This window comes from Mustela lutreola, chromosome 7 (assembly GCF_030435805.1).
Source record: "Mustela lutreola isolate mMusLut2 chromosome 7, mMusLut2.pri, whole genome shotgun sequence".
Taxonomy (NCBI): Eukaryota; Metazoa; Chordata; class Mammalia; order Carnivora; family Mustelidae; genus Mustela; species Mustela lutreola.
Window position 1 is genome coordinate 37,703,693 of NC_081296.1, and position 60,948 is coordinate 37,764,640.

Consider the following 60,948-nt stretch of genomic DNA (forward strand, 5'->3'; position numbering starts at 1 on the left):
GAAGGGACCTTAGAAATAAACCATTCACCCAACCTCCCCATTTGCAGATTGAGAAACTGAGCCTCAGAGGGAAAATGACGGACCAGGTCACCATCAGAAACCGCTCCCCCGCCCCCAACTTCTGACCAAGGAAACTTCCTGCTGCCCCCAAACACCTCAGTCCATGATTTTTGGCTTTGTTTTCATCTTGCACATTGGGGGACTCTCTACCCCACCCCTCACCGACCACCTAGCACACCCCTGGGCGGCAGTCATCCTCATAAACATCCGTTAGACTAGGGACTTCCTTAGTTCGTTCAGTAACAGACTGCTCTGACCCTGGGAAAAAGCCCCAGGGAGGTGCTTGGGACGGATCCTGGGCTCAGTGACTCACTGTGTATGTCCTGTCCTTGGGTCATTTGGGTCTCTTGGTCTCTCTACTTGGCTGTTATTGTTTGGCTGTTTTCAGTTTTGGTCGGAATCATTTCTCCTCCTCTTACACGGTCCTCTTCTGACATCTCTGATGGGGTCTCCCTTTTCCTCTCACTGTCTTCATCCCAGTTTCTGTGCTGCAGGGCCTAGGCGAGGGGACGTCCTGAGGCAGGCCACCTGGATAGAGGCAGGGTGTCCCTGCACATGGGGTGAGTTGGGTGCCCTGAGCTTGGCAGCCAAGCTGCCCCCTAAGTGCTTGTCACAAGCGGCTCTGGGCCTGAGAGGGGGGTTTCCTTACTGCTTACCAAATGATGCTTGTGTTATTCCTTCCCCAACAGCCAGGGTTGATCTCCACTCATCAGGGCACAGGGTGGGGACGGAGGGAGGAGGCTCTGGGGTTTGTGGGGGTGCAGTGGAGGAGACCCACGAGGACAGTCATTGACCAGCAGCACAAGCTGGTCCAGGAGGGTTTGGAAAACGGGGGCAGCGTCTTCCTCATGGTCACCCCATATCATTTCTTTTCCAAAGGTGTGTGGTCTGCTCATCTCTCCACTGAGTGGCCTTGCTGGAGGGTCAGCCCTGTGTAAACAGCTGCCTCTCCATCTAAGGAAAATGGAGCTCTGAGCACCAGAGCTGTGCCTAGAGCAGCAGCTGGCTTTGGGGGAGAGGGGTGTGAGGGTGCAGGGCTGGAAGGAGGGGCTGACGAGTAGGAAATGGCCCAAACCTGCTCACCCTTGTCCAACATGGGCCCTCAACAGGTGGACAAACCCGTGACCATCCTCTGGGGTCATCAGCCAGGCATCTAGCAGGGTGCGACGGGGACATGCTTGCACCCACATGATGCTAGGCCCCCTCACCCCTCTTTCCTTCCCCGGCCAGGTGGTGAGCCAGATCGATAAGCTAACCTCAGACTTCGACTTTGAACTGGAGCCAGACGACTGGACCACGGCCACTGTGAGCAGCACCTCCAGCAGCGACAAGGCGGGCGTGGGCGGCCCCTTCGATCTGGGGCACCTGGACTTCATGACGGCGGACATCCTTTCAGACAGCTGGGAGTTCTGCTCCTTCCTGGACGCATCCACGCCCTCGGACTCCGTGGACGGCCCTGAGCTGACCCGGCCCGGGGCTGGCCCTGACTACCGGCTCATGAATGGCGGCACGCCCATCCCCAATGGGCCTCGGGTGGAGACCCCGGACTCCTCCAGCGAGGAGGCCTTCGGTGCTGGTCCTGTGAAGGGCCAGCTGCCCCAGCGGACCCCGGGCACGCGCGAGAGGGTACGGTTCAGCGACAAAGTGCTCTACCACGCTCTGTGCTGTGATGACGAGGAAGAGGACGGCGAGGAGGTGGTGGCGGAGGAGGAGGTGGGCCTGTCCCCAGAGCCGCCACGTCCAGAGGCCCATGTAGGCCCCCTCAAGCCCTCCCCTGCTCCCTATAAGCCAAGGCGCTCTCCGTTGACTGGCCGCCGCCCAGGCCCCACCTTGGCCCCCGAGCAGACTCGAAGGGTCACAAGGAACAGCAGCACCCAAACGGTGTCAGACAAGAGCACTCAGACGTTACTGCCCTACACGGCTGCCAAACAGAAAGCCAAGGGGAAAAACTAGGGGCTGGGGAGGGGCCTGGGGGGCGGTGGGTACATAGAGCTATAAATATATATATATATATACATATATATATATTTAAACAAATGCAGTCATAATAAAATTTTAAAATGCTAAGTATCTAGCCCCAAAGGCCCCAGAGCTTTCTCGGAGCTCATCTTAGACACAGAGGTGCCCCCTCACCATCTAGGTCCCAGAAGGGGTGGCCAGAAGCCCCTTCCCTTCCTTCTCATCACAGGGCTCCTGGAAGGGGTGTTCAAAAGTATGTAAATTAGGTGGGATTCCTCTCTCAGGTTCCTGAGCATACTGGCTCTGGCTGCTGGCTCTGGCCCTGGAGCTGGCCCTGTCCTGGAGGGGATTTATCTGTAGGTGGCAAGCTCACAAGGAGCAGAGTCCAAGGTCAGGGTTAACTATTGGTCTGACAGGCAGGACTGAGGGCCTAGTGGGTCCCTGGGTCACCCCAGCCAGACCCAAGATCATTTACATCCACCTCCCCCCATGTTTTCTGCTCCAGGGCAGACTTTTGCCTCCCCTTTCCAAAGGCAAACTTACCTGGAGATCCATAACCCTACCCCACCCCCTTCCATCTCAGGGTTACTGAGGACACAGAGCAGGAGCATGGGCAGGCTTCCATGCTTCCCCAGACCCTGGAAGATCAGGCTAGGTTAGGCGGAGGCTTGTTTGGGGAGACTCGACCACCCCCAATCCTTCTAGCCCCCATCCTCAGCTTTGTCCTCTAGGGACAGAAGACTCAGGGCAGAGCCCCAGCCAGTGCCTAGTGTGGTCTGAGTAGGCCCAGTGTAGACCTGAGGCCCATGTGAAAAAGCAGGCAGCAGCCACGGGGCACGGGGGCGGGGGGAGCTGTGAATGAGGGCTCATGGCAGGCACCTGAACTTCTCCAAGGAGGCAGACCCGGAGAGGAATCCAAAGGCCTTACGAGGCCCCTGTTTCTTCACACAAGGACCTGAACCCACTTTAACAGGTCTCGAGGGCCACCAGCAGAGACAACATGGGAACCCACAGGTAAAAAGGCTTCATCTGGGGCGCGGCCTCCACAGGGACAGCACCTGCCTATCCTTGAGCCAATAATCACAATCCCTGCTCACCGTTTTTGGGCAGGTCTCTGCCATTGCTATACTGAGTGTGTTTTAGAACGTTATCTCATTTGATCTTCCCACAATAACCTGATAAGAGAGGAACTCTTACTGTCCCCAGTTTTCAGATGGAAAGACCAAGGTTCAGAGATGTTAAGTAACTGCCCTGAAGTCACAGAGCCTGTGCCACCCTGCCTCCCTTGAGTGTGTGGTTTCCAGGCTGACCCTGGCTTTGCTCTCTTGCAGCTTTGTGACCTTGAGCAAGTCCATTTGCCACTCTGAGCCTATCTACCTGGTCTAGAAAATGGGGCTGCTAGTCTTCACCTACCTCACTGGCTGCCGTGGGCCTTTGACAAGATAAGAAATGGGATTGGACATGCACTGTGATCAATGTGACTCCCAGCCTGGTTTCCAGTGTTTTCCAGGGAGGGGAGCATCAAGGGGTGTGGGGAAAGAAGCCATACACACCCCCAACTGGGAGCTGTCCCTGGGCCACTGCTTTGCCTTGCCCGCCCCCTCCCCCCAAGGCAGCTTGAGGCCGGGACAGCCGCAGTTCCATCCACTGACCCTCCCTCGGAGCAGGGAAGTGGTGGTCAAGGCACAGCAAGGATGTCATTCCTCGGGGGGCCTCCCTGCTGCCCATTTCAATTAAGGTAGAGTTACAGCCCACCAGGACCCATTGGGAGGGGTCTCTGCTGAGACTGCCCCTGCCTGAGCCCAGCAGAGGGGAGACAGAAAGGTGGTGCAGACCAGTCTGGAACAGAGGCCGAGGGTGCTATTGGCATGACACAGGCCGGGCCAAGGATGTGTGGACTGCAGCGTGGGGATCTCCCTTCAGGCCTGGGCTGAGGTCAGGAGTCAGAGCCCTGAAGAGCTAGCCACGGTGCAGCCTCTGGGGCAGAAATCCATGGGTGGGCTGGGGTGGGTGGTCGTGCTAATTGCCGGGGCCAGCCTGAGAGTTCAGGGTCTGAGCCCCTCTGTCAGTCCAAGGCCACTCTTGGGCGGTTCAGTGATAGGACGTGGCTCAGAGGATGGATGCTAGGGGCTCCCCTGAGGAAGGAGCCAGCTGGGGCCTGCCCTATCTGACCATGGGGATGGGGCAGTCCCTTCCCGGGTCTGGACTCACCTAGCTCTGAGGGAAGACATCCACTTCTACCTTCCAACTTGTTTTTCCTCTCTGATGGCCAGATTGTTTCTGGTCTTAACAACAGTCAGGGTAGAGAAACTACAGAATGGTCCCCATTTCACTGAGGAAGAAATGGAGGCCCAGAGCCAGAGATCTCTGAGAGAGCCCTGGACAAGGCATTGGCCTCTCCCAGTAGCCCACCCCCCACCCCACCGCTACATACACAGCCATCCACTCTAGCTCTGGGAGTCCATGTGGGCATGGCTGACATCTGTCAGCTGTTCCCTGTCCCGCCGCCTGGCTACTTGCCTCAAATGGGCCAAAAGTGCAAGGGGGCCCTGGAAGAGGAAAATGGGTAGAGGTTCTGGAAGGCCAAAGAAGTCATTGATTCCTCTTATAATTATGCTATACCCGCATGGGCTTCCCTTAGAGTGGCGTGGGCTCCTTGTGGCTTGCTTGTGACTTGAAACGCAAAATGTGGCCACCCAGGGAAAGAATTGTGGCTGTCAGAGCTGTGGAGCTGTGGAAGACATGAGCCACAAGCTCCCTGTCCTTCAGACAGAAACAGCTGTCCCCGAGATCCTCCTCCAGACCTGCCTGCTCCTCCATGGGCAAGTCCCTCTCCCTCTACGAACCTCTGGCAGTTTCTGGCTCTCCTCACCCAGTATGTCTATCAGATCTCCCTATTTCTGGGAAATCTTATTTTACCGACCACCGACTGTGTGCTCATGTTTGTGGCAGAGGGGGAGGGAGGCGAGCTTGTGAGCAGGAGGAGTCCTAACCGTCATAAATAGCTCACATTCACTGAGCATGTACTATGTGCCTGGCCAGTGTTCTAAGCATAAGCCTTATCTCATTTATTCCCCACAGCAAACATGAGATAAGCAATTTGATGCATGCCTATTTTCCAGATGAGAGCCATGAAACTCTGAGAAGTTAAATAACTTGCCTGAGGGCACAGGGTGAGTGATGGCACCAGGCTTTGACCCCAAAGTCAGTGACTTGTCATTCCAACATCTGCGGCAGCCAAAATCCATGGTCGGGGCGCTCTGGGGGTGAGGGAGGGGGCTGGAGGTCTGAGAGACAGGTGGCCTGGTGAGGACAGGGAGGTGTTGAGAGTGTGAATGACATTCAGTCTTTAGAGAGCTTGGCAATTAGTGACATCAATGCCATGGCCCTTGACACAGAGCTTGGCACCGAATGGATCATGAATGAGCCCCATTTGCAGAGGGGGCATTCATTGTGGGTTCATTCAATCCAATTTTATTGTAGATCTCATTTGTGTAGATCTTATTTGTGTCCGGTCTCACGCTGCTTATGCACACACATACACACAAGCCCCCGTGGGGATCTGGTCTGGTGTGGCTGGGGGCTGGGAAAAGGCAAAAGGGAAGGGTGTGAGGCCTCAGGATGAAGGAGTCAGGGGTGACGTTGTGTCCAGACTCTGGTCCCTGGGAGAGGAGCCAGGAGCATGAAGCTGCAGAAAAGCTAGGTGAGGAGACCACTCTGAATGAGGTGGACATGGTGGCAGTGCCCCCAGTGTCTGAGAATAAAGAGGTACCACTCTCTCCATTTTACAGGCAACGGACAGGTGATCCAGTCTCTACATGCGGTCTGATGGGACCAAGAGGCAGAAAGGACAGAAAACCATTTAGAGATCTCAGCACCATCCACCGCCCCCCGCCCCCACCACCAGAGGCAAAGTGAGGCTGTACTGACAGAAGAGGGAAAGGGTAGGAAGGAAGCTGGGAAAGTGAGGCAGGCCTAGCCTTCCGCCTTCATCTCCTGAGTCCCCTTCCTCTGCGCCAACCCCTCTATCTCCCACTGTCCAGCTGTGACTTATATAAGAAAACTGACAGTTATTGACTACCTAGGATGAACTACCAGTAAATGACAGGTTTAGTAATGCCCAGCACGTCGTAAGTTGCTCCATAATTATTTATTGAACCCTTGGATGAAATACAATCTTCACTTCATAGATGACAGTGCAAATGAAGACACCAGGAATTTGTTCAAAGTCGCACAGTCAGAAATTGAGGGGGCTGGGAACTTGACATTGCTAGTATTATTTACTCTATATGTTTATGGAGTACCTCCTCTTTGTAATTGTGTTAGACACCATGCGTCAATGATCTCACCTACTCTACAACACCCGTCCAGGTAACTGAGACCATTACCATTTTACAGATGAGAAAACTGAGACACAGACAGGTAGAGTATCCTGCCGCAAATAACCAGCTCCTAAGTACAGAAACAGGATCTGGATCGAGACTCCCACACGTTCCCCGTCCAAAGTAAGCTTTCCCTTTCTCCCGTCTCCAGCAGAGCCTGGAAGCCAAGGGCTTCAGCCATATCGATGCCCACCCTTTTCTGATCCGGGCTGAACTGGCATTTGTTAGGAGTTGCAGGGTGTGGGAAAGACTTTTGGGAGGAGGACGGACTTGGAATGGAATGCATTTGCCACGGAGTAGAATTTGGGCACCTGGAAGAGGGCGCCAAGGGTATTTGGGGCCGGCAGAGCCTTGCATAGATGGCTGGGACACGGCCGTCCGGCGGAGAGTAGAGAGACCATGCTACAGCAAAGGGTTGGCACCATTTGGGAAAGATGGGAGCACCAGCAGCAAGGGACTTAAGAGTCTCACCACCCTCCTCAGAGCTGCTGCATGCCCCTGACTGCGGGGGGAAGGAATCTAACTTTCCTGTCTAGTCCGGGACTGGGAGAATAGATTAAGAGAGCTCAGTCAAGCATTAGCCAGGAGGAGCGCTCATGACAGGGACCAACTGTAATGAATGGATAAGAATAGCACGTGATTAGCACATTGCTAAGTAAAACAGCACATTGCTAAAGCCCTCCAAAGTCATTATATCTTAACAGGTTAAGCAGTGTTCCAGCAACGCATTCTCACAGAACCTTCCTTTCCCATCAGGGTGGGGGTTGGGACGTGGGGGCCACATTGCCCCCTTCCAGGCGGATTAGCCAGAGACCCTGATGAGACCTGACTCTGCCCACGTGCCGGGCCCGAAAGCCAGCTGCGCAGAGGAGCACACCACTGTCAACACCCACCTCTCCCACTTCACCTGGCCCCAGCCGTGCCAGCCGAGGAGACCGAGGTGGGTGACCTCAGGCCAATGCTGTCCACACCCAGGCACCATGGCTGATCAGATCTGACTCCCTGCCAGGAACATTCAAGCTCACACACCTGCCTGAGGCTCTCAGTTCCCTGTGCAGGCTGCTCCCTCTCTCTCCTATCCCTGCTGGAACATGCAGAGGGCAGGAGCTTCTCGCTGCAGGCAACCACACAGGGCCCTAGACCCTGCAGGGTGTACTCCCTGCCACCTGCCACGTTACAAATCCCAGTCTCCAGGACCAACTCACCAGCCGTTTGCTCTACCCCACCCATCCTCCACCCTCAAGAAGGCAACACAGGGCGGAGGTCACTATAGGTCACAGCCTGCAGAGGAACAGTGGAAAAAGGCCGGGGAACCCTGACTTCTGTGGAGGTTCTCTAGGGTCAGTGGTAGGGCCTTCCTAGGAGACTTGTAGGGAGGCAGCCAAGCCATATACTGATTATGGGAAGGATTCCAAAGGAAGCCGGGATGCTAAGTCCGCTTTGGAGAGATGGGGAAGAGAAGTTCACTGGCAAGCCAGGAGTACAGGGGGCAGGAGAGAACACTGGCACCATCTCTCCCATTTGGCCCCACCACTGACCATTCCCTCCAGGGACAATGTTGGAAGGAGGTAAATCTCACCCAGGGTGAGAGTGGAGAGTTAAATCCATAAAACTAACAAACAAGAAAGGATGATTCCCTGGAATGACGAGCCCAGCGTTTGGCCTGTGTGGAGTGTAGCCTGTGATCCCAGAGGCATGGGGGGGGGGGGCGGGGGGGACAGGGGGTTTCTGGGAAAGGAGCCAGGAACGTGAAGCCAGAGATCAGCCTGGTGAGGAGACGGCTCTAGGACAGGGCCCAGGGGTGCTCAGCCTAACACTCCTTTCATGGGTGGCACACTGCAGTGTCCCTGGTACCTGAATGAGGGGCTGCACCTCTCAGGATTGGCTTCACCCCAGATCTTGCGTAGACAAGAGGAGGGGATCTTTCAGGGTGGTCACCAGACAGGGAATACAGTCTTGCACATTCAGTGGATGGGTTTTCCTTGGGTTCCTGCCTCCTCAAAGGAAAACCCAGTTCAGGCCCGCCCTCTGGCTTCTTCACAGGAGAAGAGTTCCTCCCGCTCTGGCTGGAGGCTGGGCGCAGGTCAGGGAAGCTGCAGGAGGACCTCCTGCCCTGAAGGGGACGCTCTAAGAACTTCTCTAGCCCAGAGGCGCCCCCCTCGAGCCCCACCCACACTACTCACTCTCCAATTCCCCTGGGTATTTCTCTGCCTCTCCTGCAGAGGTTGGAAATTGGTGGCCTGAACACTTGCTTTGCTCCCCACACAGAATTTGAAGAGGATTTTACATAAAAATACAGATTTCAGGTTTCCGGGGGAGGGAGGGGAATCCCCTCACTTTTGCTCTAAGAAAATTGTCTTAAAAAAAATATATCTGACATTACTGGGCGAGTATCACACCCTCCCCCCCAGTGGGGCGGGCACTCCCCAGTCCCCACACTCCGCCCCTCCCACGAACTCCCCTGGAGGCTCTCAGTCATCTACAGTAACTCCTTTGGGTATGCAAGTCTGATTCCTCTGTGGCTCCCCCCTGCCCTCAGCTCACCTTTTGTCAGGCCCCTTCCAGAACATACCTTAGATCCACCCTCACTACTGCACTGGCCTGTGTTTTCCGCATGCAATTGTCTGCTCCTCCGGACTGCAAGCCCCTTGAGGGCAGGAATAATTCGCCCGCTCCAGGGAGCTGGAACAGGTTCTCAGTGAATACGCACTGAATGGATAGGTCTCTCGCCCTTGCTCAGGCCCTCAATAGCCCTCCTTTGCCCACATGGTTCAAACCTCTTTCCAGATCCAGAGTGGGGGCCAAGGCACCTAAAATCTTTCCAAGAGGAGGGGGCGTCATGCCTGGCCTTGGGTGGGGGGTGGGGGACAAAGGGACAAGAAGGGCACTTTGCCCGACGTTCCTGCTCTTTGAGGTGTCCAGCCTCTGCTGGAGATGCTAAGGCACTCTCCCAGTTTTGTTTTGATTTGTTTGTTTTCTAATTCAGAGCATCATTACAGGGCTGAAGATGATTTCCTACTTCTTAATAAAGGAATCTTCAAATCAAATACGGCTTGTGTTTATTCCACCAATCCACTAGTTCTGGAAGGAGCCTCCTCCAACTTCCAGCCTCCTGCCTCCCCCAGCCACAGTGTTGCCTGTGCCCTGCCCAAGGGTACCGGTGAAACCTGGGCTGGGCTGGCCCTGCTCACCTGGTCTCCTCAGACCTCTTCTCATTAAAAGGCCTCCTTGCTGTGGCTGGGGGAGGGCGGAGGGGCTGAACCTTCTCTGAGAGGCCCCACAGAGCACAGCGAGCTCCCGGTTGTCACTCTGCTCTCCCCACCCCCCACCCCCTCTGGTTATCAGGGACCTCCCAGTTTGTAATGAGAGCTCCCTTCATTATAGAAAAAGCAGCTTAATGTTCTAGAAACTCACTCTCCTCTCTTCCCCTGCCTCTTCCTGTCCCTGTTTCTCCTCAATTCATCAGGTGCAAAGCAAGCTTTGTCTAGTCATCCTTCACCAGGAAGATGACACTTCTCTGCTTTTTAAAGATGTGAGCTCTGGGCCACGGACACAGCAGTAGGGAACGGCTGTACTGAGTGAACCGTTCTTTCATGAGAGCGCCCCAGTGATCAGGGGCATTCCTGGGATAATTGGAGGAGATAAGGACTCAGCTGCTGGACAGGCTCAGTGTACATTCAGAATTAGGGCTCAGGAAGAGGTCAAGGATAGGACTCAGTCTAGTCTAAAGGTAGGGTTCAGTGTGTGACAGGATCGGGGTTCAGTGTGTGACCAGGATCAGGGTTCAGTGTGTGACCAGGGTCAGAACTCCATGTGTGACGAGGGTTGGGCTTCCTTATGTGATTAGAATCAGGACTCTGTGTTTGACCAGGGTCGGGACTCCATGTGTGATTAGGGTTGGGGCTCTGTGTGGGACCAGGGTCGGAGCTCCATGTGTGACTAGGGTTGGAACTCTTGTAGGACCAGGATTAGGGCTCCATGTATGACCAAGATCGGGGCTCAGTGTGTGATCAGGATCGAGACTCCATGTGTGACCAGAATCGGGGCTCAGCATATTCTCTGAGTCAGCTCCCAAATCTCTAGTGTGAACCATTCTTTACATACAAAATGCGAAACAACTTATCACCTTCCTGCTTTATAAGCTCTTGAGAAAGGAAGAAGGAAGAGGAAGAGGAAACTTCAGTGGCTCCTGGTGGCCTTTAAGATTACACAGCAGGACATTGAGTCCCTCCATGGGCTGGCCCCTGCTGGCTCTCCCTGCCTCTCCCACCTACCATCCTTCATGGAGGGCAGACGAGTGGTGTGCCGTCCTTCCAGTACCCAATTCCACTGTGCCTCTGTGTTCTTTGGGGCCATTTCCCCTCGTGGACTGACCCTGCTTCTCCTCTGTCCTGTGCAGTTGCTAAAATTCGGGCTCTAAAGTAGAGCACAGCTGGGTTCAGAGCCTGCCCCTTAGCGCATGCTTGTTGTGGGGCTTTGGGCAAAGAGCTTATCTTTGTCAGATTATGGGGGACAATTCAATGACACCCATGCATGGGCCAGGGGGAGGCTTTCAGAGTGCACCCACAAACAGGTGTTGAGGAATATTACTCATTGTCATCATTCATTATTCCCCACTGGCTGGCATGTTTGCGAAACACCCGGCATCCCATTCCTACCCCCTCCTAGTGGCCTTGCTGGACGTCTGTGGCTGGAAAGCTAAAAATGACACTTTTGGGCCCCCTTGCAGCTGAGGCTCTGTGTGTGAGCTAGGTTCCAGCAATTAGAGGCACTTTGGCAAGACTCGAAAGGCAGATTAGGAGACTGTATATGGCTGCTCTGGGCTGTTTTCGGCCAGCAGCCCAGTTGTGCAAATGCAATAGCATTTGAGCATCAAGTCTTCGGACTCAGGAGTGTGGGAAGGCAGGAGCACGTTCCTTGATCCCTGGACCCGGCTACGGCAGCATTGAAACCACCAGTTCCAAGGATTCTGCCCCCACACCCCGCATTCTTCTGTTGCTATAACTGATTACCACAGTTCAGAGGCTTAACATAACAAATTTATTCTCTTACAGCTATGGAGGTCAGGATCCAAAATCAATCTCACTGGGTCAAAATCAATGTCGGGAGGCCTGCGTTCCTTCTGGAGCCATGGACAAGAACCCATTTCTAGGCTGTTTGCATTCCTTGGCCGCTGGCCCCTTCCTCCATCTTCAAGCCAGCTTCTGTTTCTGACCTCCCATTCCTCTTCTGACTTAGCTTCCTGCCTCCCTCTTATGTAAGGGCCCTTGTGATTATACTGGCCCACCTGGATAATCCAAGATATCTCTCCATCTCAAGATTCTTCACTTAATAACAACTACAATGTGTCCCTTTGCCATGCAAAATAACACTCACAGGTACCAGGAATCCGATGGGATATTTAGCCCCCCACAGTGCCTTTCCGATTGTCACCATGTGCCTGCTGGTCAGTTCTGCGGTATTCTTTTTTTTTTTTTTTTTTAAGGTTTTATTTATTTATTTAACAGAGAGAGTGAGAGAGCACAAGCAGGGGAACAGTGGGGAGAAAGAGAGGTAGAAGCAGACTCCCCGCCAAGCAGGGAGCCCGATGCGGGGCTTGATCCCAGGACCCTGGGATCATGACCTGTGCCGAAGGCAGACGGCTAACCATCTGAGCCACTCGGGCCCCCCAGCTCTGCGGTGTTCTTGCAGTCATTCCTGGAGACCCAGCCTCAAGCCTGCTCCTTCACCCCTTCCAGTGATTTTGTAAATACCTGGTACCCTGTATTCAACCTCTTTCTGCCTAAAATACAGGCACTTCTGTTTCCTGCACCCAACCATGACTCAAATACCACGTAAACTCCAAGACTCAGTTCACACGTCACCCTCTCTGGGAAGCCTTCTGTTATTCCTCTGGGGCCCACAGCTCCTCCTACTTCAAGCTTGTATAAATGTTATCTCCCCTAGTGGATCATGACCTCTCCATCCCATCCCGGGATCTAACAGAAAGGAAGGCCGTGTAAAGAAACCAACCAGAGGCCACTGGCTGAGAGCAGCTTCCTGAATGGCAGCCTTGGAGATGCAGGCAGAGGCAGGCATGACGTGGGAGCACGGGGATCAGCCAGGGTGGGGCTGGGCTTCTCCGGGGGCAGCCAGCAATTCAAGGAGAAGAGCCAGGGATGGGAACACAGTCTCGACCTCACAAGCGCCCTGGGCTCAGAGGAGCAACAGACAGTATTTTCAGCTACAGAAGCAAGTCAGCAGGTAGACACACGTGAAACAGTACATTTGTCAACTCTAGGCCTGCTGCCCGGGTTGGGACTTTGGAGCTCTGAATCCAGAAATGCCGAAACAATGATGTGTGATAGGAGTAGCAGGCCTTGAGGGCAGGGAGGTCAGATCTAGAAGATCACTCGTGAGCAGAGGCTCAGGCTTCCTTTCCTGGGGGCAGAGGAGACAACAGGCCAGATGACGTCCCAGGTCCCCCTCAGGCCCGGACTCTACCTTCCCCGGCACAGGACCAGCAGTCCAGCCCCAGATCCCAGAAGGTTATGCCCCTGCCTGGGTGTAAATGGGGCCAGCAATGGTCCTTGAAGGTGGCAGGTGCAGACAACAAATCAAAGGGAAGTCAGTGCATGGCCACAGATAAGGTAAGTAGGAAGATAAGCCACCAGAGGAAGAACAGCCTGGCAGAAGGCCACCTCCGCTGGCAGGCAAGAACTCAAGAGCTCCAGTTGGAAAAGCCAAAGTCTCTGCACTGCCTGGGGCTGCTGGGAGCTGTGACCTGGGGCAGCACCTTTCCCCCTACCCTGCCCGCCCTCCTCGGTCTCCTCCGTCTGTATAGCAGGAACTATAGCCTCCGTGTGGAAGGACTCTGTCAACGAGGAAAACCAGAAAGAGCTCCGCCAAGCAGGGGTTCAGAAAGGGCAGAGACATGGGAGATGCAGGCCCTGGGCCACAGCAGGAAAGAGGCTCCGGCCGGGCAGAAGGGCCTGGAAGGCCCGAGGTGTCCCTAATGAAGTCCCAACAGACAGAGCCAGGCATGAGTGAGCTGAAGGAACCGGGCCTCCCCCATCCCCACACTCAGCACACTTCAAATTAATAATTAAAATGCTTCCTGTCAGATTCCAGCCTGACACGTAATTAGAGCAGCTCCAGGCTTTAGGCGATGGTGATGAAAACAGTTCTTGTTAGAAAGAGACTTTTCTGGGCGTGAACAGGGTGACGATAGAACCCTTCTCTCCACATTTCTCTGCCAGGGCCTCCCCTCCATTCCAGATAGGTAAGGACAGAGGTTTTCCTTTTAGTTTGGGGAAGGGGAGGGGCATAGGGAGGGGCATCTATGTCCTATCTGTACTGGGGGAGGTTGGACAGGGTGACATCCTAGCTGACATGAGAAGGCAGCATAAGGCTTTGCTCAAGAAAGGAGGGTAGCTGGGGGCCCCTTGGAGTTTCTAAGGCCAGACAGAAATATCTGGAGGCCAGGTGCTGAATCCCATCTCAAATATGTCCAAACAAGGCGCTGATATCTTATCTCCGCCTCCCCCCAACCCCCGGGGCTGCTGGGGAGTTGTTGAGTTCAGCCACCAACTGTTTGGGACCCAAGGCACCCCTGACCCCATCCTGCCAACCCACGGCATCCACCACTTCCTTCTAGAGCACAGCCCTTCCCCATTCCTATCAACAAAGTGGGGCACAGATCCAGGAGTGCTAGCTGTCAGCTTCCGGGCTTTTCAGACACCCTAGGAGCACAGCCCAGGGGTGCTGTCCAGGTCCCAAAGAAACTGAGGTTTCAGGCTTCTCCCTTGTCAGTTCTCCCAAGAGCCTCTGCCGGTCTGCTCCTTCCCTTAACCCATTCCTCCATACTTCACATTCCGGTCCCTGAGCCCTGACAAACTGTCACAGCTCCACATCTGCCATGAGGTCAGGCCCCCCAAGAGAGGGAAGGGATCCCCACTGCTTAGCTCGTTAAAGGAGAGCCCTTTACCCTGATGGGTCTCCCCTCCAGAACTTGGGTATTGCCAAAGCTACCTATTAGAAGAAAGTCATTTTAAAACAACATTGTGTTTCTTCACTGAAGTTGCCTTCATAAATATTTTAAAGGTGTTTATTAAGAAAACTATAGGAGTGGAAGTGAGGCTGCTGAGGTTGGGAGGAGAAATGCCCTCAAAATCTCGGCTTTTGCTGCCATCACCACCAATGGAACACATTCTCCTTTGGAGGGGCGGGGTATTGGGGGCTGCAAAGAGAACTGCGTTCTGTTGGGCAGCCCTACCCCTTGTAGGAGGTGGCTGCTCAGATAACCATGTCCCTAGGCTCAGATCAAACCCCATAGGGCTATATAATCGAGTCCTGTGGACACAGCCCTGAGCTGGGGACAGGGGCCTCTTGGGTTTTCCTCTGAGATCTGCTCCCAGTTGCTGGCCAATTGCTCCCCTCCTCTGAGCTCAACAGTACAGTGGAGAAGAGGCTGAGGCTCCCGTCCTGGGCAGGCTGATGTACCCAGATTGTGGATGCTGTCCTTTGCTCTCCTACCTCATCTCTTTCTCCCTCCACCCCTCCACCCCATCCCCACCAGCAGGGGCCAAGTCAGACCAAGAGAAGCAGAGCCCGAGCAGGTGCACAGGGTCAGACTACCCCCAGGAGCGGCTTGGCTTGCCTCGCCCCGCTCCAGGCATGGGGCCTGGGGAGGGGGTAAGAATGGTATATGCCTACTGCCCCATCGTCCTGCTGGCAGTGGTGGGCAGGAATGGGGCGCCATGGCTGCCTCTGATGCAGCTCCTCTCCCTGGGAAAGAGCTTCTTTCTCTCCCCCAAGCCAACACCAACAAGCCAATTACACCCCGAGAAAGCAGGATCGATCTGCAGGCCAAGGGATTACATTGATCTACAATGCTGGTACCCAGGGGGCTGTGGCCGCTTCTCTCTTATACCTGGAGCTCCTTCAACTGCCATCTTCAGCTGAGCAGTGAGAGTCCTCCCCGATCCCATCCCCCACCCTGTCGGTCTGTCCCCTCTCCTTTGTCTGTACTGAGCCCAGCGCCCTCTGCTCAGACTTATCTTCCCACGCTGCATGAGTGCAAGTGAGGTGGCCCCATGAAGCCTCGGTCCTGTGGGTGACGTCTGCGTCTCAGCCAACCTGTGAAGGAGGGTGCTACTCTTGGCCCCATTTTACAGACACAGCCTGCGAGGACACAAACCACTTCCTCCCCAGCTCCCCAGGGGCTAGCCGGTAGTGTTTTCTTACCCCAGACCTGAGGGGTGGGCAAAGGGAGCTTAGGGAACCTTCTCTGGTAAATAACAGAGAGAGAGAGAGAGAGAGAGAGAGAGAGAGAATGACTTGCAATTACCATATCAATTGTTTCTGGGTAAATAGGTACTTCTAAGAGATTTTTAAAATAGATTATTTCTTTAAATAGGTTAAGCACCCTTTGGCAGCCTCATTTACATTACTCATTCGCTAGGAAGTTCTTTTTTCAGGGATAGTGCAGAAGCAAACTTCAGGCTCAGTCCCTGCCCTTCAGAGACAGGGTTCACGTGGTCTGGGTGCCTCCCTGCCACCCACAGGGTCTACTCTGTGCCCAGGGCTGGGCGGGCGATCCAGACCTGCGGGGCTAAGAAGGAAGTGAACTCCCAGAGAACAGTGGAGGAGCTCGTGCCTTCCCCTGGCAGTGAAGCACCAAGGAGCAGGCAGAGGTGTGGGGGGAGGCACGGCGGAAGGGACAGAGGGCAGATCCGGTGGGAGTCAGGGGGAGCTTGAGCGAAGCTTATAAATAGGACGGAATGTGGTGCGTGCAACTTCTGCCACCCTGCCAGTCATCTCTGTCCCCTTCTTCCTTGTCACGCATCCTCCAGACAGGGCAAAATGCTCTCCTCTCTCAGCACTGCAGGGCCCATCTACAAATGCCCTAGGTCTGGAATCCCTGGCTGCCAGCATTCTCTGGTTGTGCTGACCCAGATCCTCCCAGCTGCAGTGGGCAGGTGGACACCCAGAAGGGCAGGGTGGATAGAGACGCAGAGGAAATCAGCACCCCAGCCATGTCACCCAGGCCCTTAGCATGGTCACCCGCGGAGGCTGAGCTGCATCCACAGCCTGGTCCCCTTCGGGTTCCTGGAAGGTTCTCTGAAGGTGCCATCAGTGAGCACATGGACTTCAAAGCAATTATGAAAGCTCTAGGAAGAAAAAAATAGTACGTTCATTCATTAGCAACAAATGACACTACATTATCTTAGCAAAGAAGGCAAAATGTCAGGTCAGCGACTGGCAGAGATGCTTCTCTGGTTGCCTTGCTCCAACACCCCAAGACTGGGGGGTCACATTCTTCAAGAAACATTTTAGAGAGGATACTGAGACATGAGAGCAAGAAGGGGGTAGAACAGGGTACCGACAACAGCAACGCCCCCCTTGCCCCCGGGCCCAAAAGCCTGATGGCCCAGGCAATTATGGGACTAGATAGAGAAACTCAGGAAGGACTCAAGTCCAGAGACCCCACAAGATGACGGCGAGGGGCAGTGGATAGGAAGAAGGCTACATTCCCTCCAGTCACTGGCTCCTCTGCAGTACAGTAGAGGCTCGGGATACCCTGGGGCAGAAGGAAGTCTGAGACATGAAGGGAAGGAAGCAGGAGGAGCACGAGGCTGCTTCTTTGCTCTTGGCTCATGCATGCACACTGACGGCTGCAGGGAGCAGGACAGATGGTCTTTGTCTCTGTGCAGAACACAGTGCTGGGGGTGGGGCGGGTAGGGAGGGAGCCAGAACCAGCCACGTGGCTGTGCACATCTGGATGCCTGGGGGTGAGGGAGAAAGGGAGGCAGTGGGAGGAGGTGGGGAGGAGCCCCATTTCCTACACTGAGCTGAAGGGTCTGAGCCATCATCCATGACACCCCAACGTTCCTCAATCCCCCAGAGCTGGGTGCCTGGTCTGACTGAGGGCAAGAATTCGGGGTTCCTGCTCTCCCCTGGGCCCCACAAAACAGGGCTCCCCCTTCTTCATGCACATAGGATCACAGATTCCCTCAACCTTTTTTTGCACCTGTATTTTTAGCACTCCCTTTAATGAGAAAATAAATACCCTTCGGTCTGATTCAGTGATCACTGAGAACAGCTGGCTTGTCTCTGGTGCCTGGTCTCAAAGGTCTCTGCTCAGGATTGTCCCTCTGAGCCTTATTTTGCATTAACTTATAAGCCAGGCTAGAGCCTCTGGGTCACACACATCAAATATTTTGCATCAGAACTTCTAGGGATAGAGCCCAAGCACCAACATTTTAAAAAGTCTCCTAAGTGATTCTAATGTGCAGCCAGGATTAAGAACTATTGGACTAATGGTATCTGGAGTTGTATCACTAGGAGCAAAGTGCTCAGGATCAAGGAGATAAGAGAACGATCTATTATGAGCTGAAACATTATCAGGCCAGGGCCTCCATCTAAAAGGATGGTGATGAAACATGTCCAGAGGAGGCCAATGGGGGTGGGGAAATCATATTCACTGAGGGAGGTTGAAGAGAGGTTGAAGGATGTGTCTGCTGTTCAGACACTGGGGAAAGGCTGGGAGCAAAGGTCAGAACCCCTCTGTCTCTGAGGGCTTGGATGGATCTGCCCCATGAGATCCTGGGTGTCCTCTGTTCTAACAAGCACCACCTCCTTAGTGGTGAAATCATCACCACTACGGACAGAGGCACGGGACTACCAGAAGGCAGAGACTGAAGGGAGTTGGGGGAAGTTGGAAGGGGAGGTGAACCATGAGAGACTATGGACTCTGAAAAACAATCTGAGGGGTTTGAAGTGGCGGGGGGATGGGAGGTTGGGGTACCAGATTGTGGGTATTATAGAGGGCACAGATTGCATGGAGCACTGGGTGTGGTGAAAAAATAATGAATACTGTTATGCTGAAAATTAAAAAAAAAAAAAAAAAAAAAAAAAAGAAGGCAGAGACTGAAGGGATGGTGGCCCAGAGCAGCTGGGAGAGGAGATGACTGCAGGCCCCACCTGCTCCTGAGTAGGGCCGCACCCCTGAGTCCCTTTAAGCCCAGCTGTGTGCTGGAATTCCCAGCACCCTTCCTGCCCTATCTAGGATCCCCGCTGCTAGAGGCCCTAAGTGTTCTTTGCTTGCTCATTCTTGCTGCCACGGAGACTGACTAAACAGGCTGTCCAAAACAGCTGGCAACTCCACCAACTTTTTTTTTTTTTTAAGATTTTATTTATTTATTTGATAGATGGAGATCACAAGTAGGCAGAGAAGCAGGTAGAGAGAGTGGAGGAAGCAGGCTCCTTGCCGAGCAGAGAGCCAGATACGGGGCTCAATCCCAGGACCCTGGGATCATGGCCTGAGCCGAAGGCAAAGGCTTTGACCCACTGAGCCACCCAGGTGCCCCATGTCTCCACCAACTTTTAACATATACATGTGACCCTGAGATCCCACTTCTGGGGCTCCATACCATACAAACTCGAGCACAAATCTGCCTTATTTGTATCCAAATTCTAGGAACTGGCAAAGTATATTCTAGGACAACAGTTCTGCGAGATACTATGTAGACATTTGAAAAGAATGACCGGATGGGGCATCTAGGTGGCTCAGTCAGTTAGGCAGCTGCATTCAGCTCAGGTCATGATCCCAGGGTCCTGGGATCTAGTCCCACATCAGGCTCCCTGCTCTGTGGGGGAAGCCTGCTTCTCCCTCTCCCTCTGCCTGGCACTTCCCCTGCTTGTGCTTTCTCTCTCTCTGAAATAAATAAAATCTTAAAAAAAGAAAAAAAAGAGGAATGAGGGATGTCTTTGAAAGAAGCTAGACACAAAATAGTATGTACTGTAGGGTTCCGTTTATATGAAATTGAAGAACAATTGAGTGGCTCGGTCGGTTAAGCCCAGGTCATGATCCCAGAGTCCCTGGATCAATTCCCACATCGGGCTCCCCACTCAGTGGGGAGTCTGCTTCTCCCTTTGATCTTCCCCGATTTCGTGCTCTCACTCTCTCTCAAACAAATAAAGAAAATCTCTTTAAAAAAAGAAAGAAAAAAACAATATATATGGTTTCAGTTTTATAAAAGTGTTAGCCTAGGGAAAAGTCTAGAAGGATAGCAAACCTTTAACAGTGCTTCCCTCTGCATGCAGGGACTGCAAGTGAAGACAACCTCCCTGTACATTTCTGTGTTAAAGAACAAAATTCTACCGAGTAAATCTGAAGATCTAATTGGCTTTATTAAACAATTCAGGCCACCAAGCTAGGAGAGGGAAGCTCCCAGAAGTTGTACAAAAGGGAAGGTTCTTATAGGAGGGTGGGGCAAGAAAGATTTTGGCAAAAGAATTGTTCTAGGCAAGGCCACTTTCCCTGGCAGAGAAAAGCAACAGGAAAAGCCAGGGATCTTATCATGCAGATGACCTAATCTTCCTTTGGCAGACAGAGAAGGCTCACATGGAAGATTCATTGGCAACCCTACAGAAAATCCCTACTAAGACGATATTTTTGGGGGAGGTCAAAAGTGCAATTAGATGACACATTAAGCCCCAGTGTAGGGACTTGGCCGAAGCGATGCCATTTTGGGCCCCTGGTGCTTTGTTTGTATTTGTTAGTTTAACATAATATTGTTTGCATTTGCAATGTTCACACACATTACTGCACGCCTTCCTCAGCTCCTGCTTCTCTGCGAGAGCCCTGCACTTGGAGGTCCAGGATTTTGCTACTTGGGGCAAACCTTGGCTTCACATTTCAGTTTCAGACTTGGGCTTTGTAGAAGGACCTTTGGTACTGGTCAGCTCAGAAGCTGTGAGAGTCACTCTGCTCACTGGCCCACACAGTCAGCAACTGCCCCCTGGGACGGGCAAGTTCAGATGCCTCCCCCTTGAACGGACCTGGGGAAAGCACAGACCCTGCTCTTGCACGAGCAGAGGCACGCTGCTCTGTTAAAGGACAATCAGGATGGCTCAGGACCCCCAGCCCTGCTGTCTTCACCTCCCACCCAGGCCCCTCCCTCTGAGCGATCAGATCCACTAATTGGTCTTCACAGCCCTGCTTACAAGTGCTCCTGGAGGTGAATTCTGGTCACACCTCGAGCCAGGCAAATGAACCCTTGCTCTGTCCCCTCTTTAATATGGATATGACACCTGCAGGCTACAGCTTGTCGCACTGTGAGAATTATTTCTCCATTAAAATGCAGAAGTTGGAGCTTTGCCCAGGAAAGGCAGCTAAAAATACTGCTCTCTGGGGCATTTATGACAGGGGACTTAGTGGTTACCTTCCTCACCCCTCAGTCCCCAGGAAAGCCCCCCCACCGGCTGGGTCCCTCCTGCGAACATTTGATCCAGGCTTATCCTGGCCCCGTCAGAAAGAAAAAACACTGGTTCCCATGCCTCTTCTACAGATAGGCAAACTGAGGTCACTGTGCTCCATCTACAAAGTCACCTAGGGAGTAAGAGTGCAGCTCCAGCAGCAGGGAAGAAAAATAAGCCCCCACATGCACCCTGGCCTTTATGGTTTGCCTGTCTCTCTACCCACTGTCTTGTCCAACCTTCAGAGAGATCTATGAAACATGAACCACTGCCGTCCCCACCTGGCAGGTAGAGCTTAGCCCAGTGGCGTGAGCAACGAGCTCGAGGGTACAAGGGGGAGTACGGGGCACAGGCAGAGCCCTGGTACAAGTCTTTTGATTCTAAAATCCACCCAGAGCACCCGTGGTGGGACTTCAAGCAGGGTGACCAGTTTCACTGCGAGGGCCACGGGCTTTCATAATAGGCGCTCTGGTTTGTAAAGATTGCTGTGCACATTTCAGGGGAGGACTCGGCGCCCTACTTAATGGGTAAGGAAATCAGGGGTCAGAGATATGAAGGACTCGGTCACAAGTTAGTAGTGCAGCTGGGAACCAAAGCCAAGTGTCCTGACCTCCAGCACAGGCCCCTCCTGCTGCCCCAGCACCTTGTCACCCAGGGGCAAATGGGCACAGTGTGTTCTGCAGGCTTCCACACCCCTGAACCCAGCCCCCCTGGAAACCTGCTTATGCCACATTCCCCCCTTCTTCTCAGTCTTTGGAGGTGGAGGATGGTGAAAACCTCAGGTCTGTTTCTTATGTAAGAAAAGTAAGGTCCAGAGAAACTAGATGCCCTGCTCAGGGTCACAGAGTAAAATGAGGTTCCGGCCCTGGACCTCTGATTCACGTCCAGTGCCCATTCCAACGGGTCAGTCACCAACAGCATGCAGAGAGAGCTCCTTCCTGGCATCAGCTTCCTACTAGGGTTCAGCTTCCCCATCTACAAAACGGGGTGCTAGAAGTGGCCCTAAACAGGCCCAGGATCTGAGCCTCCCAAGATAAAGAAATTAGGTGGTGCTTCCGGGAAAGGGAGGATCCAAGCCTTTCTAGACTGCCAACTTCACTGTCCCAGGAGGAAGACTGTGGCCAGGGAGGGGCTGCATGGTCACAGAGGCCCAGCCACTGAAGGACGATGAAAGGGTGGAGACACAGGCCTGGCCCACTCTGGCCTCAAATGTCCAGGAGAGGATGCTTCCTGCCAAGTCCTGCTGCCCAACCTTCTTCCACACACTTCTCGGAGAAAAAGCTTTCTACAAAGCCATTTATTTTTCCCAAACTGCACCCCCAGTTAACAAAATTCCTCAAAGTCCCACATTTAAATTAGACATGTCACCTCTTCCATTCCCGGAGGAAGGAAGAAATGTCAGCGGGAGGACATCAGAAGCATTCTGGAGGCTGGGGGCCGGTGAGAGACAAGCCAGGAGGTATCCTCCCGGCTCCAGAATAGCACCATGGTGGGAGGGAGTGGTGAGGGGCTGCATCCCTGTGCCCTCCTGGCCCTGCCCCATCCCCAGGCTTCCCCTACACTTCTGCTCTCACAGGGTACCGTGGCCGCCTGCCCCCCTGCTCCCACCTGGAAAGACTTCGGAAACCATTAGATTCTCCGACTGTAGCAAGAGGCTCTGCCCTGTCTCCAGGTTGCTATCCCTACCCCCTGCTCTGGGGAGGGAATGAGGACGCGGTGGGCATGAGGTATCCAGCAGGCTGTGGGCACAGAAGAGGGTACTGTAGGGAGCAGGGCAGGAGCCTGCTCGAGAGCCACAGACTGTAGCAGGCAGGTATCTGTCTGCTCACAGGTCCCTAGTTGAAGGACAAGCTCCTTAAAGGAGGGGCCTATCTTCTCACACCATGTCCCAGGTGCCCAAGGCAGTGCTGACACCCTACGGATGCTTGATGAACATGACTAGAATGGGTGAACAAAAGGAGAGGAGGGCAAAGCAGGGGGCTAGGGGCTGGCCCCCAGCGGGCCCACACAGACATCCAGACACCCAGTGTGACCAGCACGTGCTTTCCGTGGGGAGGCAGTTCCCAGGGCACAGCCCAGGGCACCACGGGAGAGACTGGGCCAAGGGAGGTCCCTACCTGTCCTGGCACGTGTTCCAGCACATGCACCTGTGTGCCTCTGCGGGCCTGGGGGAAGGGCCCTGCATTCACTTAGTGAGGGAGGGAAAAGGCTGGGGCCAGAGGAAGGGGAGGTGGGAGACGCCTGTGGACTCGAGGAGATGCTGAAGCTGCAGTGTCCCTGTCTGAGGAGATGGGCTTAAAGGAGCCCAGGGTGGGGGAGGGTGGAAGAAAAGGCTGAGAAATGAAAACTAGTGTATCAGGGCCACTGAAGAAAGAAGGCCAGGGGTGACTGTGTATCTTGTCTTTGGAGAAATAAGGCAGAAGAGGATCAGTCTGAATATTGAGTCCTTTGGAGAAAAAGAGGCAGCCAGCCTCGGTCCGTGCAGCATATCCATGGAGAAATAAGGCGGTGGGGTGGTGTCCGTAAGAAACCAGACAGCAGAATGGTTTATGTATCGTGTCACCGGAGAAATAAGGCAGCAGGATGACTTGGGAATCACATCCATTGGAGAACGAAGGCTGCGGGGAGGTCACTCTGTCCTTCAGAGAATGAGCAGACCTGCTGGAGTGGGAGCCGTCTGTTGAGGGCAGGACCCCTGGCCCGCGTGGTCAGGCTATTTCTTGTCCATCATCTGCATTTCATGATGGAAAGAAAACATGAGGGAAAAAGCATTAAAGCAAGAGTTCTACTCTTGGGCGCGCTCCAGAACCCCAGGCGCATGCTCACACACTTCCGGGCGCGGAGGGCGTGTGGGAGGGGCCACCGCAGTCTGACTAGCAGCCGCCCCTCACCCTTCTGTGCTCATCACGGCCCTGGAGGCCCAGACGGACACAACACAGGAGCTGGGCATCAGACAGACCATGGGGCCCCCAAGGGAGGCTGCCTAGTCCCCGCCAGCCTCTCTCTCCAGCCCCAGGGCTGCCCGCCCCCCCCACCTTTTCCAACCACTTTCACTGGCACACTTGTCCCCTCCACTCTCCCCCTCCTTTCTATCCCCCTCGGTCTTTCCTGGCTTGGCTGCCTCCCCTGCACTAGCAAGAAATCCTGTCCAGCTCCCCTTTCCACGCTGCTGAGTGCCTCTGGGTTTTGTCTCCACATGGGGGGCACCAGTGGACTGGCCCCGCGCCACTCCCTGACCTGGCAGGGGCTCGGAGTGTGTGTGATTCTGCCGCTCCCTCTCCCATTCTTTGGGCTCTGTCTGTTCCAGGATAAGCAGTACCACCCCTCCCGCGCCCGCCCCGCCCCAGCCTCCGGGTGCAGCCTCTGTGCACACAGTGTGACCAGAGACTGGGGGGTCAGCCTGACCCACTGGGAGCAAGATGGGGAAGCCCACTGCACCCTGCACCCAGGCCATTCTCCTGCAGCTCTCTTCTAGAACCAAGCTGACATTTTCATCTCCATCTGCTCAATCCTTCTATGCCTCATTCAGTTCAGAACAACAAGGAGGCAGATAACTTATCTCCATCCCTCCAAACCCCAACATCGACCTCTTACTGCCATGGAACATTCTACAGCATTTAAAAGGACTTGCTTTACCGAGCCCTTCCGCATTTGTCACCCTGCCTAGACCTCACCAGTGGTGTGCATTCCACTCATGAAGAAACCTCCCCGAAGGTCAGAGGCAGAGACTAGACCCAAGGTCTCCCCTTCTGACCCCGGGGCCTCTTTCTTCTGCACAATGCTGCCTTCCCAAAGCCCCCTTTACAGACTGTTGTGAAAGTCTGAGTCTACGATCCTCCCTTATCACGTATTTTGTGCAGGTTTCTGAGGACCCCATTGCACCCCAGCCCCCCCACTTTCCTGTCCTGGCCTCTGAACGTTTCCTGAAGACAGAGGCTGTGTCCTTCCCTTCTCCTCTAAATGCAGGGATGAGCATCCAGGAGTTTAGTTAAAGTTTTCTTTCCTGAAAGGGACACCCAGGCCACCTGAAAACGTTTCCATAACCTTTAGCAACCAACTTTGATTTTCTAGGTGGAAGCCACTCACATCAAGTGGCAAATCTGCTGCAAGGAATATTTTGTTCAAAATACACACACACACACATTTCCACACAAACACGCATACATAGATGTCACTGTTGGTTACTTTCAGTAAGGAAGAATCTCACACTTACTTCCAAGCAACCACTTGCTACTGTAACCACCGATGTTACGGAATACAAGTAATAATGATTGTTAACATTCACTAACTGCCTACTACATATCAGGAACGTGGCTCCCCAGCCGAAAGCCATAGTCCCTGGCCTCCCTGGAGCTCAGGGTCATGTAACTAGATCCAGACCAATGGACCGAAACTGGAGTAACAGGAGCTATTTCTAGTCAAGCCCTAGAAAAAAATAGTCCCTCCTTCTCCTCCCTCCCCCTTGCTTCCAGAGAGGGCATGGGAGCTGGAGCAGCCAGCCTGGACCCAGGGATGGAAGTTCTGAGTGGAAGAGGGCAGAAACCAATAAATGGAACCTAGTGCCAGGACGTCAGTGGCCTTAAGGTCACCTACGCTTAGACTATTCCAGAAGAGAGAAAAATAATCCCCGTCCTTGTGAAGCCTCTGTCACATCTGCACCCACTTAGAGCAGCTGGGACCGTGGTTACTCTGCCTTCTGCCATTCTGTCAGGGGGGAGTCCCGGCTGCTCTTCTGGGAGGGAGTCTCAGGTCACCAGTGAGCCTGCGATGGTGACCCCCACCGCCAACCATCTTCTCCCACCTCCCGCACACAGATGGGCCAACCCACAGACACAATCTCAGGCACCACATGTCTTTACCTTCTTTGCTTTCAGAGTGTTTCAGAGGCCGCAGGGCTGCAAAAAAGGAAGGAGCACACAGTGAGGGGGGACCGTGGCCAATGGCGGGGTCAGGAGTCTGGCAGAGGGATGGGAACTGAGAAGGAAGTGAGGCTACACGGACTGGGAGAAGTTGGGAGGATGAGAGCAACCTCCCAGCCCCAGGCAAGGAGCCCTAGGCTGCTGTCCCAAGGCCCAGCTCCACTCTGTATCCTGCCACTCCTTTCTCTAGGCCTCAGTTTTCCACATCTGTACAATGGGAACAGCTACCCTGCCCTCCAGTGAGCTAGAGATGCGGAAGTACACCGAGTCTGTTCTGCAAATAAGGGTGACGGGAGAAGCTACAGGAGGCTGCAGCCGTTCCTAGGTCATGAGGTCATGAGGAACCGAGACTGAGAAAATCTCTAGGCCATGCTCCACTCCCTACCCCCTCCCTCTGACAACTACATCTGCCTCTGAGCAAGGAAAATGAGGCCTGATCCCAGGGCTGTCGCCACACCAAAGGCAGAGAGTTAATTGGCATCATTTACAGCAGTCCCCAGGTGTCAGTCTCCCGCTCTTCCTTCACGGGGGTGGGGAGGGGACCGATGTCAACTGACACCGTCCCAAATGGCTCCTTGGGAAGCTGGCCCAGGAGCCCCAGGAGGGAGGGCGGTGAAGCCTCCAGTAGCCACGAAACACCAGCGCCACAGCACTTACCCCAATCTGGGCTCTAAGTTGGTGTCTTCAAAGCACCATGCCCTGTGAAAACCACCCCTGTGTCCAGTCACTCAAAAGAGCCTCTGGTGTCATCAAGGCAGGGTCAAGAGAACATTTTACAGAGGGACACTGAAGCCCAGAGCAGCAAAGCACTGTGACCAAAGTCACATAACCTCTAACCAGAATGGAACTGTCTTAAATTGTGTGCCTACTAACAAGGCTCCAAGCTACCAAGCATGGACCAGGCACCAGGCCTGGTGCGAGGCCCTTTATATACATGATCTCATTTAAATAAGCCCATACAATCTATGAAGTAGGCAGTTATTAGGAGGAAGCCAAGACTCAAAGATGAAGAAACTGAGGTCCAGAGAAGCAAAGTGACTTGCTCCAGGCCGCTCAGCCCACAAGCGGCAGCTGGAACTTAAACCCAGGCCACCCTGTCCCCTGAGCCCTCCTTCCCCTAGAAGGCCACCAGACCCCAGGGTGCAGGGTCTCTGAGAGTGGAGCTGGCCCAGTTAGGAAGGTCAGGTGGGCAGGAGAGACAAAACAACACCTGGGAGAGAGCCAGGGGAGACCCACGTCCAGGCCTCACACTGAGTAAAGACCAGGGCAGGAGGCCACAGACCACAGTACACACTGCATCCAAACCCCAAGCAAACGTGGTTCCTCGGGATCCTAGAGTTCTCTCCCCATCCCTGCGTCCTTCCCGCAGCCAATAAGGCCCACTCGAAGCTCGGGCTTACCGGTCTTGGATCCTTCTCCATCCCCATCCTGGTCCTCAGCACCTGGAAGACAAGGACTCCATAATGAGGCTTTCTCAGCCCCCAGTCATCCCTGCACATCTCCACCTGGGAGTATGAGAGGCAGGAAAGTGGGCGGAGTAGGCCTGGCTTGTGGTCCAGATGTTGGACACAGGGTGGGAGCCTGATACCAGCACAGAGCAGAAGCCACCGCTCCCCCATCCGAGCACCATCTCCTCCCCATCACCCCTCCTCCCAGCCACACCCATTGCTCCCCCATCCACCCACTTACCAAGCCCCCCTACCACCAGCCTCCAACACCAGCGGCACCCACCTAACCAGTGCTCCTGTCCTTCTACCAGCCCCCTCTGCCACCCACTGCATGAGCCGCCACCCGTCTGTCCCTTCTCCTCTACATATGTACCCTCCTTCCCTACACCCAGCCAGCTCCCACTTCCGACCATCTACTTCCATGTTCACCAGGAAAGCCTTCCTGTACCCACCTAACCACCCACCGGCATCAACTCCCGACTCACCAGCGTGTGTTCACCACCCACCACTCCCCAGAGCTGACACGCTTCCCGGACCAAGCTCAAACCACCCGCCTACCAATGTCAGCTCACCACCTGCCAATCACCAAAGTCAACTCTGATCTCAGCCCAGCTAATGGCAGCCGCTTTCAACTCTGCCCACTGGGAGGCACACACACCCTCACACAAGGCCACATACACCATACGGCATTCACATGCATGCCACTAAATGTCCACGCTCTACACCCACGCATCCATGCACAGACACGCTTGCGTGACTTCCACCCTCACCATCACACCGCAGGCCCCCACATACACCTCTCACCTCCGTCCTGCTGCTACCCGCGCTCAGCCTGCCATAGCCGCACCCCGATAGGCATGTTTACATGTACGAGACACATTCAGCCTCGGGGTCACACACACAATGAGGCCCCATTTGCACACTCACGTTCATTCGGTCACCAGAAAGCGACCCACATGCTGATGCCACAGACACACCACCACACGCAAAGACACGTGTGTGTGCGCGCACCCTCTCTCCCTCACCTGCATTCTCCTCCTCACAGCTCTGCTTGATCTTTCTCCAGCACACGAAGGCCAGGGCCACCAGCAGTGCAACGAGACAGACAGAGAGCCCCACGGTCACCCACAGGGCCTCAGGAGGGAAGGTCATGGGCTGCCCTGGGAGGGAAAGTGGGGAGAAGAGGAAGAGATGGTCATGCCTGGCCCCTGTGGCCCTGAGGACTGCACACCCCTGGCCAAGAGGTGTGAATAGGTAGCTCCCACCCTCACTAGGTTCCAGCGTTATGAAGAGAGCTCACTGATGTTCCCATGCCCCTCCCCTCCCCCCACCAAGACACATCCAAGCCTTGACCCAGCTGTAGCTGGTGTGGACATGCCTCAACTTGGCAGGGGTGAAAAGTCTACAGTTGATGATGCTCTAGAACCTTCTATGGTTCCCCACTGACATTTGAATAATGCTTCCATCCTCTCAAGGACCTCTATTATGTGGCTGCTCCTTCCGCTTCCCCAGCCTTTCCTTCTGCATCCACCTTAGGAACCTCTGCTCCAGCCAAGCTGGTGAACTAACCACTCTCTGCGGGGACAGCTGGTGCCTTCCAGCCCCCACGCCAGTGCTGTCAAGTTCCCCTACTTTAAAAAATGTCCCCAAACGCTCACCTACTTTAAGGTTCACCTCCTCAGAAGGCCCTCCCCGACTCTTGCAGCCCTGCCTGATGATATCCCCCATCTCAGAGATCGGGAGTCAGCAAATTATGGTCTGCGAGCCAGGTTTGTCCTGTGGTCTGTTTTTGTACAGCTTGTTGGCTAATAATAGTTTTCATATTTGTAAAGGGTTACCAAAAAAGAAACAGGAGGAGCAGAAGGGGAAGGAAAAGCAGCAGCAGCAACAGAGATTGTATGTGGCCCACAAAGCCTAAAATATTTACTATCCAGCCCTTTACAGAAAATGCTTGGGGAGCCCTACATGTAGATGGGGGTGGGAACTGAGGGCGCCATGGTGAGGGTTCTGGGTTTACCCCAGAGGGGGAGACTTGCCAGGGGAATGTTTCCGTGAAACGCTGAGGGCCCTTCTGTTAGCTCTCTCAATGGCAGAGGGAGGGGCTCGAGGCACCCGCACCTGGGTCTGGGCCAGCCACTGTTCTGAGCTTGCCAGCCAGCAGCCCAGTCCCTGGGCCCATGCCGAGTCCTGGGCAGAAAGCTTGGGGACCTCAGAGCTAACAAAAGACAGCACTGCTCTCCTCTGCTGTCTGCAGACCAGGAGTGCCCAGGCCAGCAGCAGCAGCCAGCTGGGTCTGCAGAAGGCATGGTCAGGGCCGACAGCACTGCCAGGAGAACCTTCGGCAGCAGAAGCCCTGCCAGGGACACGGGCATTTGCAGCAGACATTCCCTCCAGCCGGTATAATTGGCAGAGCTGCTGCTCAGGATGTTGCAAACAAAGAGACCCATCACCCAGGGGAGCGGGAGAGGACAGCAGCTGAGACGAGGGGCCAGGAAGGCCCATCCATAAAGCCCAGGAAAGAAACACCTGGGGATCCCGGGCACGGCCCTTGCAGCAAAGGAGGGAGCAGAGCCACCAAAATACTCAGGAGGAGGGAGGATGTCTGTCTGTGTTCACTCCCTGACTGGTGTTAGCACCTGAACACTAGCCAAACTGGCCCTGGAGTAAAGAGCAGGGCTCGGGCCAGGGTGTTGAGGCTCCACTCCCAGGGAATGCTCCATAAAGCCCCTTCCACGCACATAGCATGCTCTATGTCACGAACCTCTCCAGCAGGTGTGGGAGAGCCCAGGCTGGAGGACTGACATTCTGAATCCTAGAATGTTTTACCAGGCATAAAGCTGCCTGAAGCAAAATACAGGCCAAGGGCTCCAAAGTAGGCCAGACCTGCTCTTATGAAAACAGGAGGCTGGATGGTGGGGAGGAGAGAAAATTAGGCTGAGAGACTAAAGGTTGGATTCTGGTCCTGGGTCATTGGCTCACCACTGGGTGCTGGAGCCAAGGGCCACACACCCCTGTGCACCTTCTAAACATGCAAACTATTGCATTTACTGTTTATCCGATTTTCAAAGAGGTCCCTGGCCCCCGAAATAAAGCCACTGTTCTAGTCTGCAGACTTGGGAAAGTTCTCTCTTCTCTCTGGGCTTTGGTTTCCTCATCTCTGAAAGTACTTTAAATGTTAGCTACTGAAGTTTAAAATAAAAGTGTTTTTCTCTTAGATGAGGTAAGCGTTCTCCTTACCATTCCATTGACACCCATAAGCCCTTTCTGTACAGTGTGGCAAATACCCAATTCAACCCCAGGGGCAAATGATCACAAAGTCCACCTGCCCTTCGAGGCTCTCTCAACTCCCACCTGTCCCTGGAGACTTCTCCCGACTGCTCCAGCCCACTCTGGCCCCTGCCTCCTTTCGCAGAAATCTTCCCTTTCTCTGTCAATGTCACTCTACCTGGTGTTTCTTATTCTCTCAGGAAACCCACCAGGGGGTGGAAATCACAGGAAGGGAGGACAGGACAACCAGACAGACAGAACCTGCTGTCCTGATTCCAGAGGCTGTGGGGAGGCCGGTGGGAAAGCTGAGTTGCCTGAGGGACTGAGGAGCCGACCTCATGTCCCAACACGGATGGAGACTGCCTCCCTTGGCCTGAGTGTGGGCCTGAGCCCTCTTCACGCCCCCAGGCACAAGGAGCATCACTGAGGTGAGCAATGCAGGAAGGGAAGGTGTTTGGGCTGGGACCCCAAATCAGACCCCAAGCAGATAGAGGGAATGGCCAAATGGGCGACATCAATCTGGTGTTTGGCCACACGGGGGCAGCAGAGATTGCCTGGGTTGAGAGCTCCGCTCTAGAAGTGCGGACACCCTGGGGTCCGGTCCGGACCACCTGGAAATCCCTAGCTGTCTCTCACGGCCTCAGATCAGACGGTGCCATGGCTCCAGGAACACGTTCCCGTCCCCCGAAGCAGCTGCAGTAGGAAAGCCCTCCCTCACCATGCCGCGTCTGCTCTAGGACTCCCTAGAGCACCTCCAAATTCTCGCAGCCACTCCCCTTTCTGCGTGCGGAGCACAAAGACCCTCTAAGGCGCTTGTAGGAGGGCCAATATTATACATGACTTTCACCAGCTCCTTAAACCAAGTCCCTCAAGGACTTCTCGGTGGAGGCTTCTGACCACCCTGATCCACCTAAATTCTAACTCAGGGTCTAAATAAAAGGCAGCAGCTCCCTCCGTCTCCCCGGCTGCTCACCTGCCTCCTGCCTACCTGTGATGGTGACTGAGCCGTGCGCATCCTGCCGCAGCACAGGGTTGCGCACCAGGCAGCTGTACGTGCCGTTCGCGCCCAGCACCACCCTCAGGACGCTGCGCACATCGAACAAGCCCTGCTCGTTGGCCATCTGCGACGTGGTCACGTTGCCCGTCAAGGGTGCGCCCTGCCCGTCCTGCCACAGCACCTCGGCCTCCGGATAGCCCCGGTAGCTGGAGCACGTTATGGTCACCGTGTCCCCGGGCCGCAGGTCCTTGCTGGGCTCCAGGGTCATGCTGGGCTTTGAGTAGGGAGCTGGAGTGGGGCAGGCGGTAGAGCACAGAAGTCGAGGTCAGTAAGGCAAGGAAGGGGCGGGGGCAGGGGGGCGTCGCAGTGGAGGAAAGGACACCTGCAGGGATAGGGGTCAGCAGTGGGGCTTGAGTTGCGGGGTCAGTGGGGGCGCGGTGGGTGGGGGACCGCGGGAGGTGAGTGACGCAGCCCGCGAGGGCGCCCCCTGCCGGCGCTCACCCGCCACCTGCAGGCTGACTGCTGCGCTGCCGAAGTCCCTGATGCTCACAAAGCAGGTGAAGCTGCCCTCGTCCGCCACGCGCACGCGCTGCAGCCTCAGCGACGCGTTGCCCTGGGCCAGCAGGTCCGGGAAGAGTGCAGTGCGGTTGGCGTAGGCGCTGCCCTGGTCGCGGCCCTCGGCGAAGCTGTGCACCAGCTGTTTGGTGTCTGTCAGCTGCCAGATGAGGTTGAGCTGCGCCAGGCTGAAGCCGGGTTCGGGCGAGAAGGAGCAGCGCAGGGTGGCATCGGCACCCACCAGGGCCACCACGGGGTCCTCGGGGACCTGGACCTCCACGGCACCTGGGGGTGAGGTTAGATAAGACGGTGAAGGGGGTTGGGACGCTCTCTGCTACCAGCCCACAGCCTCTCAGATTTCCTCCTTCATTAACCCCCAGTTCCTGTCCCATCGTCCCGCTTTCTCTCCAGACCCAAAAGCAGATAGGGTCTCCGGATTCCCAGATGTAGAGTCCCCCTAATCTTAGGACAAGAATCACTGAGGTTGACCGTTGACCTTGGCCTGACAATGCCTGTTCTTGGCGGCGGGGGGGGGGGGGGCGGGGGGGGGGAGGGAGAGGCCGGGGACAGCATCCAGCCCTAGCAAAACCCCCCTCCTACATGATGGATCCTTCTCCTATCCTAACTCTCTTTCCAGAGGTTTCCGGAGCCCTGGAGTCAGTAGCCCCGGAGAGTGAGGAAGGTCCGTGATGGCTGTCCTCGGCCCCTACCAGCAAGGTAAGGCTCCCAGCCTACTCGCCCTGTTTGCCTTTCCCGTCGCCCTTGCTGGGAATTTCACCCATCTGGGAAACGGAAGGTAGGGAGCTAGATTAAAATCCTGCAGCCCCTGCTGATAGGACAAGCCTCTCCCTCCCTCATGGGGACATTCAGACACAAAACAAACCTATGGGGCTTCTGTGGGGCGTGATGGTGACCGAGCCGTGCGCGTCCTGCCGCAGCACAGGGTTGCGCACCAGGCAGCTGTACGTGCCGTTCGCGCCCAGCACCACCCTCAGGACGCTGCGCACATCGAACAAGCCCTGCTCGTTGGCCATCTGCGACGTAGTCACGTTGCCCGTCAAGGGTGTGCCCTGCCCGTCCTGCCACAGCACCTCGGCCTCCGGATAGCCCCGGTAGCTGGAGCACGTGATGGTCACCGTGTCCCCGGGCCGCAGGTCCTTGCTGGGCTCCAGGGTCATGCTGGGCTTTGAGTAGGGAGCTGGAGTGGGGCAGGTGGTAGAGCACAGAGGTCGAGGTCAGTAAGGCAAGGAAGGGGCGGGGGCAAGGGGGCGTCGCAGTGGAGGAAAGGACACCTGCAGGGATAGGGGTCAGCAGCGGGGCTTGAGTTGCGGGGTCAGTGGGGGCGCGGTGGGTGAGGAGGTGAGTGACAGGAGGTGAGCGACGCAGCACGCGAGGGCGCCCCCTGCCAGCGCTCACCCGCCACCTGCAGGCTGACTGCTGCGCTGCCGAAGTCCCTGATGCTCACAAAGCAGGTGAAGCTGCCCTCGTCCGCCACGCGCACGCGCTGCAGCCTCAGCGACGCGTTGCCCTGGGCCAGCAGGTCCAGGAAGAGTGCAGTGCGGTTGGCGTAGGCGCTGCCCTGGTCGCGGCCCTCAGCGAAGCTGTGCACCAGCTGTTTGGTGTCTGTCAGCTGCCAGATGAGGTTGAGCTGCGCCAGGCTGAAGCCGGGTTCAGGCGAGAAGGAGCAGCGCAGGGTGGCATCGGCGCCCACCAGGGCCACCACGGGGTCCTCGGGGACCTGGACCTCCAAAGCACCTGGGGGCGGTGGGGTAGGGTAGTGAGAAGGGGTGGGGCCTGGGACCCTCCCTAGTCCTCCTCCGGCTCTGGGTTAAGTGCAGGCCAGTCCACTCATCCTTTAAGGCCCGAGACGCAAAGCAAAGTTTATTACCTGTGGTCCTCATTCAGTCAACAAGGCTACAGCAAGCACCTACTATTGTCGAGCATAAGAGTTAGGAATGCAACAGAGAAGACGACTAAGGCCACACCCTTTCAGAGCTTACCTTTTAAAGGGAGGTAGGGACAAACTAAGACACAAATTCTCATTAGCATGGGATTAGGGATATGAGAGACATAAATAAGCCAAAGGATTGGAGGTGGTCGCTTTTCAAATATCTGACTGTGGCATTTTCACATAAGTATGTTGTCTTTATTAATTAGAAAGGGGAGTCTAAAAAGGTATATATCAAATGTTAATAGTGGTTTCCTCTGAATGAGAAAGGATCACAAGGGCTTTCTCTTTTTTATTTTCCTAAACAAACATGATTTGCTTTTATATCCGAAGGAAGGAAGGCCCACACCTTTCAGCAGGGCAGTGAGGCTCATTCTTACTAAGAGGATATTAAGTTGAAATTTAAGGGAATGAGAAGGAGCCTGACATGCAAAAAAGCCAGTGTAAGAATATTCCAGGCAGAAGAAATAGCAGGTGGGAAGGCCCTGAGGCAAGATTCAGCTCCTTTAGTGAGATTACCAGGTAGCTGTCCACTGTGGCCTGAGAGTCTGGATGGGAGGGCTTTGCAAGACCAGTAAAGAATGTAGTTTGCGGGGCGCCTGGGTGGCTCAGTGGGTTAAAGCTGCTGCCTTCAGCTCAGGTCATGATTCCAGGGTCCTGGGATCGAGCCCCACATCAGGCTCTCTGCTCAGCAGGGAGCCTGCTTCTTCCTCTCTCTCTGCCTACTTGTGATCTCTGCCTGTCAAATAAATAAATAAAATCTTAAAAAAAAAAAAAAAAGAATGTAGTTTGCTACATGCAATGGGAAGTCACTGCAGGTTGAGGGGGTGGTAATCAGGCATAATCTGCCTAACAGTGCTTACAGCTCACTCTGACTGTTTGGTTTAAGAACTACTTCAGTTCGGTTTGTAAGAAGTTGGCTTAGCTCCAGAGGTGGCAGTGGTGTTGGGGCACACGGGACAGAGTCAGGTTTGTTGGCGAGGGCCTGCTGATGAATGGAAGGTGAGGGAAATACAGGAGCAGGAATCCTGGAAGCCTACTGTCAACTCATCCCTAGAGCCAGATTCCCCTGTTCGTCCTCTGCCCTTGATCCTGTGGATTGGCAAGCCTCCTCACCCAGCCACCTCTGCCTCCCTTCTAGCTCTTCTTTCAGAGCCCTGGGAAGTTAGTGAGAGGGGGCGGGTTCCCTGAGCCTTTTCTTTGGGGAGACATGCTCCCTATTCTGGCACTGCCATTCTTGGGTAAGTGGGTGCTCTGGGCACTAGCAAAGCAAGAACACTCAAAAAACGTAAAAACCAAACAGTCTTGATACAACGCTGGCTGGATATAGCACCCATTAAAGGCTTCTTGCATTTAGAAAAATAGTATTTTTACTGCGAATTACAGGGAAAGGCTATCATGATCTTCCCTGTGTGTAGAGGTTTCTAAAGGTCTTATGCTGGTCCTGGATCTCTCGCTGCAACCACATGTCCCAGGCCGCTCTCCAACTGGTGTCCCTTATAGGGGGCATTTAGGAATGTAACCTAAGGAATCACCCAAAGCCCTTCAGAGAAATCAGAGCAGCCACAACCAGAGTTGCTCCTCCTTATGACCAGCAGGTGGCACCAGACACTCAGCTTTGTCTTCCCCTACAGCAGACGAAGGCAGTCCTGCCCTCTGCCAGGGGCTGGTAAGGATTTAAAATAGGATGAGGACGTTGTTATTAAAAATAATGTCATTATTGAATGCTGACTCTGTGCCAAGAGCTGTGTGGGAAGAGTTACATCATTTATCCAACATGGTTACTGAGCAGCTACTATGTGACTGGAACCAGTCCTAGCACTGAAGACAGACCCTGCTCTTTGAGCAGAGCGGACAAGAAGCAGATGAATGCACAACATGTCAGGCAGAGGTAAAGGCCAGGAAGCAGCATGACAAAGTAAGGTCGAGGGTAGGGAGAGGTGGTGTGCTATGTTACACAAGGTAGCCAAAAAAACTTTGCTGAGGAGGTGACATCAGAGCAAAGACCTGAATGAAATAAAGGATCAAGTCATGCCTATGTGTGGGCACAGAAAGTTCCAGGCAGAGGGAACAGTACATGCAAAGGCCCTCAGGAGAGAGCACGCACACTGTGTGTTCAAGATACACATTATCACAGTAAGTGCTCACATGCCCAAATTACAGTAGAGGAAATGGGTTAAGAAATGCAGAGTAAGTTGCCTGTGGAATCCCGGTGGAAATGAGTGGACAGGCAACAGGGGACAGTGGGAGGACGTTGGCCAAAACCCTCCCCATCCCTGCTAGACAAAAGGGCTTGGCAGGAGCCCTGCTGGGAATGGGTGCACCCCCCCTCCAGCCCCCACACTGCTCCCCTCACCTGTGATGCAGACCCACAGCGCTGCCAGGGCCGTGGCCAAGGGCACACGCACGCCCACACCCGCGCTGGCCCAGCAACACAGCATCTTCCCAAGAGGCAGCTGACAGCTGGGCTCTCCGTGGTGGAAGGCTGCCCCTGCCTGTGAGGAAGAGGAAGTGAGGCCTTTGTCTCCAAGGGTCTTCCCCAGGCCTGCCTTCGCTTCATCCCCACCCCCTAACCAGCTCAGGGAAGTCTGCAACCGCCCAGCGGCAGGTCCTCCCTTCCACACTCTACAAGGCTCCCCACCGAGGGCTTTTTTTTTTTTTTTTTTTTTTTGAGACATGCTGGCAGGAGGGAACTGAGTCACTGGGAAGGCTAGACCAGGGCACACGGGGCAGGGGACAGCTGGACCCACCCCTTCAGAACTGAGATGTTGGTACAAAATACAAGGAAGATGAGGCAAGGTGGCAGGTAGAGGCAAGGCTGGCCGGCCCAGGGCAAGAATGTGCGCAGATCAGTTTGGCTCAGTTTGACTCCAGACGACAGCTGGTGGGGAGAGTAAAGGCTGAGGCGGGAGCCAGACGGAAAGACAAGCTGAAAGGTCTGAAGTTTATCCTAAAGGTAACTGGGAGCCTCTGACAGTTCTGGAGCAGGAGAAAGGATATGGTCGGAGCTGTGCTCCATAAAGATGACTGTTAACATCTGCAGGATACAGGAGAGGAGATAAAGCAGGTCTGGGTGAGAACAACAGCACTGGAGGGCGTGGGGAGAGAGGAAGGGGGCAGTCAGGCCAGAGGAGGTTTTGAGCCTCATGAGAGGGATGGATAGTCACTGAGACAGAACATGGAGGTGGTCGGTGTTGCACGTGTGAAGTTAGCAGTGTTTGTGCAGAAACCTCCTGGAGAGAGTACTAGGAGGCAGCTGGTGTCAGAGGATGGGGCCCGAGAAAAGAGCACACTTGCTAATCGGACACTCAGAGGCCAGGTCTGGGGCGAACACCAGAGGCTGGAGTGAGGGCTGAGTGAGAGATAGGTCTGTGGCCGCAGACGAGACCTCCCTGGGCCCAGTCCTGCTCCTGATCCTGGCTACCCCCTCACAGTGTCTGACCTGGGGGGCTGAACCCACCTTCACCCCATCCCACAGCTGCTGTCTGATTGTTCCCATGTCCCAGGGAAGCCACATAAGCAGTGTGGACTTGGGCTATCCAGCACTGTTCAACAAGAACAAGGTCGAGGGTGCTTGGATGCTTAGTGGGTTAAAGCCTCTGCCTTTGGCTCAGGTCATGATCCCAGGGTCCTGGGATAGAGTCCCACATCGGGCTCTCTGCTCAGCGGGGAGCCTGCTTCCTCCTCTCTCTCTGCCTTCCTCTCTGCCTACTTGTGATCTCTGACAAATAAATAAATAAATAAAATCTTAAAAAAAAAAAAAAAAAAAAAACACACAGTCAAGTTCACGTTTTCACAACCACCCAGGGAGACAGCCAGATCCACTCAGTCCCATTTTGCAAGAGAAAAAGAATAAAGCCCCTGTAAGCGAGGTGCCTTTGGTAATGTGATATAATCTGCTAGTTAGCAAGCTGCCAAGGCTTCGGGTTCCAACCTCCTGCCGCGGCTTTCTGCCCTCCCCGGAGCAGACCATCATTTTGGTCTCAGGCACCAGGCCTCAAGCCTTCCAGTCCCAGGCAAGCACACTCCGGGCCCCGCCCCGCCCCACCCCACCCCACCCTGCCCCACCCCCAGCAGCTGGGCTGAGGGAGTCCCTCAGCCAAACCGGGTGCATCCTGCACACACACACACACACACACCCCACTCCAGCTGTCCACAGTGGGGAAGCCCTGAATAGCCACTTCCTTCCCAGACACTTCCGGTCCAAACCCAGAGGCCTCAAAGCCTTGCCGCCTGCTGAGTCAGCAGGCTTGCTGCTCCATTCATAAAGGCACCCTTGGCGGGCACCACATCCTGCCTACAAGGGCAACCACTGGCCACAGGAAAAGCTAGCAGGCTGCAGCTTCTGTGCTGCGCCCCCATCTCTACCCCCATCCCCACCCCCAAAGAGGCACTAGGACCTAAGGATTAAGAAGCGTCCAGATTCTAAGACTCCTTTTCTCTCTTTCAGCCCCAGAAGAAAACCAAGGCCTGTCTGTTCTTCCCAAGCCACCTCCCTCCTTCACCCTCCCACTGCTGCTCATGCCTGCCACTCCCACCCCGACCCTCCTGTGACCTTCCTCACTGGCCCTGCTGTCTGAACTCTGCCCCTACAAACCCCTCTCTCAACAACGTCTGCTCTCAGGACCTAAGATAGGAATCTGCTCACAACCTTACCTGTGCTCAAGAACCTTTCATGGCTCCCCATTCACTACAGAAGTAAAGCCACTTTCCTCTGCCTGGCACTCAAGACTTCTCTTATGAGATCTCCATATGTCAAGCTTCTACTCACCAGGGTCTTTGGGGAATGCCTGCCACCTCCATGAGTGTGGGGGAGCAACTCCCTCCTGACCAGACCTAGCAGGGCTCCCCAAAGGCCAAGCTGTCCCTCACTCCAGAGGGAGAACGAGAGGCTTTCCAGGAGTGGGCGTTAGGCTTCCCCATTTTGGTTACTTTCCTAGACTCTGAACCCAGCAAAGTTCCCACTGTCATGGCTCACCCTAGGGAAAAACCTGACAGCCTAGAGCCAGGAAGACCCGAGCATTCCAAGAAGTTCCTACCCCAACAGCTGGGGCCCCAGGGACTGAGAGAGGGATGGAGAAATACCTCTTGGAGACAAGGTGCTGCTCAGGGAATGGGAGCATGACCTGGGAACAGAAAGCCCGTCACTGCTCTTTGGGACAGACAGGCTGCCCCCCCTGGAGACACACTGATCTCAGGCTGCATTGTCACCACCCTGCCCACCTCCTCTACAAAGGGGAATTTTCATCCCCTGGCGGGACCTGCCCCAGAGCCAGTATGTACCACCCCTCCCAGTGAGTCACCAGCCAGCCCTCCCTCTTCCTCTTCCTTCATCCCCATCTCAGCCAAATGTGGGAACTCCAAGGAGTCCTGCCAGGAAAGAACACACAGCGCCTTGGCTTTCCCTGGGAAGCAGGACTGAGGAGCCCAGGCCACCCTTGGCCTGAAGGTGCAGGAAGTTCATTCAACCCCTGCAGAAGTGCATCCATAGAGAAGCCCCCAAGAGAGGACCCAGTATGCGCCCCCATTAAGCCCAAACCAAGAAACAAAGGCCGAGACTGGGCTCTTCGTATAGAGCTCTCGGATCAAGAGGAATTCCTTGCTCCCACCATGACCACCCCATATCTCTTAACCTCCGCCTCCTCCCAATCCCTGCAGGGTCCATTTGTACAATGCTTCCCACCAAGAGGGCAAGAAGGAGCAAAGCACATGCCAGTGTTGATCTCCGCTAACCAGTGTAGCACAGAGGCAGAGCTGTTGCAAACAGCAGATAAGCACCCGGATCAAGCTATGCCTGAAGCGAGTACACACCGAAACAGCCCAGATACATGAGCCGATCTTTTTTTCCTCCTCCTAGTTTGGGCTAAGTGTCTATTATCTGCGATCAAAAGACTACTTGAATATACATTCGTTCGTGTACTGAGAAGTGCATTTAACTGTTCACTGAGTACCTGGTAGGCAGGCCCTGGGGCCCGAGAGATGACGAAGCTGTGTGTCTGTCCTCAAGGAGCCTGCAATCGAAGAGAGAAGTGCATGTGAATCACTGCACTTCAGTTCAGGACATTATTAAGGTACAGTGAGGGCTACTTGCCGCTACCTGAGACATAATATAACCCTAAAGGTGAGTCCAGAAAAAATAGTGAGCAGCTCCCCAGGTAAACAGGCCGGACAGAGTGGCTTCTCCCCAGCCCCAAGACACCTGTTCTCCTGGCACTGCTGGGTGCCTCTCAACCAGATCCCTTTGAAATAGTAGAAAATGAGCCCAAAGTTCAGGATTCTTGTCCCAGCTCTGTCACTGCTGTGCAATTTGTAACAGGTAACTTCCCCTCTCTTAACTCTGTGTTCCTATGTATAAAAGAAATGCTTGGCTGGATCCTAGCAGAACTACATTAGTACGTTAAACCTTCATGTACTATATCCTTGAGGTCGAGCCAATTAGCTGCCAGGCAGGTCACACTGAAATGTACAACACGACTGTGGCAGAAACCACTCATTTCCCCCCTCATATCTATTCTCCTCTTCTGTAGAGTTTTTACTTAGGCACATGGCCACTCAGCTGAAGACTACAGATCCCAGCCTGCCTTGCAGGGAAGAGGTGTGTCCTGTGACCATCTTCTGGCTAATAGAATGTGAGAGGAACTGATGTGTACAACGTCTGGGTCAGACCCTTAAAGAGAGCAGCATACCCTGTCTTGTCTCCTCCCCCTTCCCACCAGCTGGAACACAGCCGTGGTGACCATCTGAGACCATGCTGCCAAAGGCAACACTCTGGGGACTTCAGAATGGCAAGACACAAGGCCCTCGGAGAGGCTGCAGGATCAGCCCAGGACGGACCCACACCGTCACATGGGTGAGAATAAGCATCTACTCTAGCGTCACTGTTATTTTGGGTCTTTCTGACAGCATCTGAAGTGACTAATTTAGGGAGCCATCCCTCCCCTCCTTTCCCTCTTTCTCTCTCCTGCTCTTCCCACCCCATAAAAATTACCACTGCTCAGAGCGGTGAAAGGAAACAACATCTAAAATAGGTGTTTCTGGGCGCCTGGGTGGCTCAGTGGTTAAGCCGCTGCCTTCGGCTCAGGTCATGATCTCAGGGTCCTGGGATCGAGTCCCGCATCAGGCTCTCTGCTCGGCAGGGAGACTGCTTCTCTCTCTCTCTCTCTCTCTCTCTCTGCCTGCCTCTCCGTCTACTTGTGATTTCTCTCTGTCAAATAAATAAATAAAATCTTTAAAAAAAAATAAAAATAAAAAAAAAATAAAAATAAAATAGGTGTTTCAAAATACGACCTGGACACTATCTCCTCTGAGTCACATGGTGATCCCTGGGCCCGGCTCAGCAGATATTTCAAGGGTAGGTGCGACCTGGCTTGGGGATTGTTCTGTCTGTAAGGGAGGGAGGGGCTGAGACAGACAAAGGGGTCTTGAAGGCTTGAACAATTGGGCACATGGGGGCACACATCATATGATGGGGACACCTGGAAATGAAGCACGTGTAGAAGGAAGAACAATTTCTACTGGGCTTGAGCTACACAGAGCGTCCACGCCAAATGCCACATGGACTGCTGGACACATGGAGTCAGAGATCAGAACAGGACAGGAGCTACCCACGCATTGGGAGTGATAGGAGCCCAAGTTGGGATCATTGAGGGAGATTATGGAAAGAAGAGAGATCCTCCAACCAATTCTGGAGAATCTGCAGAGGTTAATGGTCACATATCAGAACTGGGTGCCTCTCTCGGGCCACCCTCACAACCCATTTGACCCCACCAGTGCTGGGTACCACGGGCCTCCTGAAGAAATCCAGTGGCTTTGGGGCAGCGTCACTGGCATAAAGCTCTGCTTTATCCTGAAACCAAACCTGTCTCGTGTTCCGCCCACCAGTCCTCCTTCAACCTTATATTACAAGTCCACCCCCTCCCTGCACGTTTTAGATCTTCTCCCTTGACGAGGCCACCCCTGAGCAGCCGTGCCACATTGTTCATCAAAATAACCGAAATCACAGACGATTAAATCTGTGGTCAGTGACTGGGAACCATTCACTCTCATCGCCACAGACCCTCGTCTCTGCTGTCCTCTTCTGATGGAGCTGGGGAGGGGGTGGAGCTTTCTGGGATACTTCATTTGTGCCACTATTTATTACATTTCAGCCAGTTAAACCTGGTCCATCACCCCAACTGCCACGAACTTTTCTTTTAAATTGCAAAATCCATGGAGTGTGAGGTTGACCCTTTCAACCATTTTCAGTGTACAATTCAGTGGGGGGGAAGTACAGTCACAGTGTTGTGTGACCATGCCATGATCTTCTGCAGTACTGTTGGGACAGTTCCTGGCCCCTGGAAGGTGCTTGATAATTTTGTGATGGAAGGAAAAGAAAGAAAAATGAACGTTACCCAAAAAGGTTACCCTCTTTTCCCTGCTTTGTTTCTTGTGGCATTGAGGTTCTCAGGAAGAAGACAGGAATAAGGAGACCCCACAGCACTAGGTTTTGCCTCTGGATCAATGCCCACCCACTGTTCAGGGCCTTGGGATTAGGAATCTCCCCCTTCGTGCTGCCACCCAACTGCGCATCACAGGACTTATCCCCACTTCTGGTGGAGGGCCGGTCAAATGGGGAGGAACCAGGAAAAAAAAAAAAAAGGCTCCTCTGAAGAAAATAGACTCTTCTTCAAGTGCTCCACTAATAACTGGTTCCAGGATTTTGTCAGGGGTTAAGGACACAATCCCCAATCTGTCGCTCCCCAAATTTGCCATTTTCCCTGTAAAACCGGTTATTTGCCCATCTCAAGTCTTCCAGCATTCATCTAGCCACTCATACGCCAAACATGATGAAGTATTATGGGCATGGAGGGTCAAGCAGTTCCCTGGAGGAGTGAGCCCCCACAGCATCCTCTGAGAAGAGAGGGACTCTGGGGAGTGGCTTTCGGGAGATGGGGCACAGGTGGTGGTCAGGGGTTGCCTAAGGATGGATTCTGTACATAGTGGGAAACCGTGGAGGGCTACGGCCCCCACCCTTACCATCTACCCCGGTTTTCCTGAAATACCCCAAACAGCTTCCAGACATCTTATCTCCAAGTTCACTCTGCACCAGGACAATCAAAGGGGCCAGAAGACAAAGCCATGGAATCCACCAGATCATCACCTCCCTACCTGGCCTGAACTTCAGTTCCTTCTTAACAGCCTCTGCAACTTCTTTCTTTGAGAAGGAAACACAACAGATGCTAAGCGGACCCTCTCTGTCTTCAGCAGTCAGTCTTGAGGCTCTTAGCAACTTTCTTCCACGACCTTTGTTCTAGAGCGCCTCTCTCCTTCTATACCGATTCCTTCTAATAACAGGGCTCCCCGGTTCTGCAGGGAACCCAGTCCCTGTGATGCTGGTGTGACTGACCCCTACCCTTGGGCCTCAGCAAGTGACTGGACCTGACTCACTGGAGAACCCTCAGTGACTGGCTCCAGAATGGGCCGATGAGCCAAACCACACCCAGCCGGGCTTCCCAGGGCTGTTCTGTTGGCATGAGTGGAAAAGACTCTTTCTGTAAAGGTCCAGATAGTAAATATTTTAGACTTTCCAGGCCATCTGATATCTGTCACAGCTACTCAACCCTGCCATTGTAGCAGGGAAGCAGTCATAGACAATGCATAAATGAATGAGCAGAGCCGTGTTCCAACACAACTTTATTTATGGACACTCGGATTTGAATTGCATGTAATTTTCATGAATCACATGATTTTTTTTTTCAACCATGACAAATGTAAAAACCATTCTTAGCTGTGGGCTATACAAAAAATAAGCAGCAGAAGGTTTGGCCCATGGGCTGTAGTTCATAGGAACTGGTTTAGGGACACACCAGCTCCACTCTCAAAGACACCCAGCTAGCAGCAAAAATGGGAACCAGTTGGGAACTGGTACATTAATGACGGCGCCTCTGCGTACTGGAGTAGTGCACAGCTTTTTAAAAGAATGTATACTGATACAGAAATAAGTCCATGACATGTGTCACGTCAGTCAAGCATACTGTCAACTGTATGACCTCATTTCTGTATTAACATATGGCCCCATGGCTGCAGGTCTGGTCCCCTACCTCTCTCTCCATCTCAGCATCACCTGTATTTCAGCGCCCAGCCTTCCTCCTCCACCACCGAACCCCTCGGGGTTGGCTCCTAGACCTTCTCCTCAAGTCTCTCTATTATTTTCCCCTAGATGATTTCACCCACTCCTATGGCTTTAAATATCGTCTATATGCTGGCAACTCCTAGATTTTCTTCCCCAAGCCCACACCTCTCATCTGAGCTCCAACTGTCCCCTAAACATCTCTTCGCCGGTGACTCACAGGCATCTCCCTCTTCAAACTCTGGATCTCCCCTCCAACCTGTTCCTCTTCAGCTCTTCCCGCTCAGGAAAGGCACTACTCTCCACCCTCTGCTCAAGCCAGAAACCCGAGTTTCTCTTGCCTCTACAGTCCGTCACCAAGAACAACCATTCCTGACCCCAAACTACATCGACAGCCAAGCCCCAAAACCAGCCTGTTGCCTGCTTTAGTTCAGCACACCCATTAAGAAAGGGTTTACTTTTCTAAACGGTTGGAAATCAAAAGAGTATTTCATGAGACACAGGAATTGCACGAAAGTCAAATCCCAGTGTCCGTAAATAAAGTTTGGTTGGAATGTAGCCACATTTCATTTACGTATTGTCTGCGGCTGCTTCTGCAGATGACAGCGGAACCGTGCACTTGTAATCCGTGCAAAACCTGAAATATTTACTTCTGGCCCTTTGCAGAAAAAGTTTGCCGGTGCCTGATACGGCTTCACCCTCTGTTTGTCTCCACCTGTGCTGCTCTCACTGCTTTGCCAAGTCCTTGTCGTCTCTTGCCTGGCTGACTACAAAAGCTTCTTCACTGGTCTCTCGACTTTCCCTCTGTCTCCTCACCCAGTTCTATACCCCAGTCTTGACTCCACACAGCAACCAGAATAACTGCTATAAAAACATAAACTGCATCAGGCCATCACTTCCAAGATGTCATCAGCTCCTCCAGGGCCCACAGAGCCCTACCTGCTCTGGCCTTGCTCACCTCCCCAGCCTCACCTCCTCCCATTTGTCCTTCCCCCACACTCGCCTCTTCTGAGTCCTACAACAGTGGATCCTCTTCTCCTGGGTTTTTGCAAACACAGTTCCTTCCTCCCGGATGACATGCGTAACACCACTTTATCCCGAGAGCCACCTTGGCAGAAAAGTCAGGAAGCGATCGGCCACCCTAGGGGAGTCCCTGTTACTCATTGCACAGTTTCCTTTTCCTCGTGTCATACTGGACCCTCCCTGACAAGGAACAGTGTCTGCTCCATTGACTATTGTACCCTTGATTCCAGCGAAGACCCCGCACATGGTGAATGAATGAAAGTGACCATGTGTTTAGAGAGAGATGGATGTTTGTATATGGGAAAGGGGTCTGGAAGTGTGACAGTGAACCCAACCCTGGAACGTGGGAACAAGGGCAAGCATCTACTCCTACTTCTTAGTTGATATATTTCTGTGACTTTCACCATGAGTGTCTAATTCTTTCATTAATACGTAAAGGAAAACAGCAACTTGGGAGATTTTTAAAGATTTCAGACCAGGCTCCATCACTCACTTCCTAGGCTCCCTTGGCTCCCATTGCCTCTCTGGGTCTTTGTCTCCTCAACTCTCTAAGGTCCCACCACCATCCTGTGCTCTATGATCACATGCTGGGCTGTTGTCCTCACAAGAGCCTTCATGGGAAAAGTGAGCCCTGGTGTTTAAGGAGATGACTTTGGTGTAGAAGACACAGTTTCAAATCTAGACTCTGCTACTTCCTAGTCATGGGACTTTGGACAAACATCCTCTCTGACCCTCAGTTTGCTCATTTATAAAATAAGGACTTCAAATTACTCTCTTAGGGAGATTACAGGACAGCTGGAAATAGCCCCCTGTGGACCTTGCTTTTTAGGCCTTTTGTGTTGTTAAATGGAATCATTAAGCCACCTTGCCAGCCCCAGGGTACAGCTTGGGCTCTGGAGCAGGCAGCCCTGGGTTCAAATTCTGCCTCAAAAGTTTTTTTAGACACATGACCAAATATAAATGATTTAACCTCTTTGAGACTTGATTCCTCATTTCTAAAGCAGGAGTAACAACCCCTATTCCACGAGGGCTGCTATAAGAATAAGACCATATGCAGAAAGGACTTAGGAAAGCACCTAGCACCCACAAGCAGCAGTAACAAATTATTCCTGCTGTTATTATTGCCATAGTCATGCGGACAAGGCCACCTGGGCACCCCCGCCCCCAGCCAAGAGCTCCTCTGTCAGGCTATATACATCTAGGTCCCCCCACCCCCAGTGCACATTCCAGTATCTCCCCCGGGAAGCCCCGGTTCCGGGGAGCCCATGTTGACTTTAGGGTGACCTGGGAGCCCTGCTTTTCAGAGGTACTATCTTTTCCTACTCCAGGGCTCCCAATAAAAAATGCTTCTCATTCCCCACTCCTAGCAGGTTTCCCTCTGATACTCTCCAAATGCCTCAGGAAGGCCAAATGCCCAAAGGAATTAGGGGTGTAGAGGAGGCATCCATTCTCTGGACCACAAAGAGAATGACAGAGTGGGGGCAGCTGGCTGGGAGCACAACTCAGACCTGGAGGGTTGAGAAGGGCCTCCGGAGGCACAAGGGTGCAGAAGGAAAAAGGGTGCTTCTGGAAAAGCAAGCGCTCCCACCGATGCTCGGACTGGGATACCCAGGTCAGGCCTGCCCTCTCCCCAGCTCTCCAAACGAGATCTCTCCCTGTTCTGGGGACGGACAGCAGCCCAGGTCCAGCATGTGCCAGCTGTGTGTCTTTGGGCACGTGACTTCCTTCCCCTTTCCGGGCTCTGGCTTCCCCATCTCTACCACGGACCTAATGACGCTCGACTTTGGAGAACTGACATGATTAAACGAGGTGATGCTTGTGAAGCATCCAGCACAACCCCACCTCCAACCTGGAACCTCCGTGTTCCTAGCTGGAACCTCATACTGCAGGGGTGGCAAAACTGGGCTGTGGCAGCCGGGGTTGCAGAAAAACACATGAGGCCTTGGTCCAGACGTTTGATGTATCTGAGACCAAAGGAAATTTCTCACAGATCACATCAATCAGTTCCCACCCTCCTACTTCCCACAGGCCCAGGCTATGCCTTCCCCTGCAGCTACTGCCCAACCCCGCCCCCCAATGCCGCCACCCGGCACTCCTGCCCTGGGGTCTGGAAAGAGGACAGCAATGAGAAGCGGCCACCCACTCAGAGGATAAGCTCATGGGCAGTGACATCATTCCGCCTGCCCTTCCTCCTCCTCTGACCCCATGACTCAAGTCCACAGCCTCAGGCCCATGTGGTCATAATCTTAGAGGCTGTTTGTATTTGGACCATTTTTCTTCACACTCAAACCCCACATGTCCAACCAAGAACCAGCCAGCAGCAGGCCAGAGACGTGTTCTACAACACTTTCCAGAAGTGTCCTTAGATGCGGTGGAATCCCAACTCACAGGTCTACAGCCATCCTGCCAATCTGACCCCAAGCAGTACTGCTTAGCTCATGGTCAAGGCCAAATCCTGCTCCAAAGAATCAAGATTTATGGCTCCAGACAAGACAGGGCTACAGATTAAGGACTGAGGAGTTCCCCCAGGAAGGCTCAGAAGTCATCCTCACAAGAGGAAGGACACCACCTCCTCAGAAGAGACGATGCTTCTATAAATGTCCTTTCCACAAATGTTCAAGCACCCCGCCCCCCGTCAGGCATCTGAGCATCTCAGACATGCAGCTGGTCTGCTTCCATCAGGTGACTGGTCAGAGCTGCAGAGGGCCAGGGACAGGAAGGAACGCCAGCTCCACAAATCCCAGCACCCCTTCCCATCTCAGCCTTGCATTAACACACGCTTCTCCCCTCTTACAAGCTGGATGGTCTGATTTCTTGCAGCCCACGAGTCTGGAGTAAATTGGAAAGCTCACTGAAGGCAAGCAGGAGAAACCATCAGCGATGTCATTGAAGAGAGGAAAAAAACCTCCAAACAACAGTCAAGTGATCAGTAAAAGTGTGGCTGAAGCCACTTAGTGCAAAGCTCACTTCCACAAGAGTCCCCTCTGACATTCACACCACTGACCCGAAATCACGAAGAAAAATTTCAGTGACGTCAGGAGTGTCCTGATGTACGTAATACGGCAGAGAAAGATTTCCATGCTTGATAGTTAAAATAAGTGTTAGTGCTAAGGCTCAGGAACTCTAGATATCAGGGAATGTACTCACCCCAAATATTCCCATTCCCAATGAGCTGGAACTATGAGCCATGGCTCACACCCTGCAGCCCCAGAGCCCTCCACCCCGCCCCACCACTCAGATGGGCCCAACCCATCAGACAAGTTTCAGCTTCAATTTCAAGTTTAGACTTCAATTTTTCCCAGCTTCCAAAAGCGTCCCACCTATGTACAGGCCCTCAAACTGCAGGGAAGGCTGCACAGCATCAGATTTCCTAGGCATTTCTGAGCGGCCAGAGGGAATGAGAGGAGACTGGACTAAATGCAGACCTCTCTTAAAGACAGAATAGCTTCATTACTTTCTAATACAGAGGCCAACAGCTAAAGATATGCATGTAAGAAAAGGACCTGGGCCTTAACTGAATGATGAAATTGACTCATTTACAACTACCCACATCCAGTTTGAAGGCAAATTGTTTTTCTCAATTAGATCAAGCAAACCCTTCCCCTCTTCCCCCATCGCTCCTGCACTACCATTTGCCTAAGGTTTTCCCCCAGTGATAGATCCATCCATTTCTGAGTCATCTGTCACGCATTTCTCATTAGGGCAGGTCTGGCTTAGAAATAAATCCCCTTTTCTGGCAGTTTGCTGCCTTAGGCCACCAAACCTGCCAACTCCCTGGTTAAACAGCATTCTGAGGGCCTTGGGACACTGAGGTTCAACCCCCCCCCCCCCAGTGTGTCCCCCATCCTGGGGCCCCACCTTTGGGACACCAAGTTTCCTACCTCCTCTCTGTCCTATCTCCCCCGCCATCTCTTGGAGAAGTTCAGAGCCCAAATTGCCCCATCCTGCTCCCTCGTGTTCGCGCCTCACCCCCAACACCTATTCACCCCTTCCCCCAGGTCAGCTTTCCCTACCTGTTCTTTTCAGAATCTGTCCCCCTCCCGCCCGCTGCTGCCCCCGTAAGTCCTCCCTTTAGGCCCAAGAAGAGTGGGCCCCCTTGCCCAACCTTCCTCCGCAGCTCTCCCTCCTCGGAGCTGGGACTCAGGGTGTTTTCCTCTGCAGGGCCCTCTGGAGGGCCCGGAAGACCCTGCTTCCCCGCTAACCCCAGCTGGCTTCTTTGAGCTTTCCAGAATCACCAACACAGTGACAGATCTGCCCCCACGCCCCTGCACGCCCAGGGCCCGGGGAATCACAAGCACCCACCAGCCTTCTCCAGGACCTCCCGGGCGAGGGCAGGTCCCACTGTGCCCCAGCCTCCTCGGCGACAAGCTTAGGGCGGGGTTGGATTGTGGCGGCCCCCGCTGCCTGGGGGCCCAGAGCCCAGCTGCGCCGCGGACCCGGGGAGTGGGCCGGGCGCGGGCGCCCTGAGAGGGAGGGCACAGCACGCGGTCCGGCTGCCAGGCACCGCTCGGCCGAAGACAAAGGCCGCCCCCACCCTCGCGGGCCCGCGCCACGCAAGCACTCACCGCGCCGCGGCCGGCTCTCGGGACGCGGGGACGCGGCGGAGCGCTGTCTAGCCGCCGCCGCCGCGAGGCCGGGCCCGAGTGGGGGTCGGGGACGGCCCGGAGAGGCCGAGGGGAGGGGCGGGGCGGGCTGGAGGAAGCCGCGGGCCCGGAAGGGCAGCCCCGGTGCGCCCCAGAGGCGGGATTGGCCCCGCGGCGGCAGTCCCGGGCAGAGGCCTGAGCCCGCCCGCTGGGCAGGGCATCGGCCCGGACCCCGCCCCTGACCCCAGACCAGATTCTGGACTCGGGCCAGGGGGCGCTGGTCTGCCCGTGCCCCTCCCCCTCCCCGTTCCCACACTCTCAAGATCCGACGTTTATATTCTGCGAGAGGGGACAGACAGGTGACTGCCCGCTGACCACCCCACCCTCCAGGCGGGTGGCGGCAGAGCCGGATCTCCAATCCCGGATCCCTCGAGCCGACCCCAGTACTGTGTTCTCCCTCCGCCCGGGGCTGGTACCGCGGCCTGGAAAGGGTTAAGTGGACTGCGAGGAATTAAGAGCTGCAGGGAGCTCTCTATAAATACAGTGTCGTGGGCGCCTAAGCCAACCGCAGGGTAATTTCCACTGAGCTGGTTTTCCTCTTTTCCTCCCACCCACGGCCACCCGACCAGCCCTGCACCCAACCCCGGGCCAGGCTCCAACAGGGGGAGCAGCTCTGATCCCCGTGTCTGGGCTCTGTCCTTAGAGACCCCAGCTCCAGCCTGGGAGGAGATTGGGGGCGGGGCGGGGGGGGTGGCGTTAGGCGCTTACCTTTGCACATCCCGTCCCTGCATCTGCTCTCTGACCTGTTCTTCATCAGTTACAGACAGGAACAGCTCAAGTGTAGCAAGGTTTCTGGGGGCCAGGATCTAGACTCGGAGCTTTCCCTGCTGGGACCCCTTTAGAGGCTCACTACAGTCCCACCAGAGAGATAATATTAGCTCCGTTTTACAGGTGAGAAACCTGAGGATGGATAGAAGGATTCGAACCCCGTGCTTTTGCCAGGCTCACCACCAAGTGGCAACAGAGAAGGAGGAGGGGGCTCAGGAAATAGAATGAATGCATGCGCATCTCTGGAAGGTGTAACCACTCGTAAGTTCTCTAGTATTTTATCTCATTTAATATTCACAACTCAGTGACTGGAATGCCATGATTATCCTCATTTGACAAATTAAAAAAATTGAGACATAGATTAATAAATTACTAAAGGATAAAAGTAGTAATTGGAGGAACAAGATTTGCCCCCTTGAATTTAAGTGCCGAATGCAAATTTAATTCTGTGCCTGCTTTTGTGTATGTGTGTGTGTGTGTGTGTGGCACATGGGTACGGACGTTTGTGTGAGCAACTCTGTATTTGAATCTATGTGCACATGTGTTTCTGAATTTAAGTTTGATAGCGGCTATGTCTATGTAACTGCTTCTAGGGATGGGAGCAGAGAACAGGGGTTCAAGGCACAACCATCTGGCTTGGAGGTCATGAGCTTCTCCACCAATGCACACTGCTCCCCCTGCCCTATCAGGTCCTGTTCCAGGCTGGGCCTGACTTCATAGATCGCAGGATGAGCAGCCCCCACCAGGCCCCACAACCTGGGGAGAAATATCTGAGGAAGAGGTGTCCTTAGGCTGAGAGAGCCAGGATCCCTCCAGCAGGACCCTGGAGGTGGCATAGAACTAATCTAGAAGAATGGAGTCTCCTTTCCTCCACCAAGAGTCAATCCTGTACCTTGTGCCCTGCAGTGGTGACACAGGTCGTATCCCAGAGGACTTAGAGTGTGGAAGCAGACGCTTGACTCAGCCATGATGGACAAGGAAGGAATAGCACAGGACAGTTTATATGGGTGTGTGTGGGGAGAGATATTTTTTCATAATTGCTTAAGAGAACAGGTCAGGAGGAAAGAAAGTGAGTATTGCCTCACATTTCTGGAAGCAGTGGCTTGAGAGGGTGCTGATCCCCCCGAAAGGATAAACAGCTAGGGCAGGGAATAGATAGAGTGTCTGATATGGGCTCAGCTGAGACTCAAACACCTGCCTTGAACACAAACAGCTGGAGTGACCCTCCCTAATATACAGGAATCTCCACATCGCAGAGGGTGTTTTTCTAGGCCTAGTCAAAAATACATCATTTCCCAGGCTCCCTTGCAGCTAGAAGTGATCACGTGATCCACTGTGGCCAATGAGATGGAAGTGAAACTCTCAGGTTGGGGCTTTGAAAAAAACTTGTTAAAGGAATGGGCTTATGCAAAGGAAGACAGCATGGTGGTTCCTCAAAAAATTAAAAATAGAATCACTATGGGATCCAACAGTCCCACTTCTGAGAATAAACCCAAGAGACTGAAAGCACAGTCTCAAAGAGATGTTTGTATGCCCACGTCCATAGCAGCTTTGTTCGCAATGACCGAAAAGTAGAAAAAACCCAAGTGGCCATCCGTAGATGAATGGATAAATAAAATGTAATACATATAATGGAAAATTATTCAGCCTTAAAAAGTAAGGAAATTCTGACACATGGTATGCCATGGATGAATCTCAAGGACATGATGCTAAGTGAACTAAGCCAGTCCCAAAAAGACAAGTACTGTATGATTCCATTTACAGAAGGTCCCCAGAGCAGTCAAATTCCTAGCGACAGAGAGGAGAAGTGTGGTTGCCAGGACCTGGAGGAGGAGGGGATGGGGTGGGGGTTGCTGTTAAGTGGATATGGAGTTTGTTTCATGAGATGGGGAGAGTTCTGGAGATGGGTTACACAACAGTCTGAATGTACGGAACGCTACTGAACTGTGCCCTTAGAAATGGCTAAGATGGTAAATTCTATCGTGTCTATATTTTATCACAATTAAACATTTTTTAGAGTAACAATAAGGAGCGGGCCTAGCTGGCATGTGCCTTCACCTTTTGCTCTTCTTTTTCTTTGTGCCAGAAGTGCAGACACACAACCGGTTGTACAGCAGTCATCCTGCAGCTCTGGGGACAAAAGCTAAGGGTCGCTGAGGAGAAAGTCAGAAGCAGTCTGGTTCCAAAGGCATCATGCAGCTGCCTCCAGGACCCAGGATTGCTTCCAGCCCTTGGCCTCACCCCCAGAACTGCCATTGCTCATTCAGGATTGATGAGAGATTGAACAGTGACCCTTGAGAGTCTCATCCTCCCCAGGCTCGCTGTAATATCAGACGCGATAGCATCAGACCATCATTCCAGCAAAGGGAGGCCATATGCTGACCCTCCTATTACTTTTCCTGGAACAGAATCTCTGAGATGCCGATAAAATTCAAAGACATCTTTCTTTAGCCTCCTTAACATACAAAAGGACAAGTATTTTCCTCATCTATTTGAATACCCTTAAATCAAGCAAACTGAATTCCTTAACCTAGCTTTAAGGTGAGTGCGGGGGTGTGAGGTTGGGCTCCTTAGAGCAGCTAAGCAGCCCATCTTTCAGAAAGCAGCTCCAAGACGTTGGCAGGCCTCACCTAAGAACAATACCCAGAACTCTTCACTTCCCTAAGAAAGAAAAATCAAGTATTGGCTGTGCTGGGGGCCAAAGGCCCCCTTGCGGCATTTTTTCCAAGTTCCCTGTGACACCAGAATCTTGACCTTGGCCTCCCCTTACACAGGCTGCACTTTACCTCCAAACTTGTTTGCACTTTCAGGTCTGAAACTACAGTTTCAGTCCTGGATGTTTTCGCAAAGGCCACCACCCCACCCAGCCCCACCCACTCAATTAGAGTGCAGAAGGCTGCCATTTGGGGCTGGTCAGCCAGCCCAGACTGTCTAAGGCAACCAAGTTTCCCTGAAATAACCGGATCCAGGGTAGAGTTGAATATAGAGCATAGTGACCAGGGCACGTTCCTGCTTTCTGCTTTCTTATTCCTGACCCTTGAGTGTTAGACTTCAGGTGTCTAGATCCAAATACTTCCAGCTGGAAGCTTCTGGCAGGCAAAAGAGCAGGAGCAGCCTGGAAAAAAGAGCAGAACTGATCCAACAAGAACATCTTAACACCCCCACCCCATCCAACACATACACTGAAAAATAACAAAACGTCTTCTAACAAGAAGACAAGCCTTCTAACAAGGCTTGTATGGCCAGCTGTCCCCATCTGGCCCACTGTCCCCTCTTCTTCCCTGGCCACCCTCTCCAGCGTCTGTCGTCCCCTGTCCCGGGTGGTAGCTTGCACCCTCCTCCTGCTGCTCTCCTCTTCCTTCTCCAGCCCACGCTTCCGGCGCTCGGGATACCAGGAAGCCATCTTGGAATCTGTCCTTCTGCTGGAGGGGCATGGTGGTTCTCCAAACCGGAGGGCCGGGATGGAGTTAAGAAAGAAAACAACAAAAGTAAAAGAGCACTGTGGTGCCAGGAGACGTTTTTCCCTCATACTGGGAGTTGGTTTGGTTTTTCTGGGCTTTTTTTTTTTTTTTTTCTGATGACTTCTAGTCACGTGCTAATAACCCAGTTACCAGCACTTGCACAACCCCGAGAATGAGGGCCTCCTTCAGTATTGCATCACAGAGGCCTCATTTATGTCCCCTTGCCCTGGTCCTGCTCCTAGGTTTGGCCTATGACAGGCTCAGAGAAAAGAGCACAGAACAGAACAAGTTAAGGGTTCCAGAGAGAGGGATAAGACCAAGAGCCCCAGGCTTGGAGAACAAAGGGGCCCCTCAGGAGAAGCCAGCAGAGGAGACCTTCCTAGGGAAGACAGTGGATAAACCATTTGAAATCCAGAAATCCTAGTCTCAATCCAGGTGCTAAATCTCAAATCCTAGTATTGCTTTTTGAGTTACGGGGACACGTGATGGTCATGTGGTTTTAGCTGGGCTTGAGGTACGTGCTTGGACATCTTCAGGACATCCGACCATGGTTCCAGCCCTGGCGCCGGCACAAGGGAAAGCTAAGCTGTCCCAGTAGTGAGAATGGTTTATTATTCACCTGCCAGTTTTTTTTGTTTTGTTTTGTTTTTTTCTTGAGAGAGCAAGAGAGAAAGCATGCAAGCAGGAGGTGGGGGGCAGAGGGAATGGGAGAGAGAGAGTCTTATTTTTTTTTTTTTAAGATTCTATTTATTTATTTGAGAACAAATGAGCATATGAGTGGAGGGAGGGGCAGAGGGACAAGCGGATTCCTGGCTCAGTGGGAACCCTGATGCCAGGCTGCACCCCAGGACCTGAGATCACAACCTGAGCAGAAGGCAGACGCTTAACCAACTGACTGACCCACCCAGGCGCCCCAAGGGAGAGAGGATCTTAAGCAGGCTCCAGGCCCTGTGTAGAGCCTAAAACACACCTCGATCTCATGACACTGAGATCATGACCTGAGCCGAAACCAAGATTCAGACACTTAACCAACTCAAGCACCCTGGCCAAATCCTCATTTCCGAGGCGGGATGACTGAAGGCCAATCCCAGGCCCTTTCTCTTGCTGGATTCCCTCAGCCCACTCTGCCTCTCATGTGGAGACATGCGGGGTGTGATGGAAGTTGTCCCTCCCGGACCATGCCTTGTGTGTGGATCGGTGACCCCTCAGGTCACTGACCCTGGAGAGAAACCCAGTCTGAGGTAGGCAGGCTATACGAGCTCCAGCGTCCGGTCAGCCCTCTAATCGTTTCCCTCCCACCCTGCTTCTGTCACCAGAAGTGGGCTCTCTCCCCACTGGCTCCATCCCCAAGGACACGCACTCTGTCCGACGTGGGGATTATTTCTTATTGGCATAACTGTTTTTTCCACTTTTGTGGTTAGCAGTTGCTAATGAATACAATCTTGCAATTGTTTTCTTAAAACAGGATTTTCAGCACAATAACATATTTGGCATCTCTTCTTCTTTCCTCGTTTCCCATGATGAGATCATCGCAAATACAACTTCTAAAGAAATCTCTACAACCAGGCTTTCCGAGGAAACCCGACACCCCCACAGACAAACCCGTGATGGGCCTTGGGTTTCCAACCAGGGCCTTGAGCAGCGTCAGACTTTATCCACTCAGGGAGGCATGGCCACCTCTGAGGAATGATCCCAGCCACCCCTGGGGTGTTTCCACTCACCCTAGAAATCCCCTGTTCCATTCTGTTGGAGTCGGTATTGCTGTCAAAATGTCCTCCCACTTCATCAATCTTCACACCCTCCACACGTCCGTAAATATTCACACAGCTCAGTTCCCTCCCCTCAGGGACAGGGAGTCGACCAGATGTTGGCCTCTCAAACTGAACAAATCGGCTTACTTCCCGTCTCTTTCAAGAAACACGGGCCAACTTCAACTGTGGTTGGTTTTGACATGTGCTGCCCAGTGTTCTCTGCTAGTCCCAAGTAATTTCAAGAGTTCCTCAGGGCAGACCCCCAGCTTGATCTCCTCAGGTTCCTCAGCCAGGTTCCCCTCCCCCACCCCTATACCTCCTAATATTGTAGCTGGCAGAAATTTTGAACTCTGGAGTGAATGCCTCAACCCAGAACAGAGGGAGTGACGGGAGGTGTAGACGGGACAGTGGGCTGGAAACTAGGACATCAGGGCTCTCTCCCCAGCCCTGCCAAGGATGGCGCATGGGAGGAGGAGAATGGTTTAGCTGTTCTGGAAAAGGAGCTGCCTCCTTTACTTCTGAAAGAGTCCTGCCCTATGTCTCCAAGGACCTACTGAGTCAGCGACTGTTTCTTCCAGAGAGCACCTGAAGGATTTCCCCCTGGGGCCCTGAAGGAGGCAGGACTAATGAAGCAGGCTAGCACAGGCTAAGTTGGGAAGGAACTAACAGATTGCCTCCAACCTCCCGACCCTTTTGCAAGTTGTCCCTACTGTGGTTGACAGATGCACTTGCTACCCTGAGCCCCCTCCTGGTGATGTGTCAAAATGCAGCTGGAGAGGGCCTCGGTCCTCACTCCAACCTGGCTCTCCAAGGGTGATGCCCTTTAATGCCAGTCTCAGGGTTGGAGGAGGAAGTGGGAGGGCAGGGAAGGAGAAAGCACTGTGGGCTGGGGCTGTGGAGGTTTAGGAAGGGTGCCCAGAGGAGATGAGCTTCTAGATGACCTCGAAGAATGGGAAAAATTTTATAAGTGAATAGCATCAGAGTCCTGCCTGGGTCTGGCACTTGTCTAAGACATTCCAGGAGTTGGGAAGACTCTGATCTGATTATCCCGGTGGAGCCCCTCGTGGGTCTGAGACCAGAAAGGGGTCAGGTGGTGGTGGCAGAAGAGCAGAGCTGTAAGGGGAGAAAGAGCAAGTGGCCCACGTGCTCTGCCTGCCCCTGATGCTGTGGGTGAGATGGGGTGCTCCTATGGAGGCCGCCCCCCCTCTTGCATACTCTCCTCTCCTTGAGGACATCACCAGTCACTTTCTTTCTCTTGCGTCATGAATCCTTTCACTCTCTCCTGATACCTTCTGCTTCTTTCTTGAAACACTTTCAACTTCTAGAACGTTCCCCTCTTTTTCTTTTCTTCTCCCTTCACTGGTTGCTCCTTCTAATCTCCCTGGCTGGTCCTTCTCTTCTGGCCAACCCCTTCATATTGGGGAACAACAGGACTGAGTATTCAGAACTCTTTTCTTCTGGCTCAGTGCCCACTCCCTTGGTCATCTCATCCTCCAATGGCTTTAAATATTATCTGTGTGTTGACAACTCTCAAATTTAAATCTCCAGCTTGGAATGTGTCCCTGAATTCTGTATATCTGACTACCTACTCAGCATCTCCACTTGTCTCCAATCGAACTTATAACTTCCACCCCCCATTATGGAAATAAAACCAGAAAAAAAAACCCTTTTCTCCTACAGCCTTTTCATCTCAGGTAATGACAACTCTATTCTTCAATTGCTGGGGCCAAAAACCTGGCAGTCATCCTTGACTTTCCTCTTTCTTGCAAACCCTACATTGGCAATCCTACTATAACTACTTTCAAAATATATTCAGAACCAGATGACCTTGTCCCACCTCCACGGGTCCAAGCCATCTTTGTCACATTCCCGTATTTCAATAGCATCCTAGTCTGTCTCTTTGCTTCCTTTTCCGTCTATAGTTTATTGTCTACACAACAGCTAGAGTGATCCTTTTACATATAAGCAAACTTTCAGATTTCTTTCCAAACTTTCAAACTTTCCAGATTTCTCCAAGGTAAAAACGAGTCCTTAAATTGGCTTACAAAGCCCTGTATGACCTGGACCCTTGCTATTTCTATGATCTCATCTGCCACTCTTCTCCTTCCTTCCTCTTCGTGCTCCCTTCCTTGTTCTTTGAGTACACCAGGCCCATTTACTTCAGGACCTCTGCATGTGCTATTCCCCTTGACTAGGACACTCTTCCTCAAGGTGTCCATACAGCTCATTCTCTTACTTTTTTTAGGTCTCTGTTCAGATGTTACCTTATTGTGGAAGGCTTCCCTGACCAACCTATATAAAGTGATACTCACCTAGTGTCCATCCCCAGTCATCTCCAATTCCTTCATTCTGCTTCATTCCCCGCCCCCCCTTAGAATTTATTAACCTTCTGACTATATTACTTGCTTATGTGTTTATTTTCTGTATCCCTCCATAGAATATAATTTCCATAAGAGTCAAGGCTTTGTTTTTGTTCAGGATGTATTCCACCTAGAATTCTGCCTGGCACATTGTAGGTGTTCAACTATAGTTCGTTGAATAAGTTGTTCCATCCAGGTAAATGGAAGGACCAGTAGTTCAAGAACACAAGGATGAAAAAAGGTTGCAATGCTTTCTTCAAGATATGAGAGACCTTGGGGCGCCTGGGTGGCTCACTGGGTTAAAGCCTCTGCCCTCCGCTCAGGTTATGATCTCAGGGTCCTGGGATCGAGCTCCACATCGGGCTCTCTGCTCAGTGGGGAGCCTGTTTCCCCCTCTCTCTGCCTGCCTCTCTGCCTACTTATGATCTCTCTCTTTCTGTCAAATAAATAAATAAAATCTTAAAAAAAAAAAAAAAGATATGCGAGACCTGAACTTATGTGCTTATGGGAAGGTACCAAGAGAGGAAGAAGACAAATTGCATGGGAGAGAAGGGGTATGATATATTCTACATAAAGATCTCTAAGAAAGCAGAAAGGGACAGGATTCAAAGCCTGGGCAGCCACTCCTTCCTTGGGCTGAAAGGAAGGACCCTGGAAGAATGAGGATGAGAGATGGGAAATCCATGATGGCACTCAGCTTTCTCCCATGGAACCTTTGCTGAGTGCTTGAGGGGCACAGGAAGGTGGGGGCAGATGAGGAGGATGCAGAATAACAGTGAGATTTCCCCCACAGACTCACAGTGCTTAGGAGACAAAAGTCCTGCTAGAGGAAGGGGGGTTTTGTCATATATATAGCTCTCTTAGTTATTTGCAAAATGTTGGTGCTGTGTTGATTGAGAGGCTAAGGAGCTCATTTCAAGCCTCTGAAAGGCATAAATGAATTTCCCAGGGTGTCTCATGGCCAAGGAGGTAGGGACTAGCAAAACTACAACCCCACCCCAATGCGGTTCATTTTCTAATCATATTGTTATGATGGATCCCTTATCTTATTGCCCAATAAAGAAAGATATTTTCCCCTACCTGGGGAAAATATCATCATCTTCAGTCTCAGTTCATGTATATACAGTCTCTGGCTTACAATAAATAATTATAAGGCATGTGAAAGGGCATGAAAATGTGATCACACATTCTCAGGAGAAAAAAATCAATATTAGAAGAAGACCCACAGATGCCCCAGATTTTGTGGTTAGCAGATAAGACATTGTATCTTATTTTGCAGACAAGACACTTCAATAACTATTACAAATATGTCAAAGAGAAAAATGTGAAGTATGACAAAATTGTTAAAGAGAAAACTTCAACAGAGAATCGTAACCTATAAAAATACCAAACAGACTTTATGGAACTGCAAAATGCAGTATCTGTAATTACAAACTCACTGGATGGATTTAAGAGCAACAAACAGCATTAGTGAATTCAAATATCAATATAAATGATCCAAACTGAAGCCCACAGAGAAAAAAGAATGGACAGAGCACAAGAGACATGTTAGGACACAATCAAAGCTTAAATGTATGTGCAGCTGGAGTCTCAGAGGAGAGGAGAGAGAGAATAAAACAGAAGTAAAATTGGAAAAGAAAAACCAAAAACTTTCCAAAACTGATCAGAGATATCAATGTAAAGATTCAAGATGTTTGTTGAAACCCAAGCAAAATAAATACAAAGGAAGCTCCATCTAAGTACTTAATAGTCAAATAGCTGAAAACCAAAGCTAAGTAGCAAACCTTAAAAGCAACCAGAGAATGAAAACACATTACTTTCAAAGCAGCAACAGTAAGATTTGATGATTTTGTACCCAAACTATAAAACCAAAAGGAAATGGAACAACTTTAAGGTGCTGAAAAAAACCTGCAAACATACAATTCTATCTCCAACAAAAATATCCTTCAAAATATGAAAGCAAAACAATGACATTTTCAGACCAAAAAAGAAGAAAAAAAAAAAAAAAAGAAAGAAAACCCCCAAACTGTAGCCAACATGATGTGCTGTTGGTGGAAAGATGGTCAAATCGATGGAATCAGACACAGAGTCCAGAAATAGACTCACAGATATACAGTCAGATGACTTTTGATAAAAAGGTCAAAATAACTCATCAGGGAAAGAAAAATGTCCCCTAGAATGGTGCTAGAAAAACTGGGTATCCATATGGGAACTAAAAGACCTCAACCCCTACATTATTCTGTATGCAAAAACCTAGATTTGAGATGGATCATAAACAGGAACATAAGGGCTACAATAATAAAGCTACTGAAAGCTGTAGGAGAATATCTTTGTGACTACTGAAAAAGCAAAGATTTCCTATGAGGCTCCAGAAAGTATAAACCATAAAAGGAAAGACTGATAAATGGGACCTTATCAAAATGTAGAACTTCTGTTCATCAGAAAACACCATTGAGAAAACAAATAGGCAAGCTACAGATTGAGAGTAAATATTTACAACACACATATCTGATGAAGGACTTGTATCCACAACATATAAAGAACTCTTGCGACTCAATGATAAAAATACAAACAACACAGTTATTTTCAATGGGCAAAAACCAGACATTTCACAAAGGAAGGTATACCAAGGACCACTAGCTTTATGACAAAAGTGTTTGAAATCATTAGTCATTGGAGAAATGCTAATTAAAACAACAATTAAGTGCCAGTCCAGTAAAAGGATAGCAAGGAAATACATCCCTGATATAACGGCTAAAATGAAAAATATTTACAACACTGTATGTTTTATTTTTTTAAAGATTTTTAATTTCTTTATTTAACAAAGAGAGAGATCACAAGTAGGCAGAGAGGCAGCAGAGAGAGAGGGGGAAGCAGGCTCCCTGCTGAGCAGAGAGCCCAATGTGGGGCTTGATCCCAGGACCCTGAGATCATGACCTGAGCCGAAGGCAGAGGCTTAACCCACTGAGCCATCCAGGCATCCCTACAACACTTTATAATATGAAATGTTGTAGAAGATATAGAGGAACTAGAACTCTCATATAGTGCTGGTAGAAGC

At 52.7% G+C, this 60,948-nt stretch overlaps 2 protein-coding genes across 7 annotated transcripts in view; one reads left to right on the forward strand and one right to left on the reverse strand.

Annotated features, from left to right (window-relative positions):
• INSYN1 (inhibitory synaptic factor 1) overlaps positions 1–2,130 on the forward strand; it is a 12,325-nt gene extending 10,195 nt beyond the window's left edge. Inside the window, exons 2-3 of one of the 2 annotated variants that reach the window (XM_059180429.1) lie at positions 541–620; positions 1,291–2,130. In XM_059180429.1, coding sequence (XP_059036412.1) covers positions 1,435–2,013 — 579 coding nt within the window. In that variant the 5' untranslated portion in view covers positions 541–620; positions 1,291–1,434 and the 3' untranslated portion in view covers positions 2,014–2,130. The remainder of the gene's footprint in view (positions 1–540; positions 621–1,290) is intronic. The other variant, XM_059180428.1, reaches the window with a different exon arrangement.
• Positions 2,131–19,555: 17,425 nt separating this feature from the next.
• On the reverse strand, positions 19,556–49,781 carry CD276 (CD276 molecule). 5 transcript variants are annotated; one of them, XM_059180430.1, is made up of 11 exons: positions 49,473–49,594; positions 39,728–39,787; positions 36,133–36,271; positions 33,245–33,583; positions 32,712–33,026; positions 31,775–32,113; positions 31,265–31,561; positions 28,035–28,169; positions 26,962–27,003; positions 25,502–25,537; positions 19,556–23,373 (listed from the first exon to the last, which is right to left on the reverse strand). In XM_059180430.1, exons 3-11 carry the CDS (start codon positions 36,215–36,217, stop codon positions 23,351–23,353), a joined length of 1,611 nt encoding a protein of 536 aa, XP_059036413.1. In that variant the 5' UTR covers positions 36,218–36,271; positions 39,728–39,787; positions 49,473–49,594; the 3' UTR covers positions 19,556–23,350. The 5 variants fall into 5 exon arrangements, with proteins under 5 accessions (XP_059036413.1, XP_059036416.1, XP_059036414.1 ...); XM_059180433.1 differs by lacking the exon at positions 49,473–49,594 and adding an exon at positions 49,210–49,422; XM_059180431.1 differs by lacking the exon at positions 39,728–39,787 and having other exon boundaries at positions 49,473–49,781.
• Positions 49,782–60,948: the final 11,167 nt, after the last annotated feature.

What these genes read in the sequence shown, in the direction of transcription:
- CD276 (XM_059180431.1), bottom strand. Translation starts at nt 36,217, where the DNA reads ATGCTGTGTTGCTGGGCCAGCGCGGGTGTGGGCGTGCGTGTGCCCTTG. An exon ending in GCCCCACAGAAGCCCCATAG is followed by an intron (nt 32,114 to 32,711) that starts GTTTGTTTTGTG and finishes CCTCACCCCCAG; the next exon opens with GTGCCGTGGAGGTCCAGGTC. An exon ending in AGTCAGCCTGCAGGTGGCGG is followed by an intron (nt 31,562 to 31,774) that starts GTGAGCGCCGGC and finishes GCCCCACTCCAG; the next exon opens with CTCCCTACTCAAAGCCCAGC.